The 67,625-nt window shown below is 34.2% G+C and overlaps 3 protein-coding genes and 3 pseudogenes across 3 annotated transcripts; all 6 read right to left on the bottom strand.

The window, feature by feature from the left end:
• Positions 1–7,305: 7,305 nt before the first annotated feature.
• On the bottom strand, positions 7,306–9,527 carry LOC107942664 (7-deoxyloganetic acid glucosyltransferase). The gene is made up of 2 exons (XM_016876369.2): positions 8,955–9,527; positions 7,306–8,356 (listed from the first exon to the last, which is right to left on the bottom strand). The coding sequence occupies exon 2, from the start codon at positions 7,955–7,957 to the stop codon at positions 7,409–7,411; it is 549 nt and encodes a 182-aa protein (XP_016731858.2). The 5' UTR covers positions 7,958–8,356; positions 8,955–9,527; the 3' UTR covers positions 7,306–7,408.
• A 17,611-nt stretch (positions 9,528–27,138) lies between these two features.
• Positions 27,139–29,411, bottom strand: LOC121222607 (7-deoxyloganetic acid glucosyltransferase-like; annotated as a pseudogene).
• Positions 29,412–40,033: 10,622 nt separating this feature from the next.
• Positions 40,034–57,507, bottom strand: LOC107944160 (7-deoxyloganetic acid glucosyl transferase-like; annotated as a pseudogene).
• LOC121222609 (7-deoxyloganetic acid glucosyl transferase-like) lies at positions 45,181–47,054 on the bottom strand (annotated as a pseudogene).
• On the bottom strand, positions 49,860–51,739 carry LOC121222608 (7-deoxyloganetic acid glucosyltransferase). The gene has a single exon (XM_041103713.1). It carries the CDS (start codon positions 50,736–50,738, stop codon positions 49,896–49,898), a length of 843 nt encoding a protein of 280 aa, XP_040959647.1. The 5' UTR covers positions 50,739–51,739; the 3' UTR covers positions 49,860–49,895.
• A 7,510-nt stretch (positions 57,508–65,017) lies between the features above and the next one.
• LOC107944159 (7-deoxyloganetic acid glucosyltransferase) lies at positions 65,018–67,367 on the bottom strand. Its single transcript, XM_041103712.1, has 2 exons — positions 66,883–67,367; positions 65,018–66,074 (listed from the first exon to the last, which is right to left on the bottom strand). Exons 1-2 carry the CDS (start codon positions 67,307–67,309, stop codon positions 65,224–65,226), a joined length of 1,278 nt encoding a protein of 425 aa, XP_040959646.1. The 5' UTR covers positions 67,310–67,367; the 3' UTR covers positions 65,018–65,223.
• Between the last annotated feature and the right edge of the window lie 258 nt (positions 67,368–67,625).

The raw sequence follows: 67,625 nt of genomic DNA, 5'->3' as shown, positions 1-67,625 counted from the left end.
TAGCCACACGGGCATGTCCCCTATCCACACTGCCATGTGACCCCTACACTTTAAATTTTTTTTCATGTTTTCTTAAAAATTCGTAGAGAACTCGGTTTAGTTTCGAACCACTTTTAATGTCTATTTGGGGCCTTGAGGGCAATTAGGGACTGTATAAATGTATTTGAATGGTTTTTGATACGAATGGTAAAAATATTTTGGGCCTTCAAAGAGTTAGACAATTCATCTGGATAATCCTAAAGTAAAGACTTTTAACTTTCTCTGAAAAAGTCTGAAGGGGAATTTGTCATGCTGAGTCGTGTCACCTTTGTGGTCATCACACAAAGGATGTTTTACATGTTCTTAGGGACTGTCCATGTACGAAGGATATTTGAACTCAAATCATTTCCCCCAATCAAAATAAACAGTTCTTTGAAGGTAATATTTCGGAATGGTTGCTCTCAAATTTATATTATGGTTTTAGAAGAAATTGCAAGAGGCTTTGGGTACGCGGTTGCATTTTAGCACTGCATTTCATCCCAAAATCGATGGTCAGTCTGAGAGAGTAATTCAAATTCTTGAGGATATGCTGTGTTGCTGTGTTCTAGAGTTCCAAGGTAATTGGGAAAACTATTTATCGTTGGTTGAATTTGCGTACAATAATAGCTTTCAATCAAGCATTAACATGGTACCGTATGAAGCTTTGTATGGTTGTAAATGCCAAACTCAGTTTAGTCCCAAATCACTTCTAATGTCTATTTGGGGCCTTGAGGGCTCGTATTAGGGACTGTATAAATGTATTTGAATGGTTTTTGATACGAATGATAAATATATACGTCATGTGTGATTGTTTGATTTATAAGTCCGATAATGCTCTGTAACCTTGTTCCGGCGTCGACTACGGATTAGGGGTGTTACAGGATGTGTGGCACACTTGCTTATATTCTTAATGACTTTTCATTTCTTTTTGAGATTAATACATTCTATCTTTTTTTTAAAGTACTTGTCGTGATATTTATTTTCTAAATATGACAAATTGGTAAAATAAAAAAAATCTAAAGAGTTTATTTAAAAGTTGTATTATAATTTATTGGGGATAAAATTTAAATATAAGAAAATTAATTTTGTTTTAATTTTTTTAAGTTTTAAGAAAAAATATGGTTATAATATTATTTTTATTTTCTAATATATTTTTTTCAATTCACCCATTTAAAGTAAATTAATTAATGATTTTATTTATTTATTTTTCATTAAAAGTAATTTTTATTTCATGCAATTAATGTAAATTAATATTATTGAAATTGTTGAGCATAATTAAAATATTACACCAAATAAAACCTTCAAAACAATAAACAAAAGCTTGAATGAAAATAATATAGGCTTCAAAACCATAATTAAAAACTACTAGTTAAATTACATATTGGTCACTCGAATTCATAAAGTTGTAAAATAGTAATAAAATTATTCGAAGTTTTTATTTAAGTTAGTTAATAGTTAAAATCGTTATTGTATAGTTTTCTCCATTTGCATCGCTTGCACAAATCGAAAACTGTTTTTCTCCTTTTCTTGTACGGTTCAATTTCTTTTCATATTTATGAACTAAAATCCAACTAATTTTCTTCTTCGATCTCCAACACTGACTGTCAGATCGACTTGGATCTAAGTTATATTCTTCTATTTCTTGATGGGTACTGATCTACCATACTATTCGTCGAATTGTTGTTTGAAGCTTGTAAACCAAACTTAAATTTAATGACTTAAATAAAATCTTTTGAATTAATAATTATTGTATATCTAAATAATTAATTAAAATATAAACTTATTAATATTTAATAACCTTAGATCTAATTTTAAAAAAAAACCATCTTTATTGCATGCCATGTGACTGCAAGTTAATTAATTACAACATGTTCTTTTATGTCTTTAATAAAACAATCGAAATTGCAGCAAGGCCGCTGACAGATTTCTCAATCTCTTCTTTGTTTTCAACCATCAATTTCATTCACCATTTTCGTTAAAGCAATTTTCCTATACGAAACATCTTTATTCCCCTTCACTAGCTACTTCGGGCAGGGCAGAATCAAGATAAAACATTAGAGGATAATAGTCCCCACCATTTTGATACCAAATAATTTAAGTTCAATTTTAATAAAATAATTTAATATGTTTTAATTAATATCGATTTATATTGATAATTATCATAACTCGTATCAATTAATACGAAATATTAGTAATTTAAATTAATTTTTGATATTTTTATCTTATCAATTGAAAATCATATATTAATATAAAAGCAAACAAATACGATTATTAATTTAAAAGTTGACAAAGATGTAAGAGGTAATTAAAAAATTAGGGTCAAATTGTTTAATTCGAAATTAGCAGGAACCTAGGAAATAATTTAATAAAAAAAGTGGGGATGGGAAAGGCCCCTCATTTTGTTGTCCCTATCTCAAAATTTCACTTTTTTAACAATTTTTATTCATCATTCTTATGTCCTCAATTAGACAGTCCAAATTATAATACGAAGGCCTACCGACATTCACAGATCCTTTAGCCAATTTAGCAAATTCATCAGCTGATTTCAAAATCTCCTCCCTTTTTTCCACCATTAAATCATTCACCATTTTTTGATCAAAAAAAATCATTCACCATTTGCTCCACAACTCTCCTATCACACACATCCTTCATATCTAATCCTAATTAATTTCCAGACTTCGGCCACAAACCTACTGTTCAATTGTTGGTCACCAAAGCAAGGCCAACAAATAATGAAGTCTTGGTGATGGATCTGCAGCTATGGGTTTTCTTCTTAATATTGAAAGTGCTGTTAATTCTATTTCTGATTTTTCAGCTGTAGGTGGAGTAATATGTGATGGGAAGAGAAATTAGATTTTGGGCTATAATCGTTTTTTTGAAGAAATGTTCGGTTGTGGCTGCTAAACTTTGGGACATATTAAATAGTTTACACATACTAAAAAATTAGAAATATGATGAGATTATCATTTATTCTAATAATCTCGAGATCGTAACAATTATTAACGATAACAAGTCTTAAAAAACTAACCCTACTTTAATTAGGATGATTCAACATATCCTTGCTAAAAAAAGATATGATCATTGAGATATGTTCTATAATGAATAATAAAAGTGCAGACAGATTAACAAAAATAACCCTCGTGAATAATGAAATTTTATATATGTTTGATAGCTGTCATGGAGATTAAGATATTCTAAAAGATGAGAGCACTAGACACAATTTATTTATTGTTTTGATTATTATAAAAAAAATTGCATTTGCATCAAATCAGCCTGCAATTATTGACAACATTGTCAAACTCGTACTTTAAAACTTGCAAAAAGAAATCAGAAAGATTCCATCTTATTGCATGTCACGTGACTACAATTATTTATTACAACATGATTTTATCATAGTTGCAATAATAAGGACCACTGACTGACACTGTCACATGATTTAGCCAATTTACCCATTTTCGCCGACCCTTTCATGCATCATTTCTGAAAAAAAAAAAAAACAAAATCCCAAACAAAATCGACTTCTCAATTGTTGGTCCGAAAAGTAAAGCCAACATAACATTGCTCTCCATTGGGATGAAAATGTAACAAAACCTAGCAAATATTGTTGAAACTTGGGACAACCCTCCCAAGTAAAAAGGAAAAATTCTCTAGCAATTAATTTATCTTAATTTTCGTATATTAGTAACTAGCAATGAGAAATTAATGTTGTCAAAATCGAATTGTATTGATTTAGTTAAATTGTTTGGATTGAAAATTAATAGATTTGACGATCCAACACTTCTTATTAAAATAGATAACAAGCGAACTGTTATGAACCAAGTGTTATAAACCAATTAAAACTCAATTAAACAGGATTTAGAAACCTGAAAAAAATCGATTAAACTAATATTTTATCTAGTATTATATTTTTATGTTTTTAATTAATTTTTTTATCAATTTTTATTTTATTTTTGAGTCCTATCGTGTGAACCATGTTACAATCAGATTTGCCTCTAAGATTTGGTGGTAAAAGAAGAACAATCCGAGATTTGAAATGATACCAAAGAGATTTGAGTATTTGAGAAGAAGAAATGAATAGAAAAAAACCGATCATTTAAGAAATAGTTAGAATAAATGAGAAGAGGGAATGGCAAAAAGGAAGTGGAAGAGAAGTTTACAAGTCTAAAGGGTAAAAGAGATGAGTTGCATATTCGCAAGGAACTTTTAAATTCTTTAAAAGTGGATTTACAGATTTTCAATCAATGGGCCATATATAGTCTTAAAGTGGACTTACAAAACTTTGAGATTTCAAAATTTATAAAAAAGGAAATTAGATTTTATATTTATAATTTATTTTTTATTGAACCGATTGATCCAATTAATTGGACAAACTGAATTAAAAATTGGTGGTCTGATCGGTTTGATCACGGGTTCAATTATAAAAACATTGTCAGAAATAACCAAGTCTAAACTAAATAATTCAAGGTTTAAACATATTTTTATATTTTTACTCTTTTAATGTTGCTATACCTCTTCGTTACTCAAACACATGTTAATACCAGCTGCATCGTAGACCTCCTGTTGACTTCATTTGAAGTAACGTTTCAACAGATCACCCGTTCCTCTTAGAGGGAGCCATCCACCCGTTTTAAGTATTAACATTCTCCTAGTATGAACACACTTTTTATATGATAAAGAGTTCATTTAGGCACAATAATTTCATACTGATAAGGTCTCATGATATACGCCTATAAATACCCTTTACACATTTAGCGGGATTGAATGTTTATCTGGCCATGTCATACCAGTGTACAAGAGGAAATATTATAAGGAATGATGAAAAAGATCATAAATATTGGTCCAAAAAGTAAAGGCAACATAACATTGCTCTCCATTGGGAAGAAAATGTAACAACACCTAGCAAATATTGTTAAATCTTAATTATTATTTTATCTATTTCGTTCCATCATAAATATATAATTTTATAATTTATTATTTCCATTATAGATATTAAATATATCCATTCTCATTTTACCATACATTGTTTCATTTTGATTTTTCTTAATTATTTTTAATATTTTAAACATAATTTTGATTACTTGGAACAACCTCCCAAGTAAATAGGAATTGAATTTACCTTAAAAATTAAAAATTCCCTAGTAATTAATTTATCTTAATTTTCTTATATTAGCAACTAGAAAAATAGAAATTAATATTGTCGAAATTGAATTGTATTGATTAATTGAATTAATTGGATTGAAAATTGATAGCAACACTCTTTATTAAAATGGATAACAAACGAACTGTTATGAATTAATTAAAACTCAATTAAATAGGGTTTAGACAAAAAAATCGATTAGAATAATATTTTATTTATGTAAAGAAAGAAAAAGAAAAACATGAGATTTGGAATGATACGAAAGAGATTTGGGTATTTGAGAAGAAGAAATGAATAGAAAAAAACCGATTTTTAAGGAATAGTTAGAATAAATGAGAAGAGGGAATGACAAAAAGAAAGTGGAAGAGAAATTTATAAGTCTAAAGAGTAAAAGAGATGAGTTGCATATTCGCAAAGAACTTTTAAATTCTTTAAAGGTGGATTTATAAATTTTTAATCAATGTGCTATATATAATCTTAAAGTGGAATTACACAAAACTTTAATAATGAGATTTCGAAATTTATAAATAATTGGATTTTATATTTATAATTTATTTTTTATTGAACCAATTGATTTAATCGACTAAATCAATTAAATTAAAAATTGGCGGTTTGATCGGTTTGATCACGGGTTCGGTTATGAAAACATTGCCAAAATCACTAAGTCTTAACTATGTAATTCAAGGCTCAAACAATATTTATATTTTTACTCTTATAATGTTGCTATACCCCTCCGTCACTCGGGCACGTGTAAATATCAGATGCATCATAGACCTGTTGTTGACTTCATTTGAAGTAACGCTTCAATAGACCACTCGTTCCTCTTAGATGGAACCATCCACCCGTTTTAAGTATTAACATTCTCTTAGTATGAATGCACTCTTTAAATGATAAAGAGTCCATTTAGACACAATAATCCCATACTGATAAGGTCCCATGATGTATGCCTATAAATATCCTTTACACATTTTGCGGGATTGAATGTCTACCTGGCCATGTCATATCAGTGGACAAGAGAAAATATTCTAAGGAATGATGCAAAAAGATCCTTTTTTTAGCACTCTAGAGTTACCGAGAAATTGTCTTCTTGGTTAGTCTGTCATTTTGTTCTTGTTTCGACTCTCAATCTCTTTAGGTGAATTGGCCTCCATTGCACCATCTTGACCTCCTCCTTATCTTCCTCCCTTGTTGTATGTTGTATCAACAAATATATAGGGTAAAATAATAACTTTATATAATGAGTAGGGTGGAGCAAAGAAAATAATAATTATAACCACTTCATACCTATAATGCAAAAAAAAAAAAACCATCTTTACCATGCATTCACATTTTAAGAAAAGAAATAAAAGCCCGCTCCCGTTCTATTGTGTTTATTGGGGGGATGTATTGATGCTAGCATCGAAGCGGAGTTCTCCTTTTGCATGCTTATTACGGTTAAGTATTTATTAATAATGTTTGCTACTTGCTACTTCTTTATGTTAGCTCATTTTATGAAGATAATACTCTAGTTGTTAGTGTCAAAGGGTGAGACTGTCAGTGTCATTGATAAAGGTTGAGGCGGATGAATGTGGAAGTGTATCGTAAAGTTTGTTTAAGTCGCGGATTTGACTTAGGGTTCTAGACGTTAGGAAAGAAACTTAGATTTTGACATAATCTAAAACGCAAACAAATCCAAGATAGATAAATTTCGAACGCCATGAAGAATCTCAATCCCGATATGCATGGATCGCATCAAAAAAGGCGTTGGAAGTTTGTTGATTTCCTAAACTTGGAAGTTGACAGCTTTGGTGAATGAAATTTAATAAATTTCATCCTATCCGTACATATATCATCCCCCTTTCCTCGAAAAAATTAATACTCGAATATTGTCTTTGATTGAATCTTGATTTGATTTGTTTGGCCGTTGACACTATTGTTGAGCTTTGAGATAATGTGAACTAATCACATCCATTAGTCTGAAGGACTTGCATCATTCGTCAATTACTCAGTTAGTCACAACTCAATTTGCAATTGAGTTGTTTGTAATTTACCTATTTTATTGGCATATTTTGATAGGATTTAAGTAACTATTGTTGTACATCTTTTTAAGGTTAATAAGAAAAAAAATTTGGTGATTGTAATTGATCAAGATATTCAATCATGTAAGGATATTTTGAAAAGTTTTACTGCTATTCAATTACTTTGTTTAAAGAGATATTGCAATAAAAAAAATTAAAATGAAGAGAACCCGCCAACGGCTGGGTGGTTCAAAGCTCATTTTGTGAGTTTTTTCAAGCTCATTATTCTAATATCTTCAACTAAACAGTCCAAATTACTATAAGAAGACCCACCAACATTAACACTTTGATTGGTTACCTTAGCCATTTCAGATGCGGATTTTGCAAACTCCTCCTTTCGATCCACCATCACATCATTTACCATTTTCTCCACTATCTTTCTATCACATACATCCTTCATATCCAACCCTATTTTCCACACCACACTCACAACCCTACTATTCACGTGTTGGTCAGCAAACTGAGGCCAGCAAATCATAGGCACCCCTGCGACAACGCTCTCTAAAGTCGAGTTCCATCCATTATGCGTAAAGAACCCGCCAATGGCCGGGTGGTTCAAGACTGCCTCTTGTGGTGCCCAATTTACAATGTAACCTCGATCCTTACTCTTCTCCATAAGCTCCATTACAACATCCTCCCCTTCACCATCTTTTCCAATCACGGAATTTGGCCTTACAACAAGCAAGAACTTCGTTGTACTGTTAAGAAGTCCATACCAAAGCTCAACAAGTTGCTCCCTTGACATGCTCGTAATGCTACCAAAACTTACATAGATAACAGATCGATTCGGTTGCTTATTGAGCAAAAAGATGCAGCTTTTATCCACTTCCCAAAGTGTATTGGAGATGTGATCATATGACTCTCCATGTTTTACATTGAGTCTAGTGTTTAATTGAGCATGTAAGGGTCCAACGGCATAGACACGAGGGCATTTGGTGCGTATTTAGTATAGGCCCATCGAGCTCTTCGGTGGTGTTGAGTATCAAGGCATCGGCTTGAAGGCTCTTTCGTGTCTGTTTTACGACTAGCTTCATAATTGAATCTTCAATGTCAAGTTTTCGACAAAAAGTAGGAAGGTCTCGACATCGAAGATAAGTTTCCATGCCTGGCACTGTCGTTATTAGCCGGTCCATGTCTTCACTTCCTTCAATTGTTTAACAAAAACCCATTTACTAGTGTCAATGATCACAAACCCAATTAATTGAAACTCATATCAGATTCAAATTTATTTAATCATAGAAATTTAACAACTCAAATTCGAAATGATCGAAGCTCAAACATGATCACAACTTCAAACAACTCGAACTTAAAAACCATGGGAACAAGTTACCCAAAATGGTCCAAACTTAAGTATTAGACCAGAATGAACACAATTCTGAAATGATTCAACTTGAAAATCGACACAAAAAAACCCAGCTAGCTAACCTAAAGTGACCCGAAAACAAAATAACCAAAAATAATTCCAATTTAAAAGTTAAATTTGTAAATCTAAATGACAAGAACCAATTGAAACTCAAAATCATTCAAACATGAAATGATTTAAAAATTTTAAATTCCGAATTAATCCAACTTAAACCAAATCATCTCGCCTAATTAACAGGAATATTCCAAATGTCTTTCTCGTTAATTTCTTCAACATGCTTGTGAAATCATTTCGACTTAAGGTTTTGTGTTATTCTAAGTTAAAAACAGTGCTAAACATGGTACAATAAACAAAGTTGTTGAGAAAGAAGTGGATTTACCATTGATAGGAAGCTCCCCAGCCTGGATTATATCAGGGATAGAATAATAAACCCAGAAACAACAAGGACTGCTGGTACGAAAAAAAAAATGGGGATTCCAAGCTCCTTTGCAACATCAAGAGTAAAGCCTAAAAACCCATCTGCAATTATGCAATCTACTGATGGGTTACTATTCACAAATACCTCTCTCAAACTTTGCTTCATCTTAAGTTCCATGGTATCTTCAAACATAGCAAGGAACCAGCTCCCTGGCCTAGGATGATCAAGAGGGAGACCATCGGTTATGGTCTTGAATTCGAACCCTGGGTATCTTTCAAAATGGGCAGCAATATTGTTGAACTTGACCAAGCGTTCATGGTTGTGGTGGGAGTTGAGGAAAGTGAGCTTGAAGCCGGCGATAGCTAGCAGTTCAGATAGCTTAATCATGGAGTTTATATGGCCTTGTAATGGGAGGGGGAAGATGAGGACATGTGGAGGACGGGATTGAGAGGATCGATCCTTCTCCTCCATCTAATTGGATGATCTGTTTTGAGGGGCTTTTTGAGTTTTATGTGCTTAAGAATCGACAATTTGGAAGCTATTTAATGGCCAAAAGATGTCTTTGGATAAGGTGGAGAATGTATTAATTTATAAGTTAAGAGAGAAATGATATATTTATCATATTTTTAGGAAACCAATTAGGCTCTTATCTATCCAAGAGTGAAGTTAGAAAACTTTTTCATGTCTAAAATTAACTTGTATTTTTTATAATGATAAAAATAAATTATTTTTTATTTTTAATAGTTTATATTTTTATAATTTTTAAAAGATTAAATCAAAATTTTATCATTTTAGGGGGTTAAAGTATAATTTTATCTCTTATAATTTAAAATTTTAAAAATTTTAAAAACCTACATGAAAAAAATTTCATTTAGGGGGATTAAGGCCCCTGTTAGCCCCTTTAGTTATGCCCATGTACCTATTCTCGATGACCTTTTTTTTCCATTTCCATTCCAATGTGGAATTATTGCATCTTGCCTACTTTAAAGTGTTTGGTGTGGCATTCTCTCCCATTCAATCTCGTGACGTCCTAGTCACAAGCTATTGTGTCACAGTTGATTCACCATGTCATCCCACTTTTTGAGATGCTTATTGTAAAATTGGGCAGTCAAGGATTGCTGTGATACCACTTGCTATGGGATCATTACTCCTTTCCCAAAAGACATGTGATTGGATGTGTAACGACCCGTTTTTAATGAAATCGGAACAGTAGTTTTGGGATCACAAATCCGAGGTAATAAAATTTATTTTAATATTATTTTGTGACCTATAGTATGTTAGAATTATGGTATAAAAATTTCGTTAAGAAATTTTGCCATTTGTATGCTCAATTTGTGAAATAGGACGAAATTGCATAAAATACAAAAGTTGTGTTCTATTAGCTAAAGGTGTCAAATAGCTATAGAACTTTAAAGTAGAGGTCCTTATTTAGTAATTAGACCACTAATTGAGTTAGTGGATGTACATGGAGTAAAAATCATGAAAAGTCAAAGTTGGTAAGGGTTGGTAATTAGATGACTAAAGTTAAATTAAATAAAATAAAACCAAAGGGTTCATCTTCCTCCTTCTTTTTCAACCGAAAATTTTAGCAAACTAAAAGCATAGGAAAGCTTGAATTTTCAGCCACAAAGTCCCTTGCATATAAGTTATTTTGGTGGTTGTTTTTGTTGATTTTTGTGTTTTTGGAACCCTTGTAGCTTAAGCTAGCTAATTAGGGGGCTAATTTGCAATATGATTGAGAGTCTAGGGTTTTTCCATGAGATCATCTTGTTTTTTTTTTAAGTTTAATGAAAGAAAATGAATCTTGATTGTTAAATAAACAACTTTTATTAAAGGATTTTAAGTGAAATTGTCATTTGGGGACTAAAATGAGAAATGTGAAATTTATGTGTTAAATGTGTGAAATTATGAAATATATGGGCTGATATAGGTATATATGAAAATCGGGTAGGCTTGTCTGCAGATGAAATTGCATGGATTTTATTTTTAGGAGCCTAGGGACTAAATTGTAAAGAAGTCAAAAGTTAGGGGCAAAATGATAATTTTTCCATATTATGAAATCAGACTAGAATAGAGTAATTATTAAATTAATTAAGTTTGATATTATATAGATCAAGAAAACCTATGTTCGGATTTAAACCGGGGAAAGGAAAAAGTAGTGGATTGAACGGCCGACTTACTCCGTATTAATTCAAGGTAAGTTCGTATAATCACATTGTGTATTTATATGATTTAATTGAATTATATGTATGTGAATTTAATAATTATGATGTATATATATGGAATGTATAACTAATATAGTACTATAAATACGGGCCCCATTTGAACCATAGAAATTCGTATGATACAAATGACGTGTCATGTCATTAGGGTTACCGATTTTGGTTGAGACCCTACATGTGTTACAGACTCACCACAGCTCGTATGAGCTTACCGAATCTCAAGTCGTAAGAGCTTACAGTTATTCAGCTCGGAAAAGCTTACTGATATTAAGCTCGGATGAGCTTAATGTTTATTATTGGTATGAGCACACATGTATAAGAATTGACGGTTTACCGTTCAGTACACTTCGTGTGTACCACCCGCATGTCCTACGATATTTTAGATGGTTTATTGGGCATAGTACTATTACGGGATTATACAAGTCTGATATGACAAGTACAAGTATTTGCATGGAAATGGTTGATATTTGATATATGACTATATAGCATAGATGTTACATGTACAGGGAATTTGATAAATTGATGAATTCATATATTATTTTTGGATTTATGTGAATACATGATTAAATTGATTATGGGTTGTATGATAGGCTTAGGCCAAATTGAATCGAATTACGTTTCGAGTTATTTACCTAAAATTGTAGTTATATGGTAAGTTTTATTATTTGAATTACGAACTTACTAAGCTTAATTGTTTACTCTATTTATTTGTTCATATTTTATAGTATTTTGGAAGCTCGCTCGATTCAGAAATTGTCGGAGATCGCGTCGCACTATCAAACTCTATTTTGGTACTTAGACTTTACATTTTGGGTTAAATGGCATGTACAGGTGTTTTGGTTAATGTGGTCTATATATCTTATGTTGTTTTGGTTATACGTATAGCTATGTGATTTGGTTTATTTTGGTAAACTTGGTTTCTAAATATGTATAAATGATCTTTTGGGTATGTTTTAAGGTGGTTGAATGAATTTGCTTGTTATATCATGTTGAGGTGTAAATTCGTGGAGAACTCGGTTTAGTCCCGAATCACTTTTAATGTCTATTTGGGGCCTTGAGGGCTATTAGGGACTGTATAAAAGTATTTGAATGGTTTTTGATACAAATGATAAAAATATTTTGGGACTTCAAAGAGTTAGATAGTTCATTTGGATAATCCTAAAGTAAAAACCTTTAACTTTGTCTGAAAAGGTCTGAAGGGGAATTGGTCATGATGAGTCGTGTCATCTTTGTGGTCACCATGCAGAGGATGTTTTACATGTTCTTAGAGACTGTCCATGTGCGAAGGATATTTGAACTCAAATCATTTCCCTCAATTAAAATAAACAGTTCTTTGAAGGTAATATTTCGGAATGGTTGCTCTCGAATCTACAGGACCAATCAGATAATAACACAAGAGATTCAGTCTGGGCTTGCTTTTTTGGGATAATTCTTTTGCGCATCTGGAAAAATTGTAACCTGTTCATCTTCTAAGGAAAATCAATGAATTTAGAGGAAATTATTAAGGTTTCCTACAGTTGGGAAAAGTAATATTCCTTAGTCAATAATGAAGTCTTGGTGATGGATCTGCAGCAATCTTCTGAATGTTTGGAATCAAGTATGGGTTTTCTTATTATTATTAAAGGTGTTGTTAATTCTATCTCTGGTTTTTCAGCTGTAGGTGGAGTAATATGTGATGGGAAGAGAAATAGGATTTTGGGATATAATCGCTTTTTAGAGAAATGTTCGGTTGTAACTGCAGCTTTGGGACATATTAAATGGCTTACACATATTTAAAAAATAAGGATATGATGACGTTATCATTTATTCTGATAGTCTCGAGGTCGTAGCAACTATTAGCGATAACAAGCCTGAAAAAACTAACCCTATTTTAATTAGGACTATTCAACATATCCTTGCTAACGAAAAGATATGATCATTGAGATATGTTCCTAAAATGAATAATAAAAGTACATCGATTATAGGTTAGGGGTGTTACATTTATTGGTATCAGAGTTACGATTTAGTCAATTCTAGGACTAACGTAGTGGGTGTAAGTCTAGCTATACATGCCATTTATTAACCTGTGATAGTGTGACATCTCCTAACAGTTTAAATTGTGTTTTTTTTATATAGCAATGGATCCTAATCGAGTAGATTCTGATGATGTTGAAAGTAACGCGCCGGCCTCAGTTCGAGGGGCAGCTTTGTCTGGGTCTAGACCCATGTCAGATAGTCGTGGAAGAGAGGCTAAGGAAGCCTGATGAACGAGTGGTTCACTGAGTATGTTCGGATAAATCTGGCTACTCAAAAACCTTCTCCCCCACCTTACCCCCAACTGGTTCCCATGGCTCCTCAAGTCTTAGAACCGGTACGTTTGAACAAACTGCCTGTGGATAAAATTAGAAAATATGGGGCTGAAGAGTTTAGGGTTACAGTTGATAATGAACCTGAGAGAGCTGAGTTTTGGTTAGAGAATACAATCAAGGTTTTCGATGAGCTATCTTGCATGCCAATCGAATGTGTTAAATGTGTTGTGTCCTTTCTGAGAGATTCAGCTTATCAGTGGTGGAATACCCTAATATCGTAGTGCCGAGAGATAGAGTCACGTGAGAATTCTTTCAGACCTAGTTCAAAAAAAAATATAAGCTAGCGATTTCTTGACCAAAAACACAATAAATTTCTAGAGTTAAAGCAGGGTTGTATGACCGTAACTGAGTATGAAAGAGAGTTCACTCGTTTAAGTAAGTATGCCTGAGAATGTGTTTCCACGGAAGTAATTATGTACAAACGGTTGAAGATGGGTTGAACGAAGACATCAAACTTTTAGTCCGGATACTTGAGGTGAAAGAATTTTTAATTTTAGTTGAAAGAGCTTGCAAAGTTGAGGAACTTAGTAAAAAGAAAAGAAAAGTCGATTTTGAAGCTAGAGATTCGAGGAAGAGATTTATAGGGAAGTCTCATCAATCGACGTCAAAAAAATCTAAAAAATGTCACTATCGACCTACTGTTTCTGTGGGGCATTTTAGTCAAGATAGAGATGCGAGATACTCCAGTTCTAAACCCTAGGATACATCTGTAGCTAGTGTGGGTAGTGTTAGAAATGCTAAACCCGAGTGCAAACACTATAATAGGCCACATTATGGCAAATGTCGGGTAAAGAACGGCGTATGTTTCTGGTGTGGTTCCTTCGACCACTACCTTAGAGATTTCCCTGAGAAGTTTGAGAAAGAAAAAGCTCAAATCGTGAGGTCGAGCAATACAGTTTCTAGAGAGAGACCACCTCGAAACACGGGAAATATGAGTGGTAGTCGAGGTGCTATGAGGGATACCGCAGTGAGATCGGAGGTACGAGTACCAGCCAGAGCTTATGCCATTCGTGCTCGCGAAGATGCGTCAGTGCCAGATGTTATCACTGGTACTTTTTCACTTTATAATACTGAAGTAACTTCTTTGATTGATCTGAGGTCAACCCATTCTTACGTATGTACAAAATTAGTGTCTAGTAAGAGTTTACCTGTAAAGTCCACTGAATTTGTGGTTAAAGTATCGAACCCCTTAGGTCAGTATGTCCTAGTTGATAAGGTCTGCAAGAATTGTCCTTTGATGACTCGGTGTTATAGTTTTCCAGCAGATTTGGTGCTTTTACCGTTTGATGAATTCGATGTGATTTTGGGTTTGGATTGGTTAACTCTGCAGGACGCTATTGTGAACTGTAGACGAAAGATTATTGAGTTGAAATGACAGAATGGTGAGATTCTCTGTATTGAATCTATTGATTTGAGTGGTTTACCTGTCGTGATATCGACGATGTTAGCACAGAAGTATGTGAAATACTGGATACTAAAGTGTTAGAATCGAAGATTGAATCAGTGCCAGTGGTCTATGAATATTTGGATGTGTTCCCAGAAGAATTACCCAGGTTACCACCAATTAGAGAAGTTGAATTTGCTATTGAGTTAGTACTGAGAACATTACCAATATCGATAGCTCCATACAGAATGGCTCCAACAGAGTTGAAAGAGTTGAAAACTCAGTTACAAGAGTTAACGGACAGAGGTTTTGTGCGACCGAGTTTCTCGCTTTGGGGTGCGTCGGTTCTATTTGTAAAGAAGAAATATGGATCAATGAGATTATGTATCGACTATCAACAACTTAACAAGGTTACGATTAAGAATAAGTATCTTTTGCTGATGATTGATGATTTGTTTGACCAGTTGAAAAGAGCAACAATATTTTCAAAGGTTGACTTGCGATCTGGTTATTATCAGTTGCGGGTTAAAGATTCAGATGTATTGAAAACTGCATCAAGACTAGGTACGGGCATTATAAATTCCTTTTTATGCCATTTGGATTAACTAACGCTTCTGCGGTGTTTATGGATTTGATAAATCATATATTTAGACCATTTTTGGGCCAATTTATTATTGTGTTCATTGATGATATATTGATATATTCTCGGGACGAATATGAGCATACCGAGCATTTGAGAATTGTATTACAGGCTCTGTGAGATAAACAACTATTTGCTAAATTTACCAAGTGCTAGTTTTGGCTCTGACAAGTTAGATTTTTAGGACACATTGTATCGGCAGATGACATTCGAGTTGATCCGAGCAAGATTTCAACGATTGTTGACTAGAAACCACCACGAAATATTTCCAAGCTCAGAAGTCTCTTAGGATTAGCGGACTATTATTAAAGATTTGTTAAGGATTTCTCAATGATTGTTACACCGATGACTCGGTTATTACAGAAAGATGTAAAGTTTGAGTGGTCTGAGAAATGTCAACAAAGTTTCAATCAGTTGAAAGCACTATTAATCGAAGCACCTATTTTAGTTCAATTGGAGTCGGGAAAATAGTTTGTAATTTTCAGCGATGCGTTGTTGAACAGTTTAGGATGTGTTTTAATGTAAGAAGGCAAAGTGATAACGTATGCTTCCAAACAATTAAAGGCGCACGAGAAGAATTATTTGACTCACGATTTGGAGTTGGTTGCAATCGTGTTTGCATTAAAAATTTGGTGGAACCACTTGTTCGATGAGAAGTGCCACATATTTATCGATGACAAAAGCTTGAAATATTTGATGTCCTAGAAAGAGTTAAATTTGAGACTGCGAAGATGGCTCGAATTGTTGAAGGATTATGAGCTAGTGATTGATTACCATTCGGGAAAAGCGAATGTAGTCGCAGATGCTTTGAGTAGAAAACCGTTATTTGCTTTACGAGCGATGAACACGTAATTGACTTTATCTGATGATGGTTCGATCTTAGCTGAGTTAAGAGCTAAACTGACATTTTTACAGCAAATTCATGAGGCTCAGAAATGTGATAAAGATTTGCAAGCTAAAAGAGCACAATGCGAGTCGATTATTAACTTAGATTTTCAAATCGGAGCCGATGATTGTTTATTGTTTCGAGGTAGTGTTTGTGTGCCGAAGAATCCTGAGCTCATACAGAGAATTTTACACGAAGCTCACAGTGGTAGCTTGTCTGTTCATTCGGGGAGCAATAAAATGTATGGTGATTTGAAATAGATGTACTGGTGCTCAGGTATGAAACGTGACATTTCAGAGTTTGCATCAAAATGCTAGATTTGTCAACAAGTCAAAGCCGAACATCATGTACCTTCAGGACTGCTGCAACTAGTGATGATACCGGAGTGGAAATGGGATAGAATTACGATGGATTTTGTATCAGGTTTACCTCTGTCTCCCAGAAGGAAAGATAATATCTGGGTTGTTGTTGATCAGTTGTCGAAGACCGCACATTTTATTCCGATGCGTATGGGCTTCTCTCTGGACAAATTAGCCGAGTTGTATATTTCTAAGGTTGTGAGATTGCACGGAGTACCGGTATCCATTATTTCAGATAGAGATCGACGATTTACATCACGATTTTAGAAGAATTGCAAGAGGCTTTGGGTACGCGGTTGCATGTTAGCACTGCATTTCATCCCAAAATCGATGGTTAGTCTGAGAGAGTAATTCAAATTCTTGAGGATATGCTGTGTTGCTATGTTTTAGAGTTCAATGGTAATTGGGAAAACTATTTATCGTTGGTTGAATTTGCATATAATAATAACTTTCAATCGAGCATTAAGATGGCATCGTATGAAGCTTTATATGGTTGTAAATGCCAAACTCCATTATACTGGACCCATCTTAGTGAGAAAAAGATACACGAGGTTGAATTGATCCGAGAAATCGAAGAGAAGGTGGAAGTGATTTGTGACATTTTGAAAGCCTCTTCTGATAGACAAAAATTGTTCGCGGATATGAAGCATAAAGATATTGAATTTCAGGTTAGAGATAAAGTGTTTTTGAAAGTATCGCCTTGGAAGAGAATTCTCCGTTTTTGTTGTAAAGGAAAGTTGAGTCTGCGTTTTATCGGACCATACGAGATTATCGAGAGAAGTGGCTTATTGACTTGACTTACCGTCATAGTTGGAAAAGATTCATAATGTGTTTCATGTATCTATGTTATGACGGTACCGATCAGATCCTTCGCATATAATTTCTCCGACCAAGGTTGAGATTCAGCCTGACATGTCGTATCATGAAGAACCGATTAGAATTTTAGCACTAGAGATCAAAGAGTTGAGGAATCAAAGAATAGCTCTAGTAAAAGTCCTTTGGCATCGTCATGGGATTGAGGAGGCTACTTAGAAACCCGAGGAAACCATGAGAAAAGAGTACCCTAACCTATTTTTCGGTAAGATTTTCGAGGACGAAAATTCCTAAGGGGGGAGAGTTGTAACGACTTATTTTCGATGAAATCAAAATAGTAGTTTTGGGACCACAAATCCGGGGTCATAAAATTTATTTTAATATTATTTTGTGGTCTATAGTATGTTAGAATTATGGTATAAAAATTTCGTTAAGAAATGTTACCGTTTGTATGCTCAATTTGTGAAATAGGACTAAATCGCATAAAATGTGAAAGTTGTGTTCTATTAGCTAAAGTTGTCAAATAGCTATAGAACTTTAAAGTAGAGGTCCTCATTGAGAAATTAGACCACTAATTGAGTTAGTGGATGTGCATGGCGTAAAAATCATGAAAAGTCAAAGTTGGTAAGGGTTGGTAGTTTGATGACTAAAGTTAAATTAAATAAAATAAAACCAAAGGGGTCATCTTCCTCCTTCTTTCTCAACCAAAAATTTCAGCAAACTAAGAGCATAGGAAAGCTTGAATTTTCAGCCACAAAGTCCTTTGCATGTAAGTTATTTTGGTGGTTGTTTATGTTGATTTTTGTGTTTTTGGAACCTTTGTAACTTAAGCTAGCTAATTAGGGGGCTAATTTGCAATATTATTGAGAGCCTACGGTTTTTGGAAAAAAATTTCATGTTTTCTTAAAAATTTGTAGAGAACTCAGTTTAGTCCCGAATCACTTCTAATGTCTATTTGGGGCCTTAAGGGCTCGTATTAGGGACTGTATAAATGTATTTGAATGGTTTTTTGATACGAATGATAAATATATACGTCATTTGTGATTGTTTGACTTATAAGTCTGATAATACTCTGAAACCCTGTTTCGACGTCGACTACGGATTAGGGGTGTTACAGGATGTGTGGCGCACTTTCTTATATTCTTAATGACTTTCCCTTTCTTTTTGAGATTAATACATTCTATCTTTTTTTTAAAGTGCTTGTCGTGATATTTATTTTCCGAATATGACAAATTGTTAAAATAAAAAAAAAATCTAAAGAGTTTATTTAAAAGTTGTATTATAATTTATTGGGGCTAAAATTTATATATAGGAAAATTAATTTTGTTTTAATTTTTTTAAGTTTTAAGAGAAAATATGGTTATAATATTATTTATGTTTTCTAATATATATTTTCAATTCACCCATTTAAAGTAAATTAATTAATGATTTTATTTATTTATTTTTCATTAAAAGTAATTTTTTATTTCATGCAATTAATGTAAATTAATATTATTGAAATTGTTGAGCATAATTAAAATATTACACCAAATAAAACCTTCAAAACCATAAACAAAAGCTTGAATGAAAATAATATAGACTTCAAAACCATAAATAAAAACTATTAGTTGAATTACATATTTGTCACTCGAATTCATAAAGTTATAAAATAGTAATAAAATTATTCGAAATTTTTATTTAAGTTACTTAACAGTTAAAATCGTTATTGTATATGTCGAAACTACCTTCATGTTTAAAAAAAAGGGATCGACTTTGAAAATGGAAATGGGAGTCGCCACCGATCTTTTATTGAGGTGTGATCGGTTCACCATTAAAAATGATTTTTTGGTCTACGAATTTTGAGAAAATAGGTTCGGGAGTCGGTTACGCACGAGGAAGGGTTAGTACCCTCGTAACGCCTAAAATTGGTACCGAATTGATTGTTTAATGTCTTAGTGTCAAAACTTTGAAAAGATTTTAAAATATGATCCTTTTATCTTGAATAAAATGAATTGGATAATAAGTCTCACTTACTTCAAGGAAATAAATTGTCATACTCAGTAAGTTAGAGTGCAACATTTCAAATCCTCAAAATTAAGTTTGACTTTTAGAACCTGTGCATTTTGAGAAGGATATTTGATTATTTAGGTCAAATAAGAAAATCAAAACCCAGTAAGTTAGGGTTCGATTTCACAAAATTCCTAATATCGAATATTGCCCTTATTTTAATTTGTTAGAAAAATCCTCGTCTCAAGAAAACAATATGTCATATCCAATGCGTTAGGACACCACGCATTGAATTCCCGAGTATGAGCTTTTTATTTATGTTTTAATTAAAAAGAAATATTCGGCCTCTTAGATCCCGAGGAAGATTAGAATCCAGTAAGTTAGGACACAATCTTTTCGGGGATCCCAAATTCCGGGTGTTGCGTTATTTTGAAAGCTTTTTGAATAAAAATGTTTTTGATATTAAATGATATTAGACATAACCTTTTAAACGAATAAAGTGTGATGGAGTGATAACGTACAACGCGAAAAGATAATTCGAGATTAAAATGTAAACTAATGAATAATGAATAGTCAATAAATAAATTTAAACAAGCATAGCAATAATTATCTCAACCATATATCGTATACCAACATTGGCAAGTAATAGGACGCTAATTGAAACTAGGCAATTTACATAAACATAAATAAAAATAAATAAAACATACAAATTTAAAAATAATTTAAGAAATAAATAGCATAAAAGATGGGAATGATCATTAATAAATCGTGTGAGAAAATAAATTTATAGCAAATAATATATATATATGTATATATGTATATATGTGAGAGTTTCAAAAGGAAATTCAAAAATAGAGTTAAAAACATATAAAATATAACATACAAAATAATATACACTTAACCTAAATAAGTATTACATACTAAATAGAAAATAATACCAAACCAACAACATAATGTATGTGAGGTAGAAATAATTTTAACGAAAGTTATATATGTATAAAATATATGTGTATATAGTTTAAAATTAAATAATATATATATTACATATGTATATATATAATAAAAATAGTAAATAATAAAGTAACACATGTATATATATAGGTAAATAGAACTAATAATCAAATATGATAATTATAACAATAATAAAAAATAATAGCAAATAATAATAAAATAATGAAGTGATTAGAAAACGCAAGAGGGACTAAACTGCAGTCAGAATAGAATTAACGGGCCACAAATGTAGTTTAAAAAACACAAAGGGTCCAAACTGTAATTCGCCAAATCAAAGGGGGGCCAGATTGGAAATTATTCCATTCCCCGAAACGCAGCGTAGTGACACGGACCAAAATGACACCATATCAAAATGCAGAGCAAAAAATAAAAAAAATAAAAAGGACCGATTTAAAAATCATGCAAGGGCAGAAGGGCCTTTTGCGCAATATACCCAAGTGTTGGAAGACGCGCGGATCCTCCCCGGGTCGGTTCACCGCGCTGGTCACAGGCCTTTAAACAGCGCCGTTTTGGAACCACTGGTCAGACTCCAAACGGTGCCGTTTTGTATGCTACATAAAGGCCACCAAAAACCCTAAATTATCGGCCTCTTTGTCATTTATAAGCAGGCTCTAAAAAAAAAACCTCCTCCAGCGCCACTCTGTTACATCAATCGACAGTGGCCTTCCGAACCCCATGCACAACTCCGATTGCGATGGAGAGAGCACAAGGCCGGTCACCAGGTACGTGTTCTAACTCCCTCCTTTTTCTTTTATTTGCTTCGCGTATGTATGTGCGGTAAATAGCAAAACATAAGTAGAAAGATGAACAATCGGAAAAGAAAAAGAACCCAATCGAAAAAGGAAAAAAGAAAACCTTTTCTTCTTTGTATTGATTTCATGTTTGATACAATATGCCTGTGTTCTTCCCTTTTCTTTTTTTCTTTTTTTTAATACAAAGGGCTCTTTCTTTTAATATAGCCCCCTTAAAAAAAAATGAAATCTGAAAAATAAAAATAAAAATAAAAATATTTTTTTCTTTTCCTGCTGCGTTGTTTTTCTGTTCTTATTTGCAGGTACTGCATACGGAGGGTGGACGTGGCGTGTACGGAGGCCAACTGGAGGAGACGCACGCGCGCGGAGGCGCAGCACGAGCGGAAGAGGCCCTGGGTTTGACGACGATGCTGCTGGTTGCTGAAGGCTAGGGTTTCAGGGTTTGGGAATATTTTGGGCTAGGTTGGGCCGAATTAGGTTTTGGGTTAGGGTTTTAATTTATTGGGCTAGATGCTTAGGATCGGGTTTAGTTTTTTTTAATTGTAATTGGGCTGTGTAAATGGACATTTGGGCTAAACTTAAATATTTTGTTTTTCTTTTCTTTTTTATTTGGTTTTACAAAATGGGCTGGGCAAATTGGCCTATTACAGTATAGTTTTCTCCGTTCGCCATCGCTTGCACAAATCGAAAACTTTTCTTCCCCTTTTCTTGTACGGTTCAATTTCTTTTTATATCTACGAACCAAAATCTAAATAACTTTCTTCTTCGATCTCCAACACTGACTGTCAGATCGACTTGGATCTAAGTTATGTTCTTCTATTTCTTGATGGGTACTGATCTACCATACTATTCGCCGAATTGTTGTTTCAAGCTTGTAAACTAAACTTAAAGCTAATAACTTAAATAAAATCTTTTGAATAGTTTAATGATTATTTTATATCTAGTTAATTAATCAAAATATAAACTTATTAATATTTAATAACCTAATTGGATCTAATTTAAAAAAAAAATCGATCTTTATTGCATGCCATGTGACTGCAAGTTAATTAATTACAACATGTCCTTTTACGTCTTTAATAAAACAATCGAAATTGCAGCAAGGGCCGCCGACAGATTTCTCAATCTCTTCTTTGTTTTCAACCATATCAATTTCATTCACCATTTTCGTTAAAGCAATTTTCCTATACGAAACATCTTTATTCCCCTTCACTAGCTACTTCGGGCAGGGACAGAATCAAGATAAAACATTATTGGATAATAGTCCCCACCATTTTGATACCAAATAATTTAAGTTCAATTTTAGTAAAAAAAAATTAATATATTTTAATTAATTTCAATCAATATCGATTTATATTGATAATTATCGTAACTCTTATCAATTAATACGAGATATTAATATTTTAAACTAATTTTTAATTTATTTTATCAATTGAAAATCATATATTAGTATAATAGTAAACAAATACGATTATTAATTTAAAAGTTGACAAAGATGTAAGAGGTAATTAAAGAAATTAGGGTCAAATTGTTTAATTCGAAATTAGCAGGAACCTAGGAAATAATTTAATAAAAAAAGTGGGGATGGGAAAGGCCCCTCATTTTGTTGTCCCTATCTCAAAATTTCACGTTTTTAACAATTTTTATTCACCATTCTTATGTCCTCAATTAGATAGTCCAAATTATAATACGAAGACCTACCAACATTCACAGATCCTTTAGCCAATTTAGCAAATTCATCAGCTGATTTCAAAATCTCCTCCCTTTTTTCCACCATTAAATCATTCACCATTTGCTCCACAGCTCTTCTTTCACGCACATCCCTCATATCTAATCCTAATTTCCACACTTCCTCCACAAACCTACCGTTCAATTGTTGGTCAGCAAAGCAAGGCCAACAAACCATGGGCACCCCCGCTGTCACGCTCTCCAAAGTCGAATTCCATCCGCTATGAGTCAAAAACCCACCAATAGCCCCATGGGCCAAGACATCTTCCTGTGGAGCCCAATCCACTATGTATACCCTCTTTCTTTTGTCCCTTCCACGAGGTCTGTTGGTACACCGTCACATGTTCATATGGATAATCATAAATCAAAGACTTTCAGCCAACTCTGAAAGGGTCCGAACGGGAATTGGTCATGATGAGTCATGTCATTTTTGTGGTCACCATACAGAGGATGTTTTACTAGTTTTTACGGCTGTTCATGTTCGAAGGATATTTGGACTCAAATAATTTCCTCCAATCAAAATAAATGGATCTTTGAAGGTAATATTTCAGAATGGTTGCTTTCGAATTTACCGGATCAATTAGATAATAACACGGGAGGTTCGGTCTGGGCTTGCTTCTTCGGGATAATACTTTGGCGCATATGGAAAAATAGTAACCTGTTCAAATTCCAAGGAAAATCAATAAATCTAGAGGAAATTTTTAAGGTTTCTTACAGTTGAGCAAAGCAATATTCCTTAGTCAATAATGAAGTCTTGGTGAAGGATCCGCAATAGTCTTCTGAACGTTCGAAATCGGGTATGGGTTTTCTTCTTAATATTGAAAGTGTCGTTAATTTTATTTCTGGTTTTTCCGCTCCAGGTGGGGTAATATGTGATGGGAAGGGAAATTGGATTCTAGAAATAATCGTTTTTTTGGGGAAGTGTTCAGTTGTAGCTACTGAGCTTTGGGGAATATTGGATGGCTTACACATATTTAGAAAATAAGGATACGATGATGCTACCATTCATTTTGATAATATCAAGGTCATAGCAGCTATTAGCGATAATAAACCAGAAAAAACTACCTCTACTTTAATTAAGAGAATTTAACATATCCTTGCTAGCGAAAAGAAATGATCATTATGATACATTCCTCAAAAATAATAAAATTATAGACACATTGGCAACAATGACTCATAAATGATGTAGTTTTACATCTGTTCCATAGCCCTTATGGAGATTCAAGATATTCTAAAAGATTGAGCACCAGAGACAATTTATTTAGTACTTTACTGTAATCGTATTGTTTTGATTATTATAAATAAAAAATTGCATTTGCAATTAATGATAACATTGTCAAACTCGTACTTTTAAAACTTGCAAAAAACAATCAGAAAGATTACACCTTATTGCATGTCACGTGACTGCAATTATTTATTACAACTTGATTTTATCATAATTGCAATAATAAGGACCACCGATACTGTCACATGATTTAGCCAATTTACCCATTTTCACCGACACTTTCATGCGCCATTTCTGAAAAAAAAAAATCCCAAACAAAAGCGACTTCTCAATTGTTGGTCCAAAAAGTAAAGCCAACATAACATTGCTCTCCATTGGGAAGAAAATGAATGAAACGACACCTAGCAAATATTGTTAAATCTTAATTATTTTATTATCTATTTCGTTCCATCATAAATATTTAATTTTATAATTTATTATTTCCATTATAGATATTAAATATATCCATTCTCATTTCACCATACGTTGTTTCATTTTGATTTTTCTTAATTATTTTTAATATTTTAAACATAATTTTGATTACTTGGGACAACCTCCCAAGTAAACAGGAATTGAATTTACCTTAAAAATTAAAAATTTCCTAACAATTAATTTATTTTAATTTTCTTATATTAGCAACTAGAAATGAGAAATTAATATTGTCGAAATTGAATTGTATTGATTAATTAAATTAATTGGATTGAAAATTGATAGATCAGAAGATCCAACACTCTTTATTAAAATGGATAACAAACGAACTGTTATGAACTAATTAAAACTCAATTAAATAGGGTTTAGAAACTTGACAAAAAAATTGATTAGAATAATATTTTATTTATGTGAAGAAAGAAAAAGAAAAACATGAGAATTGGAATGATACGAAAGAGATTTGGGTATTTGAGAATAAGAAATGAATAGAAAAAAAAACCGATTTTTACGGAATAGTTAGAAGAAATGAGAAAAGGGAATGACAAAAAGAAAGTGGAAGAGAAATTTATAAGTCTAAAGAGTAAAAGAGATGAGTTGCATATTCGCAAGGAACTTTTAAATTCTTTAAAGGTGGATTTATAAATTTTTAATCAATAGGCTATATACAATCTTAAAGTGGAATTACAAAACTTTAATAATTAGATATCAAAATTTATAAATAATTGGATTTTATATTTATAATTTATTTTTTATTGAATCAATTAAATTAAAAATTGGTGGTCTGATCGGTTTGATCACGGGTTCGATTATGAAAACATTGCCAGAAACCACTAAGTCTTAACTATGTAATTCAAGGCTCAAACATATATTTAATGTTGCTATACCCCTCCGTCACTCAGACACGTGTCAATATCAGATGCATCATAGACCTCTTGTTGACTTCATTTGAAGTAACGCTTCAATAGACCACTCGTTCCTCTTAGACGGAACCATCCACCCGTTTTAAGTATTAACATTCTCTTAGTATGAATGCACTCTTTATATGATAAGGAGTCCATTTAGGCACAATAATCTCATACTGATAAGGCCCCATGATATATGCCTATAAATATCTTTTACACATTTTGCGGGATTGAATGTTTTTCTGGCCATGTCATATCAGTGGACAAGAGAAAATATTCTAAGGAATGATGCAAAAAGATCCTTTTTTTAGCACTCTAGAGTTACCGAGCAATTGTCTTCTTGGTTAGTCTATCATTTTGTTCTTGTTTCGACTCTCAACCTCTTTAGGTGAATTGGCCTCCATTGCACCATCTTGACCTCCTCCTTATCTTCCTCCCTTGTTGTACGTTGTATCAACAAATATATAGGGTAAAATAATAACTTTATATAATGAGTAGGGTGGAGCAAAGAAAATATTAATTATAAACACTTCATACATATAATGCAAAAAATAAAAAAGCCATCTTTACCATGCATTCACATTTTAAGAAAAGAAATAAAAGCCCGCTCCCGTTCTATTGTGTTTATTGGGGGGGGGGATGTATTGATGTTACCATCGAAGCGGAGTTCTCCTTTTGCATGCTTATTACTGTTAAGTATTTATTCATAATGTTTGGTACTTGTTACTTCTTTATGTTAGCTCATTTTATGAAGATAATACTCTAGTTGTTAGTGTCAAAGGGTGAGAATGTTAGTGTCATTGATAAAGGTTGAGGCGGATGAATGTGGAAGTGGATCGTAAAGTTTATTTAAGTCGCGAATTTGACTTAGGGTTCTAGACGTTAGGAAATAAACTTAGATTTTGATATAATCTGAAACGCAATCAAATCCAAGATAGATAAATTTCGAACGCCATGATAAATCTCTACCCAGATATGCCTGGATCTCATCCAAAAAGGCATTGCAAGTTTGTTAATTTCCTAAACTTGAAAGTTGACAGCTTTGGTGAATGAAATTTAATAAATTTCATCCCATCCGTACATATATCATCCCCCTTTCCTTGAAAAAGTTCATACTTGAATATTGTCTTTGATCGGATCTTGATTTGATTTGTTTGGCCGTTGACACTATTGTTGAGCTTTGAGATAATGTGAACTCATCACATCCATTAGTCTAAAACTGGTTCTTCGGTCTTGGGGCTTGCATCATTCGTCAATTACTCAGTTAGTCACAACTCAATTTGCAATTGAGTTGTTTGTAATTTACCTATCTTATTGGCATATTTTGATAGGATTTAAGTAACTATTGTTGCACATCTTTTTAAGGTTAATAATAAAAAAAATTTGGTGATTGTAATTGATAAAGATATTCAATCATGTAAGGATATTTTGAAAAGTTTTACTGCTATTCAATTACTTTGTTTAAAGAGATATTGCAATAAAAAAAAATTAAAATGAAGAGAACCCGCCAACGGCTGGGTGGTTCAAAGCTCATTTTGTGAGTTTTTTCAAGCTCATTATTCTAATATCTTCAACTAAACAGTCCAAATTACTATAAGAAGACCACCAACATTAACACTTTGATTGGTTACCTTAGCCATTTCAGATGCGGATTTTGCAACTCCTCCATTCGATCCACCATCACATCATTTACCATTTTCTCCACTATCTTGCTATCACATACATCCTTCATATCCAACCCTATTTTCCACACCTCACTCACAACCCTACTATTCACGTGTTGGTCAGCAAACTGAGGCCAGCAAATCATAGGCACCCCTGGGACAACGCTCTCTAAAGTCGAGTTCCATCCATTATGCGTAAAGAACCCGCCAATGGCCGGGTGGTTCAAGACTGCCTCTTGTGGTGCCCAATTTACAATGTAACCTCGATCCTTACTCTTCTCCATAAGCTCCATTACAACATCCTCCCCTTCACCATCTTTTCCAATCACGGAATTTGGCCTTACAACAAGCAAGAACTTCGTTTTACTGTTAAGAAGTCCATACCAAAGCTCAACAAGTTGCTCCCTTGACATGCTCATAATGCTACCAAAACTTACATAGATAACAGATCGATTCGGTTGTTTATTGAGCCAAAAGATGCAGCTTTTATCCACTTCCCAAAGTGTATTCGAGATGTGATCACGTGACTCTCCATGTTTTGCATTGAGTCTAGTGTTTAATTGAGCATGTAAGGGTCCAACGGCATAGACACGAGGGCATTTGGTGCGTTTTTGAGATAGTATAGGCCCATCGAGCTCTTCGGCGGTGTTGAGTATCAAGGCATCGGCTTGAAGGCTCTTTCGTGTCTGTTCTACGACTAGCTTCATATATATTGAATCTTCAATGTCCAGTTTACGACAAAAAGTAGGAAGGTCTCGACATCGAAGATAAGTTTCCATGCCTGGCACTGTCGTTATTAACCGGTCCATGTCTTCAGTTCCTTCAAGTGTTTAACAAAAACCCATTTACTAGTGTCAATGATCACAAACCCAATTAATTCAAACTCATATCAGATTCAATTTATTTAATCATATAAATTTAACAACTCAAATTAGAAATGATCTAAGCTCAAACATGATCACAACTTCGATCGACTTGAACTTAAAAATAACGGGAACAAATTATCCATGGTGATCCAAACTTAAGTATTAAACCCGAATGGAAAAAATCCTGAAATGATTCAACTTGAAAATCGACACAAAAATACTCAGCTAGCTAACCTAAAGTGACCCGAAAACAAAAATAACAAAAATAATTCGAATTTAAAAGTTAAATTAGTAAATCTAATTGACAAGAACCCATTGAAATTCAAAATCATTCAAACATGAAATGATTTAAAAATTTTAAATTCCGAATTAATCCAACTTAAACCAAATCAACTCGCCTAATTAACAGGAATATTCCAAATGTCTTTCTCGTTAATTTCTTCAACATGCTTGTCAAATCATTTCGACTTAAGGTTTTGTGTTATTCTAAGTTAAAAACAGTGCTAAACATGGTATAATAAACAAAGTTGATGAGAAGGAAGAGGATTTACCATTGATAGGAAGCTCCCCAACTTGGATTATATCAGGGATAAAATAATAAACCCAGAAACTACAAGGACTGCTGGTACAAAAAAAAAAATGGGGATTCCAACCTCCTTTGCAACATCAAGAGCAAAGCCTAAAAGCCCATCTGCAATTATGCAATCTACCGGTGGGCTACTATTCACAAGTACCTCTCTCAAACTTTGCTTCATCTTAGGTTCCATGGTATCTTCAAACATATCAAGGAACCAGCTCCCTGACCTAGGATGATCAAGAGGGAGACCATCGGTTATGGTCTTGAATTCGAACCCTGGGTATCTTTCAAAATGGGCAGCAATATTGTTGAACTTGACCAAGCGTTCATGGTTGTGGTGGGAGTTGAGGAAAGTGAGCTTGAAGCCGGCGATAGCTAGCAGTTCAGCTAGCTTAATCATGGAGTTTATATGGCCTTGTATTGGGAGGGGGAAGATGAGGACATGTGGAAGACGGGGTTGAGAGGATCGATCCTGCTCCTCCATCTAATTGGATGATCTGTTTTGAGGGGCTTTTTGAGTTTTATGTGCTTAAGAATCGACAATTTGGAAGCTATTTCATGGCCAAAAGATGTCTTTGGTTAAGGTGGAGAATGTATTAATTTATAAGTTAAGAAATAAATGATATATTTATCATATTTTTAGGAAACCAATTAGGCTCTTATCTATCCAAGAGTAGAAAACTTTTTCATGTCTAAAATTAACTTGTAATTCTTATAATGATTAAAATATAATTTCATTATTTTTAATAGTTTATATTTTTATAATTTTTAAAAGATAATTATTCAATTACTTTGTTTTATTGTATAGTTTTTTTCGCATCGCTTGTACAAATTGAAAATTTTTCTTCCCCTTTTTTTTTACGGTTCAATTTCTTTTCATATTTACGAGCCAAAGTCCAAATAACATTCTTCTTCGATCTCCAACACTGACTGTCAGATCGACTTGGATCTATGTTAAGTTCTTTTATTTCTTAATGGGTACTGATCTACCATACTATTCGTCGAATTGTTGTTTGAAGCTTGTAAACCAAACTTAAAGCTAATGACTTAAACAAAATCTTTTGAATAGTTTAGTGATTATTTTATATCTAATTAATTAATCAAAATATAAACTTATTAATATTTAATAACCTTGGATCTAATTTAAAAAAAAAATCCATCTTTATCGCATGCCATGTGACTGCAAGTTAATTAATTACAACATGTTCTTTTATGTCTTTAATAAAACAATCGAAATTGCAGCAAGGGCCGCCGACAGATTTCTCAGTCTTTTCTTTGTTTTCAACCATCAATTTCATTCACCATTTTCGTTAAAGCAATTTTCCTATACGAAACATCTTTATTCCCCTTCACTAGCTACTTCGGGCAGGGACAGAATCAAGAGAAAACATTATTGGATAATAGTCCCCACCATTTTGATACCAAATAATTTAAGTTCAATTTTAGTAAAAAAAATTAATATATTTTAATTAATTTCAATCAATATCGATTTATATTGATAATTATCGTAACTCTTATCAATTAATACGAGATATTAGTATTTTAAACTAATTTTTAATTTTTTTTTATCAATTGAAAATCATATATTAGTATAAAAGCAAACAAATACGATTATTAATTTAAAAGTTGACAAAGATGTACGAGGTAATTAAAGAAATTAGGGTCAAATTGTTTAATTCGAAATTAGCAGGAACCTAGAAAATAATTTAATAAAAAAAGTGGGGATGGGAAAGGTCCCTCATTTTGTTGTCCCTATCTCAAAATTTCACTTTTTTAACAATTTTTATTCACCATTCTTATGTCCTCAATTAGACAGTCCAAATTATAATACGAAGACCTACCAACATTCACAAATCCTTTAGCCAATTTAGCAAATTCATCAGCTGATTTCAAAATCTCCTCCCTTTTTTCCACCATTAAGTTATTCACCATTTGCTCCACTACTCTTCTATCACACACATCCTTCATATCTAATCCTAATTTCCACACTTCCTTCACAAACCTACTGTTCAATTGTTGGTCACCAAAGCAAGGCCAACAAATCATGGGCACCCCCGCTGTCACGCTCTCCAAAGTCGAATTCCATCCGCTACGACTCAAAACCCACCAATAGCCCCATGGCCAAGACATCTTCCTGTGGAGCCCAATCCACTATGTACCCTCTTTCTTTTGTCCCTTCCACGAGCTCCGTTGGTACACCGTCATATGTTTATCTGGAAAATCCTAAATCAAAGACTTTTAACCAACTCTGAAAGGGTTCGAACGGGAACTGGTGATGATGAGTCATGTCATTTTTGTGGTCACCATACAGAGGATGTTTTACTAATTTTTAGGGGATGTTCATGTTCGAAGGATATTTGGACTCAAATAATTTCTTCCAATCAAAATAAGTGGATCTTTGAAGGTAATATTTTAAAATGGTTGTTCTCAAATCTATAGGACCAATCAGATAAAAACATGACAGATTCGGTCTGGGCTTGCTTCTTCTGGATAATACTTTGGCGCATCTGGAAAAATCGTAACCTGTTCAACTTCCAAGGAAAATCAATGAATTTGGAGAAAATTATTAAGGTTTCTTACAGTTGAGCAAAGAAATATTACTTAATCAATAATGAAGTCTTGGTGAAGGATCCGCAATAGTCTCCTGAACGTTCGAAATTAGGTATGAGTTTTCTTCTTAATACTGAAAGTGTCGTTAATTTCATTTCTGGTTTTTCCGTTGTAGGTGGGATAATATGTGATGGGAAGGAAAATTAGATTCTAGAATCGCTTTTTGGGGAAATGTTCAGTTGTAACTACTGAGCTTTGGGGCACATTTGATGACTTACACATAGTTAAAAAATAAGGATACGATGATGTTACCATTCATTTTGATAGTATCAAGGTCATAGCAGCTATTAGTGTTGCGCGGAAGCGTGTGAAAGAGTAAAATTATTGTACTGAAAAATCACACTAAGTTCAATTCCCAGGAAAGAGAGGTGGATCACGAGGATCGCTTACATACCAGATCTTTCCTAGCCAGAATATCCCTCTATCGTAATTTAATAGCACAATAAATCACTACAATGACACTTGCAAAATATGCAGAACAAAAAATAAAGAACACTAGAATTTTAACGAGGTTCAGCAAATTTTGCCTATGTCCTCGGGCACTACCAAATATATTTCACTCCAAAAATACAAGTGAAAGTTTACAAATAGGGAGAGAGAACAATTGCCTTAAGTAGAGAATGGCAAGTATGGGATGAAGAAAGTAAGAAATGGTTAGGCCTATTTATAGTTGAGGTTTAAGGATCAACTTGCAATGTCCCTATACAATTAGGGACCAAAATTGCAATTATCCCATGCCAACTAATCTTACTTTCTACTTTCGGTGCCTTTCGGTGCCAACTTTCTGCCACTATTCATCTTTGAAAAGTCAAAGATTGTAGGTATCCAATAATCTCCACCTTGAAGATTTGATTAGGATAATCTTATCTTCACACAATTCTTTCTACCTTTGACAACAATACTTGATAGTGCCTTCTTCAACTGTTAAACTTGCAGGATATTGATCAAGTTCAAACAATGTTCGAACTTGGTTGTTGTTACCACATTGGTCATCATATCTGCGGGATTATCTGCAGTCTTGATCTTCTGAAGACAAATTTTCCCCTCTTCAATAATTTCCCGCACAAAATGGAATCATACGTCGATATGTTTTGTACGTGCATGATAGACTTGATTCTTTGCTAAATGAATAGCACTTTGACTATCACAATACACGTTAATATGCTCCTGAACCAACCCCAAGGTTTTAGCCATACCTTGTAACCAAATAGCCTCCTTTACAGCCTCTGTTACAGCCATGTATTCGGCTTCTGTGGTTGACAATGCAACTGTAGATTGTAGTGTAGACTTCCAACTTATTGGTCCTCCAGCAAGTGTAAACACATAACCGGTGGTTGATCTTCGCTTGTCCAAATCACCGGCATAGTCAGAATCAACGTACCCAATAACACCTTTACCAAGTGTATTATCCTGCTTGAACAGTAATCCAACATCCACGGTCTTCTGAATATACCGTAGAATCCATTTCACAGCTTGCCAATGTCCTTTTTCAGGATTATGCATATACCTGCTCACTATACTAACTGCCTGTGAAATGTCGGGTCTTGTACACACCATTGCATACATCAAGCTACCCACTGCATTAGAATACGGAACTTGCAACATGTATTCTCGTTCCGTATTCGTCGAAGGAGATAGTTGTGCAGAAAGCTTGAAATGAGAAGCCAACGGGGTACTTACAGGTTTGGTCTGCTCGTTCATGCCAAACTGCTGTAGTACTTTCTTCAAATACTGCTTCTGAGACAAGCTAACTCTGCCATGAGCTCTATCTCTACATATTTCCATGCCGAGAATCTTTTTAGCTTCTCCTAGATCTTTCATCTCAAACTCGAGATTGAGTTGAGTCTTCAATCTTTCAATCTCAACTTTGCTCTTAGATGCTATTAGCATATCATCAACATATAAGAGCAAGTATATGAAAGTTCCTTCTTGTAGCTTCTGAAAATACACGCAATGATCAAATTTACTTCTTGTGTACCTTTGCCCTTTCATGAACTGATCAAATCGCTTGTACCACTGCCTCGGAGATTGCTTCAATCCATAAAGCGACTTTGTCAGTTTGCAAACCCAATTTTCTTTTCCAGCAACCTTGAATCCATCTGGCTGAGTCATATAGATTTCCTCTTCCAAATCACCGTGTAAAAAGGCGGTCTTCACATCAAGCTGAACTAGTTCAAGATCATATTGCGCAACCAAGGCTAGCAAAATCCGAATAGACGAATGCTTCACAACTGGAGAAAACACTTCATTGTAGTCTATTCCTTCTTTCTGAGCGTAACCCTTTGCTACCAATCTAGCCTTGTATCGAATTTCATTTTTACCAGGAAATCCTTCCTTCTTTGCATATACCCATTTGCATCCAATTGCCTTCTTTCCCTTGGGCAGTCTCACCAACTCCCAAGTCCTATTTTATGAAGAGACTGCATTTCTTCATTCATAGCTTGCTTCCACTTTACACCATCAGAGTTACTTATTGCTTCTGTGTAAGTGGAAGGAACATCATCATCTGCAATTGGAAGTGCATAGGCCACCATATCGTCAAAGCGAGCAGGCTTACGAATCTCTCTTCTTGGCCTCCTATATGCAATTGAATCTTGTTGCTGTAGAAGTTCTTGGGTCGAAACTTCATCATCATTTGTTCTTCCAATATTAGCTGGATCATCATTAACCTTTTCAAACTCCACCTGCTACAAAGTACTACTGGTTTTGTCATCCTTTTGTGAATCCTCGTTCTTCATCATGGTTGATTCATCAAAAGTTACATCTCTACTGAAAACAATCTTCCTTGTATCAGGACACCAGAGACAGTATCCTTTTACACCACCAGTTATACCCATGAATAATGTTTTCTTTGCTCTGGGGTCTAACTTAGATTCTTTTACATGATAATATGCAGTGGAACCAAAAACATGTAAAGAATCATAATCAGTAGCAGGTTTACCAGTCCACATCTCCATAGGAGTTTTTCCATTTATTGCAGCTGATGGCAATCGGTTAATTAGATGGCACGCATATGTAACTGCCTCAGCCCAAAATTCCTTGCCCAATCCAACATTGGACAACATACATCGAACTTTCTCCAGTATAGTCCGATTCATGCGTTCTGCCACCCCATTCTGCTGTGGTGTATCTCGAACAGTGAAGTGTCGCACAATGCCCTCATCTTGACATACTTGTAGAAATGGATCATTTTTGTACTCAGTACCATTATCTGATCGAAGTCGTTTGACCTTTCGACCTGTCTGAGTCTCCACCATCTTCTTCCACTTCAGAAATGCATCCAAAACTTCATTTTTTCTTTTCATTAGATACACCCATACTTTTCTTGAATAATCATCAAGAAAAGTGACAAAATAGTGCATACCTCCCAAAGAAGCCACTTTGGTAGGTCCCCACACATCACTGTGAACATAGTCCAGAATTCCTTTCGTATTGTAAATTGCTGAACCAAATTTTACCCTCGTCTGCTTGCCCAGAACACAATGTTCACAGAATTCCAATTTTCAAGAATTTGCACCTTTCAACAAGCCTTGATTCGCCAAAGTCTGCAAAGCTTTTTCACCAGTATGTCCCAATCGCCTATGCCATAACCTGGTAGCCTCTGAATCTGCATCTTTCGCAGAAGCTGTTGATGTTGATCCAATAACTGTACTTCCATTTAAATAGTACAAGTTATTTCTTCTAGTGCCTTTCATCACCGTCAATACCCCAGCTACTACCTTTAGTAATCCATCTCTCAAAGTGATTGTGAGCCCTTTAGATTCTAGGGCCCCTAATGAGATGAGATTTTTCTTCAAGCTGGGTACATAGCGAACATCTGTCAGAACTTGGATTGAGCCGTCATGGTTCTTCAATTTGATTGTACCTACACCCATTGTCTTACAGGCACTATCATTGCCCATAAAAACAACTCCACCTTCTAGTTCTTCAAGACTAGAAAACCAGTCCTTATTAGGACACATATGGTAAGTACATCCCGAATCCAATATCCACTCATCCGTTTGACATGCCATTGCCATGCCAACCAAGCTAAAGTCTGACTCCTCATCATGCTCCGCTACACATGCATTAGAAATAGACTTGCCCTTTTGTAACTTAGGACAATTCTTTTTCCAATGCCCTTTCTCACGACAAAAGGCACATTCATCTTTGGCGGGTCTCCCTTTGGACTTACCCCTTCTACCAGGTTTGCTGTGTGTGAACGACCTCTTACTGTTAAGACTTCTGCAGTTGTATCTCTGTGATCTCTTTTATCTTTCTTTCGAGTCTCAGATCTATACAACGCACTACAGACTGCATCAAATGTGATTGAATCTTTCCCATGAAGCAATGTGGTGGTAAGATGATCATATTCATCAGGAAGGGAATTCAACAACAATAATGCCTTGTCTTCATCTTCAAATTTCTCATCCAAATTTAGCAAGTCTGCTAAAATTTTATTGAATGAGTTCACATGGTCATTCATCGACATACCGGGTGCATACGTGAACCGAAAAAGTTTCTTTTCATATAAAGCCTATTTTCAAGACTTTTCGTTAGAAACTTTTCTTCCAATGTATCCCACAGCTTCTTCGCTGATGTCTCCCTCATGACGGAGTACTTCTGCTCTTTGGCCAAACATAGGCGGATTGTACCACACGCCTGTCTATTGATCTTGGCCCACTCATTGTCATCCATCTTGTCAGGTTTTTCTTCAATGGCTATATCCAGCTCTTGCTGACATAAGACATCCAGGATCTCACACTGCCACATACCAAAATTATTGGTACCGTCAAATTTCTCTACTTCAAATTTTGCATTTGTCACAGTAGTCCTTGCTGATGACGATGCTGCTGCCATTTTTCTCCTCAATCCCAACTACTGTATATGTGAACAGTACCGTATACGTGAATAGTGTCGTATACGTGAATAGTACTGTATACGTGAATAGTGCCATATACGTGAATAGTACCGTAAACGGTCGTATTCCCCAAGTACGAACCTGGCTCTGATACCAATTGTTGCGCGGAAGCGTGTGAAAGAGTAAAATTATTGTACTGAAAAATCACACTAAGTTCAATTCCCAGGAAAGAGAGGTGGATCACGAGGATCGCTTACATACCAGATCTTTCCTAGCCAGAATATCCCTCTATCGTAATTTAATAGCACAATAAATCACTACAATGACACTTGCAAAATATGCAGAACAAAAAATAAAGAACACTAGAATTTTAACGAGGTTCAGCAAATTTTGCCTACGTCCTCGGGCACTACCAAATATATTTCACTCCAAAAATACAAGTGAAAGTTTACAAATAGGGAGAGAGAACAATTGCCTTAAGTAGAGAATGGCAAGTGTGGGATGAAGAAAGTAAGAAATGGTTAGACCTATTTATAGTTGAGGTTTAAGGATCAACTTGCAATGTCCCTATACAATTAGGGACCAAAATTGCAATTATCCCATGCCAACTAATCTTACTTTCTACTTTCGGTGCCTTTCGGTGCCAACTTTCTGCCACTATTCATCTTTGAAAAGTCAAAGATTGTAGGTATCCAATAATTAGCAGTAATAAGCCTGAAAAAAGTACCTCTACTTTAATTAAGGGAATTTAACATATGCTTGCTAACGAAAAGAAATGGTCATTAAGATACATTCCTAAAAAGAATAATAAAATAATAGACACATTAGCAACAATGACTCTTAAATGATGAAGTTTTAAATATGTTCCATAGCCCTTATGGAGATTCAAGATATTCTAAAAGATTGAGCACCAGAGACAATTTATTTATAAATACTTTACTGTAATCGTATTGTTTTGATTATTATAAATAAAAAAATTGCATTTGCATCAAATCAGCCTGCAATTAATGACAACATTGTCAAACTCGTGCTTTTAAAACTTGCAAAAAAAAAAAAAATCAGAAAGATTACACCTTATTGCATGTCACGTGACTGCAAATTGCAATAATAAGGACCACCGACACTGTCACATGATTTAGCCAATCTACCCATTTTCACCGACCCTTTCATGCACCATTTCTGGAAAAAAAAAATCCCAAACAAAAGCGACTTCTCAATTGTTGGTCCAAAAAGTAAAGCCAACATAACATTGCCCTCCATTGGGAAGAAAATGTAACAACACCTAGCAAATAATGTTAAATCTTAATTATTTTATTATCTATTTCGTTCCATCATAAATATTTAATTTTATAATTTATTATTTCCATTATAGATATTAAATATATCCATTCTCATTTTACCATACGTTGTTTCATTTTGATTTTTCTTAATTATTTTTAATATTTTAAACATAATTTTGATTACTTAGGACAACCTCCCAAGTAAATAGGAATTGAATTTACCTTAAAAATTAAAAATTCCCTAACAATTAATTTATTTAATTTTCTTATATTAGCAACTAGAAATCAGAAATTAATATTGTCGAAATTGAATTGTATTGATTAATTAAATTGATTGGATTAAAAATTGGTAGATTTGACCATCCAACACTCTTTATTAAAATGGATAACAAACGAACTATTATGAACCAATTAAAATTCAATTAAATAGGGTTTAGAAACTTGACAAAAAAAATCTATTAGAATAATATTTTATTTATGTAAAGAAAGAAAAAGAAAAACATGAGATTTGGAATGATACGAAAGAGATTTGGGTATTTGAGAAGAAGCAATGAATAGAAAAAAACCGATCATTTAAGAAATAGTTAGAATAAATGAGAAGAGGGAATGACAAAAAGGAAGTGGAAGAGAAGTTTACAAGTCTAAAGGGTAAAAGAGATGAGTTGCATATTCACAAGGAACTTTTAAATTCTTTAAAAGTGGATTTACAGATTTTCAATCAATGGGCTATATATAGTCTTAAAGTGGACTTACAAAACTTTAATAATGAGATTTCAAAATTTATAAATAATTAGATTTTATATTTATAATTTATTTTTTATTGAATCAATAGATTTAATCGATTGAATCAATTAAATTAAAAATTGGTGGTCTGATCGGTTTGATCACGGGTTCAATTATAAAAACATTGTCAGAAACCACTAAGTCTTAACTATGTAATTCAAGGCTCGAACATATATTTAATGTTGCTATACCCCTCCGTCACTCAGACACGTGTCAATATCAGATGCATCATAGACCTCTTGTTGACGTCATTTGAAGTAACGCTTCAATAGACCACTCATCCCTCTTAGATGGAACCATCCACCCATTTAAAGTATTAACATTCTCTTAGTATGAATGCACTCTTTATATGATAAGGAGTCCATTTAGGCACAATAATCTCATACTGATAAGGACCCGTGATATATGCCTATAAATATTCTTTACACATTTTGCGGGATTGAATGTTTATCTGCCCATGTCATATCAGTGGACAAGAGAAAATATTCTAAGGAATGATGCAAAAAGATCCTTTTTTTAGCACTCTAGAGTTACCGAGCAATTGTCTTCTTGGTTAGTCTGTCATTTTGTTCTTGTTTCGACTCTCAACCTCTTTAGGTGAATTGGCCTCCATTGCACCATCTTGACCTCCTCCTTATCTTCCTCCCTTGTTGTACGTTGTATCAACAAATATATAGGGTAAAATAATAACTTTATATAATGAGTAGGGTGGAGCAAAGAAAATATTAATTATAAACACTTCATACATATAATGCAAAAAATAAAAAAGCCATCTTTACCATGCATTCACATTTTAAGAAAAGAAATAAAAGCCCGCTCCCGTTCTATTGTGTTTATTGGGGGCGGGGATGTATTGATGTTACCATCGAAGCGGAGTTCTCCTTTTGCATGCTTATTACTGTTAAGTATTTATTCATAATGTTTGCTACTTGTTACTTCTTTATGTTAGCTCATTTTATGAAGATAATACTCTAGTTGTTAGTGTCAAAGGGTGAGAATGTTAGTGTCATTATAAAGGTTGAGGCAGATGAATGTGGAAGTGTATCGTAAAGTTTGTTTAAGTCGCGAATTTGACTTAGGGTTCTAGACTTTAGGAAATAAACTTAGATTTTGACATAATCTGAAAAGCAATCAAATCCAAGATAGATAAATTTCGAACGCCATGAAGAATCTCTACCCAGATATGCCTGGATCCCATCCAAAAAGGCGCTGCAAGTTTGTTGATTTCCTAAACTTGAAAGTTGACAGCTTTGGTGTATGAAATTTAATAAATTTCATCCCATCTGAACATATATCATCCCCCTTTCCTCGAAAAAATTCATACTCGAATATTGTCTTTGATTGGATCTTGGTTTGATTTGTTTGGCCTTTGACACTATTGTTCAGCTTTGAGATGATGTGAACTCATCACATCCATTAGTCTGAAACTGGTTGTTGGGTCATGGGGCTTGCATCATTCCTCAATTACTCAGTTAGTCACAACTTAACTTGCAATTGAGTTGTTTGTAATTTACCTATTTTATTGGCATATTTTGATAGGATTAAGTAACTATTATTGCACATCTTTTTAAGGTTAATAATAAAAAAATTTTGGTGATTGTAATTGATCAAGATATTCAATCATGTAAGGATATTTTGAAAATTTTTACTGCTATTCAATTACTTTGTTTAAAGAGATATTGCAATAAAAAAATTAAAATGAAGAGAACCCGCCAACGGCTGGGTGGTTCAAAGCTCATTTTGTGAGTTTTTTCAAGCTCATTATTCTAATATCTTCAACTAAACAGTCCAAATTACTATAAGAAGACCCACCAACATTAACACTTTGATTGGTTACCTTAGCCATTTCAGATGCGGATTTTGCGAACTCCTCCTTTCGATCCACCATCACATCCTTTACCATTTTCTCCACTATCTTGCTATCACATACATCCTTCATATCCAACCCTATTTTCCACACCACACTCACAACCCTACTATTCACGTGTTGGTCAGCAAACTGAGGCCAGCAAATCATAGGCACCCCTGGGACAACGCTCTCTAAAGTCGAGTTCCATCCATTATGCGTAAAGAACCCGCCAATGGCCGGGTGGTTCAAGACTGCCTCTTGTGGTGCCCAATTTACAATGTAACCTCGATCCTTACTCTTCTCCATAAGCTCCATTACAACATCCTCCCCTTCACCATCTTTCCAATCACGGAATTTGGCCTTACAACAAGCAAGAACTTCGTTTTACTGTTAAGAAGTCCATACCAAAGCTCAACAAGTTGCTCCCTTGACATGCTCGTAATGCTACCAAAACTTACATAGATAACAGATCGACCCGGTTGCTTATTGAGCCAAAAGATGCAGCTTTTATCCACTTCCCAAAGTGTATTCGAGAAGTGATCATATGACTCTCCATGTTTTGCATTGAGTCTAGTGTTTAATTGAGCATGTAAGGGTCCAACGGCATAGACACGAGGGCATTTGGTGCGTATTTGAGATAGTATAGGCCCATAGAGCTCTTCGGCGGTGTTGAGTATCAAGGCATCGGCTTGAAGGCTCTTTCGTGTCTGTTCTACGACTAGCTTCATAAATATTGAATCTTCAGTGTCCAGTTTTCGACAAAAAGTAGGAAGGTCTCGACATCGAAGATAAGTTTCCATGCCTGGCACTGTCGTCATTAACCGGTCCATGTCTTCAGTTCCTTCAATTGTTTAACAAAAACCCATTTACTAGTGTCAATGATCACAAACCCAATTAATTCAAACTCATATCAGATTTAATTTATTTAATCATATAAATTTAACAACTCAAATTTGAAATGATCTAAGCTCAAACATGATCACAACTTCGAACGACTTGAACTTAAAAATAACGGGAACAAATTATTCATGGTGGTCCAAACTTAAGTATTAAACCCGAATGGAAAAAATCCTGAAATGATTCAACTTGAAAATCGACACAAAAATACCCAGCTAGCTAACCTAAAGTGACCCGAAAACAAAATAACAAAAATAATTCGAATTTAAAAGTTAAATTAGTAAATCTAATTGACAAGAACCATTGAAACTTAAAATCATTCAAACATGAAATGATTTAAAAATTTTAAATTCCGAATTAATCCAACTTAAACCAAATCAACTCGCCTAATTAACAGGAATATTCCAAATGTCTTTCTCGTTAATTTCTTCAACATGCTTGTCAAATCATTTCGACTTAAGGTTTTGTGTTATTCTAAGTTAAAAACAGTGCTAAACATGGTATAATAAACAAAGTTGATGAGAAAGAAGAGGATTTACCATTGATAGGAAGCTCCCCAACTTGGATTATATCAGGGATAGAATAATAAACCCAGAAACTACAAGGACTGCTGGTACAAAAAAAAATAATGGGGATTCCAACCTCCTTTGCAACATCAAGAGCAAAGCCTAAAAGCCCATCTGCAATTATGCAATCTACTGGTGGGCTACTATTCACAAGTACCTCTCTCAAACTTTGCTTCATTTAGGTTCCATGGTATCTTCAAACATATCAAGGAACCAGCTCCCTGACCTAGGATGATCAAGAGGGAGACCATCGGTTATGGTCTTGAATTCGAACCCTGGGTATCTTTCAAAATGGGCAGCAATATTGTTGAACTTGACCAAGCGTTCATGGTTGTGGTGGGAGTTGAGGAAAGTGAGCTTGAAGCCGGCGATAGCTAGCAGTTCAGCTAGCTTAATCATGGAGTTTATATGGCCTTGTATTGGGAGGGGGAAGATGAGGACATGTGGAAGACGGGGTTGAGAGGATCGATCCTGCTCCTCCATCTAATTGGATGATCTGTTTTGAGGGGCTTTTTGAGTTTTATGTGCTTAAGAATCGACAATTTGGAAGCTATTTCATGGCCAAAAGATGTCTTTGGTTAAGGTGGAGAATGTATTAATTTATAAGTTAAGAAATAAATGATATATTTATCATATTTTTAGGAAACCAATTAGGCTCTTATCTATCCAAGAGTAGAAAACTTTTTCATGTCTAAAATTAACTTGTAATTCTTATAATGATTAAAATATAATTTCATTATTTTTAATAGTTTATATTTTTATAATTTTTGAAAGATAATTATTCAATTACTTTGTTTTATTGTATAGTTTTTTCCGTTCGCATCGCTTGTACAAATTGAAAACTTTTCTTCCCCTTTTCTTTTACGGTTCAATTTCTTTTCATATTTACGAGCCAAAGTCCAAATAACATTCTTCTTCGATCTCCAACACTGACTGTCAGATCGACTTGGATCTATGTTAAGTTCTTCTATTTTTTAATGGGTACTGATCTACCATATTATTCGTCGAATTGTTGTTTGAAGCTTGTAAACCAAACTTAAAGCTAATGACTTAAACAAAATCTTTTGAATAGTTTAGTGATTATTTTGTATCTAATTAATTAATCAAAATATAAACTTATTAATATTTAATAACCTTGGATCTAATTTAAAAAAAAAAATCCATCTTCATCGCATGCCATGTGACTGCAAGTTAATTAATTACAACATGTTCTTTTATGTCTTTAATAAAACAATCGAAATTGCAGCAAGGGCCGCCGACAGATTTCTCAGTCTCTTCTTTGTTTTCAACCATATCAATTTCATTCACCATTTTCGTTAAAGCAATTTTCCTATACGAAACATCTTTATTCCCCTTCACTAGCTACTTCGGGCAGGGACAGAATCAAGAGAAAACATTATTGGATAATAGTCCCCACCATTTTGATACCAAATTATTTAAGTTCAATTTTAGTAAAAAAATTAATATATTTTAATTAATTTCAATCAATATCGATTTATATTGATAATTATCGTAACTCTTATCAATTAATACGAGATATTAGTATTTTCAACTAATTTTTAATTTTTTTTTATCAATTGAAAATCATATATTAGTATAAAAGCAAACAAATACGATTATTACTTTAAAAGTTGACAAAGATGTAAAAGATAATTAAAGAAATTAGGGTCAAATTGTTTAACTCGAAATTAGCAGGAACCTAGGAAATAATTTAATAAAAAAAGTGGGGAAGGGAAAGGCCCCTTATTTTGTTGTCCCTATCTCAAAATTTCACGTTTTTAACAATTTTTATTCACCATTCTTATGTCCTCAATTAGACAGTTCTAATTATAATACGAAGACCTACCAATATTCACAGATCTTTTGGCTAATTTAGCAAATTCAGCAGCTGATTTCAAAATCTCCTCCCTTTTTTCCACCATTAAATCATTCACCATTTGCTCCACAACTCTCCTATCACACACATCCTTCATATCTAATCCTAATTAATTTCCAGACTTCCTCCACAAACCTACTGTTCAATTGTTGGTCACCAAAGCAAGGCCAACAAATAATGAAGTCTTGGTGATGGATCTGCAGCTATGGGTTTTCTTCTTAATATTGAAGGTGCTGTTAATTCTATTTCTGGTTTTTAAGCTGTAGGTGGAGTAATATGTGATGGGAAGAGAAATTAGATTTTGGACTATAATCACTTTTTGGAGAAATATTCGTTTGTAGCTGTTGACTTTTGGGACATATTAAATAGTTTACACATATTAAAAAAATAAGGATATGATAAGATTATCATTTATTCTAATAGTCTTGAGGTCGTAACAGCTATTAGCGATAATAAGCTTGAAAAAACTAACCTTAATTAGGATGATTCAACATATCCTTGCTAAAAAGAAGATATGATCATTGAGATACGTTCCTAAAATGAATAATAAAAGTGCAGACATATTAACAAAAATAACCCTCTTGAATAATGAAATTTTATATATATTTGATAGCTGTCACGGAGATTAAGATATTCTAAAAGATGAGAGCACTAGACACAATTTATTTATTGTTTTGATTATTATAAAAAAAAATTGCATTTGCATCAAATCAGCCTGCAATTAAAGACAACATTGTCAAACTCGTACTTTTAAAACTTGCAAAAAGAAATCAGAAAGATTCAATCTTATTGCATGTCACGTGACTACAATTATTTATTACAGCATGATTTTATCATAGTTGCAATAATAAGGACTGTATAAGCCCAAATATCCCTCCGTCACTCGGACACGTGTCAATATCAGATGCATTATAGATCTTTTGTTGACTTCATTTGAAGTAACGCTTCAATAGACCACTCATTCCTCTTAGATGGAACCATCCACCTGTTTTAAGTATTAACATTCTCTTAGTATGAATGCACTCTTTATATGATAAGGAGTCCATTTAGGCACAATAATCTCATATTGATAAGGTCCCATGATTTACGCCTATAAATATCCTTTACACATTTTGCGGGATTGAATGTTTATCTGACCATGTCATATCAATGGACAAGAGAAAATATTCTAAGGAATGATGCAAAAAGATCCTTTTTTTTAGCACTCTAGAGTTACCGAGCAATTGTCTTCTTGGTTAGTCTGTCATTTTGTTCTTGTTTCGACTCTCAACCTCTTTAGGTGAATTGGCCTCCATTGCACCATCTTGACCTCCTCCTTATCTTCCTTCCTTGTTGTATGTTGTATCAACAAATATATAGGATAAAATAATAACTTTATATAATGAGTAGGGTGGAGCAAAGAAAATAATAATTATAAACACTTCATACATATAATGCAAAAAAAGAAACCATCTTTACCATGCATTCACATTTTAAGAAAAGAAATAAAAGCCCGCTCCCGTTCTATTGTGTTTATTGGGGGGATGTATTGATGCTACTATCGAAGGGGAGTTCTCCTTTTGCATGCTTATTACTGTTAAGTATTCTGTTTATTCATAATGTTTGCTACTTGCTACTTCTTTATGTTAGCTCATTTTATGAAGATAATACTCTAGTTGTTAGTGTCAAAGGGTGAGAATGTTTGTGTCATTGATAAAGGTTGAGGCGGATGAATGTGGAAGTGTATTGTAAAGTTTATTAAGTCGCGAATTTTACTTAGGGTTCTAGACGTTAGGAAATAAACTTAGATTTTGACATAATCTGAAAAGCAATCAAATCCAAGATAGATAAATTTCGAACGCCATGAAGAATCTCTACCCAGATATGCCTGGATCCCATCCAAAAAGGCGTTGCAAGTTTGTTGATTTCCTAAACTTGAAAGTTGACAGCTTTGGTGTATGAAATTTAATAAATTTCATCCCATCCGAACATATATCATCCCCTTTCCTCGAAAAAATTCATACTCGAATATTGTCTTTGATTGGATCTTGGTTTGATTTGTTTGGCCTTTGACACTATTGTTCAGCTTTGAGATGATGTGAACTCATCACATCCATTAGTCTGAAATTGGTTGTTGGGTCATGGGGCTTGCATCATTCGTCAATTACTCAGTTAGTCACAACTTAACTTGCAATTGAGTTGTTTGTAATTTACCTATTTTATTGGCATATTTTGATAGGATTTAAGTAACTATTGTTGTACATCTTTTTAAGGTTATTTTGAAAAGTTTTACTGCTATTCAATTACTTTGTTTAAAGAGATATTACTTCATAATTTAATCTTCAATGTCAAGTTTTCGACAAAAAGTTGGAAGATCTGGACATCGAAGATAAGTTTCCATGCCTGGCACTGTCGTTATTAGCCGGTCCATGTCTTCACTTCCTTCAATTGTATAACAAAAACCCATTTACTAGTGTCAATTATCACAAACCCAATTAATTGAAACTCATATCAGATTCAAATTTATTTAATCATAGAACTTTAACAATTTAAATTCGAAATAATCTAAACTCAAATATGATCACAACTTCGAACGACTCGAACTTATAAACAACGGGTACAAGTTACCCAAAGTGGTTTAAACTTAAGTATTAAATCAGAATAAAAACAATCCTGAAATGATTCAACTTGAAAATCGACACAAAAATACCCAGCTAGCTAACCTAAAGTGACCCGAAAACAAAATAACCAAAAATAATTCGAATTTAAAAGTTAAATTAGTAAATCTAAATGACAAGAACCCGTTGAAACTCAAAATCATTCAAACATGAAATGATTTAAAAATTTTAAATTTCGAATTAATCCTACATAAACCAAATCAACTCGCCTAATTAACAGGAATATTCCAAATGTCTTTCTCGTTAATTTCTTCAACATGCTTGTCAAATCATTTCGACTTAAGGTTTTGTGTTATTCTAAGTTAAAAACAGTGCTAAACATGGTACAATAAACAAAGTTGATGAGAAAGAAGTGGATTTACCATTGATGGGAAGCTCCCCAGCTTGGATTATATCAGGGATAGAATAAGAAACCCTGAAACAACAAGAACTGCTGGTATGAAAAAAAAAATAATGGGGATTCCAACCTCCTTTGCAACATCAAGAGCAAAGCCTAAAAACCCATCTGCAATTACGCAATCTACTGGTGGGCTGCTATTCACAAGTACCTCTCTCAAACTTTGCTTCATCTTAGGTTCCATGGTTTCTTCAAACATATCAAGGAACCAGCTCCCTGACCTAGGATGATCAAGAGGGAGACCATCGGTTATGGTCTTGAATTCGAACCCTGGGTATCTTTCAAAATGGGCAGCAATATTGTTGAACTTGACCAAGCGTTTATGGTTGTGGTGGGAGTTGAGGAAAGTGAGCTTGAAGCCGGCGATAGGTAGCAGTTCAGCCAGCTTAATCATGGTGTTTATATGGCCCTGTAATGGGAGGGGGAAGATGAGGACATGTGGAGGACGGGGTTGAGAGGATCGATCCTGCTCCTCCATCTAATTGGATGATCTGTTTTGAGGGGCTTTTTGACTTTTATGTGCTTAAGAATCAACAATTTGGAAGCTATTTAATGGCCAAAAGATGTCTTTGGCTAAGGTGGAGAATGTATTAATTTATAAGTTAAGAAATAAATGATATATTTATCATATTTTTAGGAAACCAATTAGGTTCTTATCTATCCAAGAGTAGAAAACTTTTTCATGTCTAAAATTAACTTGTAATTCTTATAATGATAAAAATATAATTTCATTATTTTTAATAGTTTATAATTTTATAATTTTTAAAAGATTAAATCAAAATTTTATCATTTTAAGGGGTTAAAGTGTAATTTTATCTCTTATAATTTAAAATTTCAAAAATTTTAAAAGACCTACATGAAAAAATTTTCATTTAGGGGGATGAAGGCCCCTGTCAGCCCCTTTAGCTACGTCCATGTACCTATCCTCGATGACCTTATTGTTATTCTGCTCGGAAGAGTTTACTGATATTAAGCTCGGATGAGCTTACTGTTTATCGCTCGTATGAGCACACATGTATAAGAATTGACGGTTTACCATTCAGTACACTTCGTGTGCACCACCCGCGTATCCTACGATATTTTAGATGGTTCAATGGGCATAGTATTATTACGAGATTATACAAGTCCGATATGACAAGTACAAGTTGGTGTCAAAAGTGCAAGCTTGGAGGACACAAGGGTTGAAATGCAAAAAAAAAGAGATTTTATTCTATCAGACTCTATTTTAATTATATTAGGATAATTAATATTAAGATAATTATTAAAGATTATTTAATTTTAGGATTTTATTTTATTTATCTTTATTTATCTTCAATTAAATGTATTTATCTTTTGGGAATTTAAGTAGGATTAGACTATCTCTTCTAGCACTATAAATAGGGGGTGAAGTGATTCAAAAGAGATGGATCTTTTTCTGTAAACACTCTCTTCCCAAAAGTGTAGCCTTTTGTTCTTCTCATATTTCCTTTCAATAAAATCTCTATTTTTATTATATTTATTTTCTTTTCCACCACAACCATGAGCCACTAAACCCATCTAGCCGAAGGTTGTCGATATTCCCCAAAAAGGGTTCTTGAGGCTTAGAGTCCGTACTTAGCCTCCTCGCTGAGTATTCATCGTTTCTCCGCACTACGGGGTAGATGTTTCTGTCCTTGTCCCTTAAGAAGTAAGCTTTTCAACGAATGCAAATGCGGCCGCTTTGTATGTTTTGGGAAGGTTGCACAGTCGGTTTGTTAGCTTACTGCGTCAGAGGTTGGCAAGCCCAAGAGACAAAGGCGTGGGATTCGCCATTGAGAAGTGTTGATCTAGCATAAGACAATCCCATAGAAGCGATTGTTGGCTAGAGTCAGGTTCCACTAAATTGTAAATCTAAATCCTTGGAGCTGGTGGTCGTAGGCGTCCTCTTCCACTATAACTGGCTTATTCGGTCTGGGAAGGATAATCTAAAAGGTGAGGATTTAAACCTAAGGCGGAATGAGACAACTGGAGGTTGGAATCTCCCATAAGAATTTCCTTTATCTCAACTCTATTTTTAATCTCTCGTATTTTAGATTCAATATTCTTAATTCTGTTTTTATTTTATTTTTTATTTCCAGATCCAAACCTTTAATTTTGTTATTTCTTATTTTTTTTTCAGGCACGCAGGTTTTCTTGGGCAAGATTTTGCCTGGGATTTCAAGGAACATGATATTGTGCAAATCCAGTCCTTAAGAATTTGACCCTGCTTCCCTTTTACTATTCTTTTTCATTATTTATTAGGGATAAGATATTTTTGGTGTTTTCAATGACCGCATCAAGTAGGGTGGAGCAAAGAAAATAATTATTATAACCACTTCATACCTATAGTGCAAAAAAAAAACCATCTTTACCATGCATTCACATCTTAAGAAAAGAAATAAAAGTCCGCTCCCCTTCTATTGTGTTTATTGGGGGGATGTATTGATGCTACCATCGAAGGGGAGTTCTCCTTTTGCATGCTTATTACTGTTAAGTATTCTGTTTATTCATAATGTTTGCTACTTGCTACTTCTTTATTTTAGCTCATTTTATGAATATAATACTCTAGTTGTTAGTGTCAAAGGGTGAGAATGTTAGTGTCATTGATAAAGGTTGAGGCAGATGAATGTGGAAGTGGATCGTAAAGTTTATTTAAGTCGTGAATTCGACTTAGGGCTCTAGACGTTAGGAAAGAAACTTGGATTTTGACATAATCTGAAACGCAATCAAATCCAAGTTAGATAAATTTCGAACACCATGAAGAGTCTCAACCCAGATATGCCTGGATCTCATCCAAAAAGGCGTTGCAAGTTTGTTGATTTCCTAAACTTGAAAGTTGACAGCTTTGGTGAATGAAATGTAATAAATTTCATCCCATTCATACATATATCATTCCCCTTTTCTCGAAAAAATTCATACTCGAATATTGTTTTTGATTGGATCTTGGTTTGATTTGTTTGACCTTTGACACTATTGTTGGGCTTTAAGGCAATGTGAATCATCACATTCATTAGTCTGAAATTGGGTCTTGAGACTTGCATCATTCGTCAATTACTCAGTTAGTCACAACTCAATTTGCAATTAAGTTGTTTATAAATTACCTATTTTATTGGCATATTTTGATAGGATTTAAGTAACTATTGTTGTACATATTTTTAAGGTTAATAATAAAAAAATTTGGTGATTGTAATTGATCAAGTTATTCAATCATGTAAGGATATTTTGAAAAGTTTTACTGCTATTCAATTACTTTGTTTAAAGAGATATTGCAATAAAAAAATTAAAATGAAGAGAACCCGCCAACGGCTGGGTGGTTCAAAGCTCATTTTGTGAGTTTTTTCAAGCTCATTATTCTAATATCTTCAACTAAACAGTCCAAATTACTATAAGAAGACCCACCAACATTAACACTTTGATTGGTTACCTTAGCCATTTCAGATGCGGATTTTGCAAACTCCTCCTTTCGATCCACCATCACATCATTTACCATTTTCTCAACTATCTTTCTATCACATACATCCTTCATATCCAACCCTATTTTCCACACCTCACTCACAACCCTATTATTCACGTGTTGGTCAGTAAAGTAAGGCCAGCAAATCATAGGCACCCGTGCGACGATGCTCTCCAAAGTCGAGTTCCATCCATTATGCGTAAAGAACCCGCCAACGGCTGGGTGGTTCAAGACCGCCTCTTGTGGTGCCCAATTTACAATGTAACCTCGATCCTTACTCTTCTCCATAAGCTCCATTACAACATCCTCCCCTTCACCATCTTTTCCAATCACGGAATTTGGCCTTACAATAAACAAGAACTTCGTTTTACTGTTAAGAAGTCCATAGCAAAGCTCTAAAAGTTGCTCCCTTGACATGCTCGTAATGCTACCAAAACTTACATAGATAACAGATCGATTTGGTTGCTTATTGAGCCAAAAGATGCAGCTTTTATCCACTTCCCAAAGTGTATTCGAGAAATGATCATATAATTCTCCATGTTTTACATTGAGTCTAGTGTTTAATTGAGCATGTAAGGGTCCAACGGCATAGACACGAGGGCATTTGGTGCATATTTGAGATACTATAGGCCCATCGAGCTCTTCGGCGGTGTTGAGTATCAAGGCATCTGCTTGAAGGCTCTTTCGTGTCTTTTTTACGACTAGCTTCATAAATGAATCTTCAATGTCCAGTTTTCGACAAAATGTAGGAAGTTTGTTGATTTCCTAAACTTGAAAGTTGACAACTTTGGTGAATGAAACTTAATAAATTTCATCCCATCCATACATATATCATCCCCCTTTCCTCGAAAAAATTCATACTCGAATATTATCATTGATTGAATCTTGGTTTGACTTGTTTGGCCTTTGACACTATTGTTAAGCTTTGAGGTAATGTGAACTCATCACATCCATTAGTCTGAAATTGGGTCTTGAGTTCGTCAATTACTTGGTAATTAGTCTGAAAAGCAATCAAATCCAAGATAGATAAATTTCGAACGCCATGAAGAATCTCTACCCAGATATGCCTGGATCCCATCCAAAAAGGCACTGCAAGTTTGTTGATTTCCTAAACTTGAAAGTTGACAGCTTTGGTGTATGAAATTTAATAAATTTCATCCCATCCGAACATATATCATCCCCCTTTCCTCGAAAAAATTCATACTCGAATATTGTCTTTGATTGGATCTTGGTTTGATTTGTTTGGCCTTTGACACTATTGTTGAGCTTTGAGATGATGTGAACTCATCACATCCATTAGTCTGAAACTGGTTGTTGGGTCATGGGGCTTGCATCATTCCTCAATTACTCAGTTAGTCACAACTTAACTTGCAATTGAGTTGTTTGTAATTTACCTATTTTATTGGCATATTTTGATAGGATTTAAGTAACTATTGTTGTACATATTTTTAAGCTTAATAATAAAAAAATTGGTGATTGTAATTGATAAAGATATTCAATCATGTAAGGATATTTTGAAAAGTTTTACTGCTATTCAATTACTTTGTTGAAAGAGATATTGCAATAAAAAAAATTAAAATGAAGAGAACCCGCCAACGGCTGGGTGGTTCAAAGCTCATTTTGTGAGTTTTTTCAAGCTCATTATTCTAATATCTTCTACTAAACAGTCCAAATTACTATAAGAAGACCCACCAACATTAACACTTTGATTGCTTACCGTAGCCATTTCAGATGCGGATTTTGCAAACTCCTTCTTTCGATCCACCTGTTGAATATTGGCAATATCCCACATTAGGAAAAGATAGAAATGGAGGGGGTTTGGTTTGTTATATATAGAACCCCTCCCCCTTTGGTTGTATCATCCCAAAATCTTCTCCTTTGTAATATTTCTAGAAGAAATATTGATTTGGTAGTGTCCGAGGACGTAAGCTAAATTGGCCGAACCTCGTTAAATCTCTGGTATTTTATTTCTTATTTGTTTGCTTATATTTAATAGCTTTATGTTGGTTATATTTATTTAGTTATTATTGCTATAAATATCTAAGTGAGTTCTGTCTAGTTGTTGGGTTTTAAGCGGGACCATTTGTGACCCCTCCAATTTAACTGGGAATTTTCTTAGTATAATTGTTGGCATAATAATTATCTAAATATTTCTGATAATATTGTTATTAATATTATCGTCGCTTCCGCAACAATTGGTATCCGAGCCAAGGTTTTGTAGTATGCTCTGTGTTTGCAGCTTAGTCTGATCTTACACATCAGAAACATTTCCGAAAGCTTGTGGGTATTCCGCATTTGGTGGCTATTAAATAGAAGCTATGGCAAAAATGACAGAAGAAAAACCATCCATATCAACAACTTCCACTTCGTACATTTTGCCGAGGATTGGAACTGCAAATACGAGATTTGTAGTGGAAATTTTTGATGGAACAGGTCATTTCGGCATGTGGCAAAGTGAGCTTCTAGATGCCCTCTTTCAACAGGGTCTAGATATTGCCATTGAGGAAGAAAAACCAGTAGGGGTTGATGATAAAGAATGGAAGACCATCAACCGATTGGCATGTGGTACAATTCGATCATGTCTTTCCAGAGAGCAAAAGTATACATTCAGTAAAGAGACTTCTGCAAGTAAATTGTGGAAAGCATTGGAGGAGAAATTCTTGAAGAAGAACAGTCAAAATAAGTTGCATATGAAGAAAAGACTGTTTCGTTTCAATTATGTTCCTGGTACCACGATGAACGAGCACATTACCAATTTTAATCAGCTGGTGGCTGATTTGTTGAATTTGGATGTGACTTTTGAAGACGAAGACTTGGCGTTAATGTTGTTGGGATCGCTTCCTGAGGAGTTTGAGTACCTTGAAACTACTCTACTTCATGGAAAATCGGAAGTAACTTTCAATGAAGTAACTGCTGCATTGTATAGCTATGAACTACGCCGAAAGGATAAGTTGAAAGGTTCAGGTGAAGCAGCAGTGGAAGCATTGGTAACAAGAGGTCATCAGCAAAGTCAGTCTAAGGGGAAGAGAAGAAAGTCCAAAGGTCGAGCTGTTGCCAAAGATGAATGTTCTTTTTGCAAAGAAAAAGGACATTGGAAGAAAGATTGTCCAAAATTGAAGAAAAAAGGGAAGACTCCGCAAGATGCAAATGTTGCAGAATGCAATAGTGAAGCAGAGTCAGACTTTTCTCTTAGTATGACATCTTCAACATTATATGCAGATGAGTGGATCATGGATTCTGGTTGTTCCTATCATATGTGTCCCATTCGGGAATGGTTCTTTGAATTTCAAAAACTAGATGAAGGGGTTGTTTACATGGGTAATGATAACACATGTAAAATAGCCGGGATAGGTTCAATTAAACTGAGGAGTCATGATGGATCTACTAGAATTTTGCGGGATGTACGATATGTCCCAAAGTTGAAGAAGAATCTCATCTCTTTGGGGTCGTTAGAATCTAAAGGCCTAGTTGTGACAATACGAGATGGAGTTCTTAAAGCAACTTCAGGAGCATTGGTGATGTTGAAAGGCATAAGAAAGAACAATCTGTATTACTACCAAGGTAGTACAGTGGTTGGGAAAACAGCAGCAGCAATTACGAGTACCAAGAAGGACGCTGAGGCAACACAGCTGTGGCATATGCGTTTGGGCCATGCTGGTGAAAAATCCTTGCAAACTCTAGCCAAGCAAGGATTATTGGAAGGTACAAAGACTTGCAAACTTGAATTTTGCGAGCATTGTGTTCTGGGAAAACAACGAAGGGTGAAATTTGGCACTGGGATTCACAATACTAAAGGTATTCTGGATTATGTGCATTCTGATGTATGGGGACCGTTCAAGACTCCATCACTTGGAGGAAGACGTTATTTTGTCACCTTTATTGATGATTTTTCCAGACGAGTTTGGGTGTTTCCTATGAAGAACAAAGATGAGGTGCTTGAAGTTTTCCTTAAGTGGAAAACTAAAGTTGAAAATCAGACAGGAAGGAAGATTAAGGTTCTCCGATCAGACAACGGTGGAGAATATAAAAGCGATCCTTTCCTGAAGATATGCCAAGATTGTGGCATAGTAAGGCACTTCACCGTAGGTGGAACACCGCAACAGAATGGGGTGGCAGAGCGTATGAATCGAACGCTTGTGGAGAAAGTTCGATGTATGTTATCTAATGCTGGATTAGATAGAAAGTTTTGGACTGAGGCTGTGACGTACGCTCAACATCTCATCAATCATTTGCCATCATCTGCTATAAATGGCAAGACTCCTTTGGAGAAATGGTATGGAAAACCTGCTACTGATTATGACACCTTGCGCATTTTTGGTTCTATTGCATATTATCATGTGAAAGAATCAAAGTTAGATCCAAGAGCAAAGAAGGCTCTATTCATGGGCTTCAATGCTGGTGTTAAGGGATATCGTTTGTGGTGTCTAGAGGCAAAGAAGACGATAATCAGTAGGGATGTTACCTTTCATGAATCTGCCATGTTGAATAAGGTAAATCCAGAAGGAGTGAGTAGTACTTCGCAGCAGGTGGAGTGTACTCCGCAGCAGATGGAGTTTGAGCAGAGTGTGGTAATTCCAGCAAAAGGTACCACTAGTGATTCTTCATTGGCAGATGCAGAGTCAGATGAGGAAGAGGTTTCTACCCAAGAACCTCAACAGCAATCAGAGCCAAATGCAGTCAGAAGGCAGAGATGAGAAATTCAGAAACCTGCTCGTTTCACTGACATGGTAGCTTATGCACTTCCAGTTGTTGATAATATTCCATCCACTTACACCGAAGCCATTCAGAGTTTAGAGAATAATAGATGGTTAGGTGCAATGGAAGAGGAAATGCAATCTCTAGAGAAAAACAAGACGTGGAAGCTGGCACAACTACCAAAAGGGAAGAAGGCGATTGGTTGCAAATTTGAAGACACTATTGAAGTTTGTGTTATGAGAAGATGTTCGAAGATGTGGAATATCGCCAAGGTGGAGATTTGTTGAATATTGGCAATATCCCACATTAGGAAAAGATAGAAATGGAGGGGGTTTGGTTTGTTATATATAGAACCCCTCCCCCTTTGGTTGTATCATCCCAAAATCTTCTCCTTTGTAATATTTCTAGAAGAAATATTGATTTGGTAGTGTCCGAGGACGTAAGCTAAATTGGCCGAACCTCGTTAAATCTCTGGTATTTTATTTCTTATTTGTTTGCTTATATTTAATAGCTTTATGTTGGTTATATTTATTTAGTTATTATTGCTATAAATATCTAAGTGAGTTCTGTCTAGTTGTTGGGTTTTAAGCGGGACCATTTGTGACCCCTCCAATTTAACTGGGAATTTTCTTAGTATAATTGTTGGCATAATAATTATCTAAATATTTCTGATAATATTGTTATTAATATTATCGTCGCTTCCGCAACACCACCATCACATCATTTACCATTTTCTCCAGTATCTTTCTATCACATACATCCTTCATATCCAACCCTATTTTCCACACCTCACTCACAACCCTACTATTCACGTGTTGGTCAGCAAAGTAAGGCCAGCAAATCATAGGCACCCCTGCGACGAAGCTCTCCAAAGTCGAGTTCCATCCATTATGCGTAAAGAACCCGCCAAAGGCTGGGTGGTTCAAGACCTCCTCTTGTGGTGCCCAATTTACTATGTAACCTCGATCCTTACTCTTCTCCGTAAGCTCCATTACAACATCCTCCCCTTCACCATCTTTTCCAATCACGGAATTTGGCCTTACAACAAGCAAGAACTTCGTTTTACTGTTAAGAAGTCCATAGCAAAGCTCTACAAGTTGCTCCCTTGACGTGCTCGTAATGCTACCAAAACTTACATAGATAACAGATCGATTCGGTTGCTTATTGAGCCAACAGATGCAGCTTTTATCCACTTCCCAAAGTGTATTCGAGAAGTGATCATATGATTCTCCATGTTTTGCATTGAGTCTAGTGTTTAATTGAGCATGTAAGGGTCCAACGGCATAGACACGAGGGCATTTGGTGCGTATTTGAGATAGTATGGGCCCATCGAGCTCTTTGGCGGTGTTGAGTATCAAGGCATCGGCTTGAAGGCTCTTTCGTGTCGTTTTTACGACTAGCTTCATAAATATTGAATCTTCAAGGTCCAGTTTTCGACAAAAAGTAGGAAGATCTCGACATCGAAGATAAGTTTCCATGCCTGGAACTGTCGTTACTAATCGGTCCATGTCTTCAGTTACTTCAATTGTTTAACAAAAACCCATTTACTAGTGTCAATTATCACAAACCCAATTAATTCAAACTCATATCAGATTCAATTTATTTAATCATAGAAATTTAACAACTCAAATTTGAAATGATCTAAGCTCAAACATGATCACAGCTTCGAACAACTCAAACTTAAAAAACAACGGGAACAAATTACCCAAAGTGGTCGAAACTTAAGTATTAAACCTGAATGGAAAAAATCCTGAAATGATTCAACTTGAAAAACCCATCAATCTAGAATGATTTATATTCGGAATGACTCAAACCTAAAATAAAAGATACAAAAACTCAATTATCCTAAAGTAACCCAAAAATATAATGACCCAAAATAACTCAAATTTAAAAGTTAAATTAGTAAATCTAAATGACAACAACGAAACTGATTCCAATCCGAAACCAAACCTCTTGAAAAAATTGAAACATGAAATGATTTAAATTTTTTAAATTCCGAATTAATCAAACTTAAACCAAATCAACTCGCCTAACAGGAATATTCCAAATGTCTTTCTCGTTAATTTCTTCAACATGCTTGTAGAATCATTTCAACTTAAGGTTTTGTGTTATTCTAAATTAAAAACAGTGCTAAACATGGTACAATAAACAAAGTTAATGAAAAAGAAGTGGATTTACCATTGATAGGAAGCTCCCCAGCTTGGATTATATCAGGGATAGAATAACTAACCCAGAAACAACGAGGACTGCTGGTACGAAAAAAAATAATGGGGATTCCAAGCTCCTTTGCAACATCAAGAGCAAAGCTTAAAACCCCATCTCCAATTATGCAATCTACTGGCGGGCTACTATTCACAAGTACCTCTCTCAAACTTTCCTTCATCTTAAGTTCCATGGTATCTTCTAACGTATCAAGGAACCAGTTCCCTGACCTAGGATGATCAAGAGGGAGACCATCGGTTATGGTCTTGAATTGGAACCCTGGGTATCTTTCAGAATGGGCAGCAATATTGTTGAACTTGACCAAGCGCTCATGGTTGTGGTGGGAGTTGAGGAAAGTGAGCTTGAAGCCGGCGATAGCTAGCAGTTCAGCTAGCTTAATCATGGAGTTTATATGGCCTTGTAATGGAAAGGGGAAGACGAGGACATGTGGAGGACGGGATTGAGAGGATCGATCCTGCTCCATCTAATTGGAGGGTCTGTTTTGAGGGGCTTTTTGAGTTTTATGTGCTAAAGAATCGACATTTTGGAAGCTATTTAATGGCCAAAAGATGTCGTCTTTGGATAAGGTGGAGAATGTTGTCAATTTTTTTTTCACCAATATATTAATTTATAAGTTAAGAAATAAATGATATATTTATCATTTTTAGGAAACCAATTAGGCTCTTATCTAAGAGTAAAGTTAGAAAATTTTTTCATGTCTAAAATTAAATTATAATTTTTATAATGATAAAAATAGAATTTTATTATTTTTAATAGTTTATATTTTTATAATTTTTAAAAGATTAAATCAAAATTTTATCATTTTTAGGGGGTTAAAGTGTAATTTTATCTCTTATAATTTAAAATTTTAAAAATTTTAAAAGACCTACATGAAAAAAATTTCATTTAGGGGGATTAAGGCCCCTGTCAGCCCCTTTAGCTATGTCCATGTACCTATCCTCGATGATCTTACTGTTATTCTGCTCGGAAGAGTTTACTGATATTAAGCTCGGATGAGCTTACTGTTTATCGCTCGTATGAGGACACATGTATAAGAATTGACGGTTTACCATTTAGTACACTTTGTGTGCACTACCCGCGTATCCTACGATATTTTAGATGGTTCAATGGGCATAGTGTTATTACGGGATTATACAAGTCCGATTTGACAAGTACAGGTATTTGCATGGAAATGGTTGATATTTGATATACGACTAGATGTTACATGTATAGAGAATTTGATAAATTGATGAATTCATATATGATTTTCAGATTTATGTGAATACATGATTAACTTGATTATGGGTTGTATGATAGGCTTAGGCCAAACTGAATCGAATTATGTTTGGAGTTATTTACCTAAAATTTTAGTTATATGGTAAGTTTTATTCTTTGAATTACGAACTTGCTAAGCTTAATTGCTTATTCTGTTTATTTGTTCATGTTTTATAGTATTTTGGAAGCTCACTCGATTCGGAAATTGTCGGAGATCACGTCGCATTATCAAACTTTATTTTGGTACTTGGACTTTACATTTTGGGTTAAATGACATGTATAGGTGTTTTGGTTAATGTGGCATATATGTCTTATGTTGTTTTGGTTATACGTATAAAACTATGTGATTTGGCTTATTTTGGTAAACTTGGCTTGTAAATATGTATAAATGATCTTTTGGGTATGTTTTAAGGTGGTTGAATGAATTTGTTTGTTATATCATGTTGTGGTGTAAATGTTCATGTTATAAAATTGATATTGGTTGGCCTTGAGTACCTATTTATGCCATGGTTGTGTGTCAATTGATGTGTATAGGTTGGTACTAATGTGGGTGAGGAATATGGCTTGGAAAATGGCCTATTTTTGTCCACACGGGCAGAGACATGAGTGTGTGTCTCAGCCGTGTGCGACACACGGCCAGGTGACACGGTCGTGTGTCCCCTAATGTTTCTTTTGAAATCAAGTCAGTAGCCTCACACGGCCAAGCACATGGGCGTGTGGTTTGGCTGTGTGTCATAAGTCAGTATACCCTCTAGTTTTCACACCACTTAACATACGGCCTGGCACAAGGGCGTGTGAGGCCATTTCGAAGGGTACATGGCCTAGCACACGGACGTGTGGTTTGGCCACATGACCCAAGTTAGAGAGTTACATGAGATCAAACACGGCCTGAGGCACGGGAGTGTCCCATAGCCACATGGGCATGTCCCCTATCCAAACGGCCATGTGACCCCTACACTTTAAAATTTTTTCATGTTTTCTTAAAAATTCGTAGAGAACTCGGTTTAGTTCTGAACCACTTTTAATGTCTATTTGGGGCCTTGAGGGCTATTAGGGACTGTATAAATGTATTTGATTGGTTTTTGATACGAATGGTAAAAATATATCGGGCCTTCAAAGAGTTAGACAGTTCATCTGGATAATCCTAAAGAAAAGACTTTTAACTTTCTCTGAAAAAGTCTGAAGGGGAATTGGACATGATGAGTTGTGTCATCTTTGTGGTCACCACACAAAGGATGTTTTACATGTTCTTAGGGACTGTCCATGTACGAAGGATATTTGAACTCAAATCATTTCCTCTAATCAAAATAAACAGTTATTTGAAGGTAATATTTCGGATTGGTTGCTCTCAAATTTACATCATGGTTTTAGAAGAAATTGCAAGAGGCTTTGGGTACGCGGTTGCATTTTAGCGCTGCATTTCATCCCAAAATCGATGGTCAGTCTGAGAGAGTAATTCAAATTCTTGAGGATATGTTGTGTTGCTGTGTTCTAGAGTTCCAAGGTAATTGGGAAAACTATTTATCGTTGGATGAATTTGCGTATAATAATAGCTTTTAATCAAGCATTAAGATGGCACCGTATAAAGCTTTGTATGGTTGTAAATGCCGAACTCAGTTTAGTCCCAAATCACTTCTAATGTCTATTTGGGCCTTAAGGGCTCGTATTAGGGACTTTATAAATGTATTTGAATAGTTTTGGATACGAATGATAAATATATACGTCATGTGTGATTGTTTGATTTATAAGTCCAATAATGCTCCGTAACCCTATTCTGGCGTCGACTACGGATTAGGGGTGTTACAGGATGTGTGGCGCACTTGTTATATTCTTAATGACTTTTTCTTTCTTTTTGAGATTAATACATTCTATTTTTTTTAAAGTGCTTTTCGTGATATTTATTTTCCGAATATTACAAATTGTTAAAATAAAAAAAATCAAAAGAGTTTATTTAAAAGTTCTTTTTTTTTTGAATTTATAGTTTATTTAAAAGTTCTATTATAATTTATTGGGGCTAAAATTTAAATATAGGAAAATTAATTTTGTTTTAATTTTTTTAAGTTTTAAGAAAAAATATGGTTATAATATTATTTTTATTTTCTAATATATTTTTTCAATTCACCCATTTAAAGTAAATTAATTAATGATTTTATTTATTTATTTTTCATTAAAAGTAATTTTTTTATTTCATGCAATTAATGTAAATTAATATTATTGAAATTGTTGAGCATAATTAAAATATTACACTAAATAAAACCTTCAAAACAATAAACAAAAGCTTGAATGAAAATAATATAGGCTTCAAAACCGTAAATAAAAACTACTAGTTAAATTATATATTGTTCACTCGAATTCATAAAGTTATAAAATAGTAATAAAATTATTCGAAGTTTTTATTTAAGTTACTTAACAGTTAAAATCGTTATTGTATAGTTTTTTCCGTTCGCATCGCTTGCACAAATCGAAAACTTTTCTTCCCCTTTTCTTGTACGGTTCAAATTTTTTCATTTTTACGAACCAAAATCCAAATAACTTTCTTCTTCAATCTCCAACACTAACTGTCAGATTGACTTGGATCTAAGTTATGTTCTTCTATTTCTTGATGGGTACTGATCTACCATACTATTCGTCGAATTGTTGTTTGAAGCTTGTAAACCAAACTTAAAGCTAATGACTTAAATAAAATCTTTTGAATAGTAGTGATTATTTTATATCTAGTTAATTAATCAAAATATAAATTTATTAATATTTAATAACCTTGGATCTAATTTAAAAAGAAAAAATACATCTTTATTGCATGCCATGTGACTGCAAGTTAATTAATTACAACATGTTCTTTTATGTCTTTAATAAAACAATCGAAATTGCAGCAAGGCCGCTGACAGATTTCTCAATCTCTTCTTTGTTTTCAACCATCAATTTCATTCACCATTTTCGTTAAAGCAATTTTCCTATACGAAACATCTTTATTCCCCTTCACTAGCTACTTCGGGCAGGGACAGAATCAAGATAAAACATTAGAGGATAATAGTCCCCACCATTTTGATACCAAATAATTTAAGTTCAATTTTAAGAAAAAATTTAATATGTTTTAATTAATATCGATTTATATTGATAATTATCATAACTCGTATCAATTAATACGAGATATTAGTAATTTAAATTATTTTTTAATATTTTTATCTTATCAATTGAAAACCATATATTAGTATAAAAGCAAACAGATACGATTATTAATTTAAAAGTTGACAAAGATGTAAGAGGTAATTAAAGAAATTAGGGGCATATTGTTTAATTCGAAATTAGCAGGAACCTAGGAAATAATTTAATAAAAAAAGTGGGGATGGGAAAGGTCCCTCATTTTGTTGTCCCTATGTTATGGATAAGAGTTAGTTAGTCCAAAGTAGTTAGGTTGTTAGTATCTCTTAGCAGTTATCATTAGCAGTTGAGATATTCTTGTATTAAATACTCTGATGTACTGCACTTTATCATCAGTAATATCATCAGTAATTCAATGTATCTTGACATGGTATCAGAGCTGGTTTTAGTTGCTGTTAAATGAACTAATACTTCATCAGAAATGGTGGATAAAAGCCATGAGGCAAGAAACTTATCTTGTTTGTTATGAGCAAAAAACGCAGGATTCGCTACCAGTTGTCCATCAGAACCCGTTATGAACGCCGGAGGAGGAAGCGTGGTGCCTAAAACAAATCCTTCAAGGCCATACCTTTCCAAGATCAACATCAACTGATGTTTCCACAAAAGAAAATTATGTTCACTAAGCTTAATTGTATCATGCTTAGAAAAATAATGAATTCCGGAAGATTGAAGGACCCCCGAATCCGATTGATGAACTGCAGCACTAGAATCACTAGAATGGCGAGGAGTGTCACTACCATCTGTAGCCATGAACAAATAGAGAGAAAAGAACCAGAGGAAAAAAAACTTATACAAAGGCTCTTGATACCATGCATTATAATACGAAGACCTACCAATATTCACAGATCCTTTAGCCAATTTAGCAAATTCAGCAGCTGATTTCAAAATCTCCTCCCTTTTTTCCACCATTAAATCATTCACCGTTTGCTCCACAACTCTCCTATCATACACATCCTTCATATCTAATCCTAATTTCCAGACTTCCTCCACAAACCTACTGTTCAATTGTTGGTCACCAAAGCAAGGCCAACAAATAATGAAGTCTTGGTGATGGATCTGCAGCTATGGGTTTTCTTCTTAATATTGAAGGTGCTGTTAATTCTATTTCTAGTTTTCAGCTGTAGGTAGAGTAATATGTGATGGGAAGAGAAATTAGATTTTGGACTATAATCGCTTTTTGAAGAAATGTTCGGTTGTAGCTGCCGAATTTTGGGACGTATTAAATAGTTTACATAGATTAAAAAAAATAAAGATCTGATGAAATTATCATTTATTCTAATAGTCTTGAGGTCGTAACAGCTATTAGTGATAACAAACCTGAAAAAACTAACCTTAATTAGGATGATTCAACATTCCTAGCTAAAAAGAAGATATGATCCTTTGATATGTTCCTAAAATGAATAATAAAAGTGCAGACATATTAACAAAAATAACACTCTTGAATAATGAAATTTTATATATGTTTGATAGCTGTCATGGAGATTAAGATATTCTAAAAGATGAGAGCACTAGACACAATTTATATATTGTTTTGATTATTATTAAAAAAAATTGCATTTGCATCAAATCAGCCTGCAATTAAAGACAACATTGTCCAACTCGTACTTCTAAAACTTGCAAAAAGAAATCAGAAAGATTCCATCTTATTGCATGTCACGTGACTACAATTATTTAGTACAACATAATTTTATTATAGTTGCAATAATAAGGACCACTGACTGACACGGTCACATGATTTAGCCAATTTACCCATTTTCGCCGACCCTTTCATGCACCTATTCTGAAAAAAAAAAAACACCAAAATCCCAAACAAAATCGACTTCCCAATTATTGGTCCGAAAAGTAAAGCCAACATAACATTGCTCTCCATTCTAAATATTGTTAAATCTTAAACTATTTTATTATCTATTTCGTTCCATCATAAATATTTAATTTTATAATTTATTATTTTCATTATAGATATTAAATATATCCATTCTCATTTTACCATACGTTGTTTCATTTTGATTTTTCTTAATTATTTTTAATATTTTAAACATAATTTTGATTACTTAGGACAACCTCCCAAGTAAATAGGAATTGAATTTACCTTAAAAATTAAAAATTCCCTAGCAATTAATTTATCTTAATATTCTTATATTAGCAATTAGAAATCAGAAACCACTAAGTCTTAACTTGGTAATTCAAGGCTCAAACATATTTTTATATTTTTACTCTTTTAATGTTGCTATACCCCTCCGTCACTCGAACACGTGTCAATATCAGATGCTTTATAGACATCTTGTTGACTTCATATGAAGTATCACTTCAATAGACCACTCGTTCCTCTTAGATGGAATCATCCACCCGTTTTAAGTATTAACATTCTTTTAGTATGAATGCACTCTTTATATGATAAAGAGTCCATTTAGGCACAATAATTTCATATTGATAAGGTCCCATGATTTACGCCTATAAATATCCTTTACACATTTTGCGGGATTGAATGTTTATCTGGCCATGTCATATCAGTGGACAAGAGAATATTCTAAGGAATGATGCAAAAAGATCCTTTTTTTTAGCGCTCTAGAGTTAATGAGCAATTGTCTTCTTGGTTAGTCTGTCATTTGTTCTTGTTTCGACTCTCAACCTCTTTAGGTGAATTGGCCTTCATTGCACCATCTTGACCTCCTCCTTATCTTCCTCCCTTGTTGTATCAATAAATATAAAAGGTAAAATAATAACTTTATATGATCAGTATAGGGTGGAGCAAAGAAAATAATAATTATAACCCCTTCATACCTATAGTGCAAAAAAAAAAACCATCTTTACCATGCATTCACATTTTAAGAAAAGAAATAAAAGCCCGCTCCGTTCTATTGTGTTTATTGGGGGGATGTATTGATGCTACTATCGAAGGGGAGTTCTCCTTTTGCATGCTTTTTACTGTTAAGTATTCTGTTTATTCATAATGTTTGCTACTTGCTACTTCTTTATGTTAGCTCATTTTATGAAGATAATACTGTAGTTGTTAGTGTCAAAGGGTGAGAATGTTAGTGTCATTGATAAAGGTTGAGGCAGATGAATGTGGAAGTGGATCGTAAAGTTTGTTTAAATCACGAAATTGACTTAGGGCTCTAGACGTTAGGAAAGAAATTTAGAATTTTGACATAATCTGAAACACAATCAAATCCAAGTTAGATAAATTTCCAACACCATGAAGAGTCTCAACCCAGATATGCCTGGATCTCATCCAAAAAGGCGTTGCAAGTTTGTTGATTTCCTAAACTTGAAAGTTGACAGCTTTGGTGAATGAAATGTAATAAATTTCATCCCATTCATACATATATCATTCCCCCTTTTCTCGAAAAAATTCATACTCGAATATTGTTTTTGATTGGATCTTGGTTTGATTTGTTTGACCTTTGACACTATTATTGGGCTTTGAGGTAATGTGAATCATCACATTCATTAGTCTGAAATTGGGTCATGGGACTTGCATCATTCGTCAATTACTCAGTTAGTCACAACTCAATTTGCAATTAAGTTGTTTATAAATTACCTATTTTATTGGCATATTTTGATAGGATTTAAGTAACTATTGTTGTACATATTTTTAAGGTTAATAATAAAAAATTTGGTGATTGTAATTGATCAAGATATTCAATCATGTAAGGATATTTTGAAAAGTTTTACTGCTATTCAATTACTTTGTTTAAAGAGATATTGCAATAAAAAAAATTAAAATGAAGAGAACCCGCCAACGGCTGGGTGGTTCAAAGCTCATTTTGTGAGTTTTTTCAAGCTCATTATTCTAATATCTTCAACTAAACAGTCCAAATTACTATAAGAAGACCCACCAACATTAACACTTTGATTGGTTACCTTAAGCCATTTCAGATGCGGATTTTGCAAACTCCTCCTTTCGATCCACCATCACATCATTTACCATTTTCTCAACTATCTTTCTATCACATACATCCTTCATATCCAACCCTATTTTCCACACCTCACTCACAACCCTACTATTCACGTGTTGGTCAGCAAAGTAAGGCCAGCAAATCATAGGCACCCGTGCGACGATGCTCTCCAAAGTCGAGTTCCATCCATTATGCGTAAAGAACCCGCCAACGGCTGGGTGGTTCAAGACCGCCTCTTGTGGTGCCCAATTTACAATGTAACCTCGATCCTTACTCTTCTCCATAAGCTCCATTACAACATCCTCCCCTTCACCATCTTTTCCAATCACGGAATTTGGCCTTACAATAAACAAGAACTTCGTTTTACTGTTAAGAAGTCCATAGCAAAGCACTAAAAGTTGCTCCCTTGACGTGCTCGTAATGCTACCAAAACTTACATAGATAACAGATCGATTTGGTTGCTTATTGAGCCAAAAGATGCAGCTTTTATCCACTTCCCAAAGTGTATTCGAGAAATGATCATATGATTCTCCATGTTTTACATTGAGTCTAGTGTTTAATTGAGCATGTAAGGGTCCAACGGCATAGACACGAGGGCATTTGGTGCGTATTTGAGATAGTATAGGCCCATCGAGCTCTTCGGCGGTGTTGAGTATCAAGGCATCTGCTTGAAGGCTCTTTCGTGTCTTTTTTACGACTAGCTTCATAAATGAATCTTCAATGTCCAGTTTTCGACAAAAAGTAGGAAGGTCTCGACATCGAAGATAAGTTTCCATGCCTGGCACTGTCGTTATTAACCGGTCCATGTCTTCAGTTCCTTCAATTGTTTAACAAAAACCCATTTACTAGTGTCAATGATCACAAACCCAATTAATTCAAACTCATTTCAGATTCAATTTATTTAATCATAGAAATTTAACAACTCAAATTTGAAATGATCTAAGCTCAAACATGATCACAACTTCGAACGACTCGAACTTAAAAATAACGGGAACAAATTATCCAAAGTGGTCCAAACTTAAGTATTAAACCCGAATGGAAAAAATCCTAAAATGATTCAACTTGAAAAACCCATCAATCTAGAATGATTTATACTCGGAATAACTCAAACTTAAAATAAATGATACAAAAATCCAACTAAGGGTGGGTTTGAATGGGCGATTGGGTGCGGTGTGGTACGTTTTGTCTCACGCTACAGTATCGCTACAGTATATAATCTCACCGCCACCGCTGTTTTTACACTAACCGCAAGTAAATGCACCACCCATCCAAACTCACCCTAATTATCCTAAAGTGACCCAAAAATATAATTACCCAAAATAACTCAAATTTAAAAGTTAAATTAGTAAATCTAAATGACAACAACCAAAGTGATTCCAATCTGAAACAATCCAAACCTCTTAAAAAAATTGAAGCATGAAATGATTTAAATTTTTTAAATTCCGAATTAATCAAACTTAAACCAAATCAACTCGCCTAACAGGAATATTCCAAATGTCTTTCTCGTTAATTTCTTCAACATGCTTGTAAAATCATTTCAACTTAATGTTTTGTGTTATTCTAAATTAAAAACAGTGCTAAACATAGTACAATAAACAAAGCTGATGAAAAAGAAGTGGATTTACCATTGATAGGAAGCTCCCCAGCTTGGATTATATCAGGGATAGAATAACTAACCCAGAAACTACGAGGACTGTTGGTATGAAAAATAATAATGGGGATTCCAAGCTCCTTTGCAACATCAAGAGCAAAGCTTAAAACCCCATCTCCAATAATGCAGTCTACAGGCGGGCTACTATTCACAAGTACCTCTCTCAAACTTTCCTTCATCTTAAGTTCTATGGTATCTTCTAACGTATCAAGGAACCAGTTCCCTGACCTAGGATGATCAAGAGGGAGACCATCGGTTATGGTCTTGAATTGGAACCCTGGGTATCTATCAGAATGGGCAGCAATATTGTTGAACTTGACCAAGCGTTCATGGTTGTGGTGGGAGTTGAGGAAAGTGAGCTTGAAGCCGGCAATAGCTAGCAGTTCAGCTAGCTTAATCATGGAGTTTATATGGCCTTGTAATGGGAAGGGGAAGACGAGGACATGTGGAGGACGGGATTGAGAGGATTAGGGGTGAGCAAAATTCGATTCGACTCGAAAAAATTGAAAAAAAATTCGAATTTCGAGTTAAACGAATCTAGTTATTCGAGTTAATCGAGTTATTCGAATCAACGCGAATTTTTTTTCGAATTTCGAGTTCGAATCGAGTTGAGTTTTCGAATTCGAATAACTCGAATAATTCGAATAATTCAAATATTAAACTATAATATTTTACAGTTTTACCTTAAACTCACAAACTTTTTTACTTTTCCCTCAA

The sequence above is a fragment of the Gossypium hirsutum genome, chromosome D10 (assembly GCF_007990345.1).
Source record: "Gossypium hirsutum isolate 1008001.06 chromosome D10, Gossypium_hirsutum_v2.1, whole genome shotgun sequence".
NCBI lineage: Eukaryota > Viridiplantae > Streptophyta > Magnoliopsida > Malvales > Malvaceae > Gossypium > Gossypium hirsutum.
The sequence above is the reverse complement of the archived record's forward strand: the minus strand, read 5'-3'. Positions and strand labels throughout refer to the sequence as shown.

Coding starts and splice junctions, on each gene's coding strand:
- LOC121222608 (XM_041103713.1), bottom strand. CDS start 50,738: ATGAAGCTAGTCGTAAAAAAGACACGAAAGAGCCTTCAAGCAGATGCC.
- LOC107942664 (XM_016876369.2), bottom strand. CDS start 7,957: ATGTCAAGGGAGCAACTTGTTGAGCTTTGGTATGGACTTCTTAACAGT.
- LOC107944159 (XM_041103712.1), bottom strand. CDS start 67,309: ATGATTAAGCTAGCTGAACTGCTAGCTATTGCCGGCTTCAAGCTCACT. Junction 66,075..66,882: donor TGGGGAGCTTCCTATCAATG/GTAAATCCACTT, acceptor AAACAATTGAAG/GAACTGAAGACATGGACCGG.